The sequence below is a fragment of the Taudactylus pleione genome, unplaced genomic scaffold (assembly GCF_031769625.1).
Source record: "Taudactylus pleione unplaced genomic scaffold, aTauple2 ptg000136l, whole genome shotgun sequence".
In the NCBI taxonomy this organism is placed as follows: Eukaryota; Metazoa; Chordata; class Amphibia; order Anura; family Myobatrachidae; genus Taudactylus; species Taudactylus pleione.
This window is the reverse complement of record NW_028284538.1, coordinates 606,200-678,288: the sequence shown is the minus strand read 5'-3', so window position 1 is coordinate 678,288 and position 72,089 is coordinate 606,200. Positions and strand designations below refer to the sequence as shown.

The following is a 72,089-nucleotide window of genomic DNA, read 5'->3' as shown; positions in this document are numbered from 1 at the left end:
TGACAGCACGCTGCGCTATACTCTGCTAATGGTGGCTATGTATAGGGGCACAGACAGCACGCCGCACTATACTCTGCTGATGGTGGCAATCTATAGGGGCACTGACAGCACGCCGCACTATACTCTGCTGATGGTGGCAATGTATAGGGGCACTGTGACAGCACGCTGCACTATACTCTCATGATGGTCGCTATATACAGAGGCACTGACAGCATGCTGCACTATACTCTGCTGATGGTGGCTATGTATAGGGACACTGACAGCATGCTGCGCTATACTCTGCTAATGGTGAATATGTATAGGGGCATTGACAGCACGCTGCACTATACTCTGCTGATGGTGGCTATGTATAGGGGCACTGACAGCATGCTGCTCTATACTTTGCTGATGGTGGCTATGTATAGGGGCACTGACAGCAAGCTGCGCTATACTCTGATGATGGTGGCTATGTATAGGGGCACTGACAGCACGCTGCGCTATACTCTGCTGATGGTGGCTATGTGTAGGGGCACTGTGACAGCACGCTGCGCTATACTCTGCTGATGGTGGCTATGTATAGAGGCACTGACAGCACGCTGCACTATACTCTGCTAATGGTGGCTATGTATAGGGGCACTGACAGCATGCTGCGCTATGCTCTGATGATGGTGGCTATGTATAGGGACACTGACAGCACGCTGCGCTATATTCTGCTAATGGTGGCTAAGTATAGGGGCACTGACAGCATGCTGTGCTATACTCTGCTAATGGTGGTTAAGTATAGGGGCACTGACAGCACGCTGCGCTATACTCTGCTAATGGCGGCTATGTATAGGGGCAAGGACAGTATGCTGCACTATACTCTGCTGATGGTGGCTATGTAAAGGGGCACTGACAGCACGCTGCACTATACTCTGCTTATGGTGGCTATGTATAGTGGCACTGGCAACACGCTGCACTATACTCTCATGATGGTTGCTATGTACAGAGGCACTGACAGCATGCTGCACTATACTCTGCTGATGGTGGCTATGTATAGGGACACTGACAGCACGCTGCGCTATACTCTGCTAATGGTGACTATGTATAGCGGCATTGACAGCACACTGCACTATACTCTGCTGATGGTGGCTATGTATAGGGGCAATGACAGCACGCTGCACTATACTCTGCTGACGGTGGCCATGTATAGGATCACTGACAGCACGCTGCGCTATACTCTGCTGATGGTTGCTATGTATAGGGGCACTGTGACAGCACACTGCACTATACTCTGCTGATGGTGGCTATGTATAGGGGCACTTTGAAAGCACGCTGCACTATACTCTGCTGATGGTGGCAATGTATAGGGGCACTGTGACAGCACACTGCGCTATACTCTGCTGATGGTGGCTATGTATAGGGGCACTGTGACAGAACGCTGCGCTATACTCTGCTGATGGTGGCTATGTATAGGGGCACTTTGAAAGCACGCTGCACTATACTCTGCTGATGGTGGCAATGTATAGGGGCACTGTGACAGCACGCTGCGCTATACTCTGCTGATGGTGGCTATGTATAGAGGCACTGTAACAGCACGCTGCGCTATACTCTGCTGATGGTGGCTATGTATAGAGGCACTGACAGCACGCTGCACTATACTCTGCTAATGGTGGCTATGTATAGGGGCACTGACAGCATGCTGCGCTATACTCTGCTAATGGTGGCTAAGAATAGGGGCACTGACAGCACGCTGCGCTATACTCTGCTAATGGTGGCTATGTATAGGGGCACTGACAGCACGCCGCACTATACTCTGCTGATGGTGGCAATGTATAGGGGTACTGTGAGAGCACGCTGCACTATACTCTCATGATGGTGGCTATGTACAGAGGCACTGACAGCATGCTGCACTATACTCGGCTGATGGTGGCTATGTATAGGGACACTGACAGCACGCTGCGCTATACTCTGCTAATGGTGACTATGTATAGGGGCATTGACAGCACGCTGCATTATACTCTGCTGATGGTGGCTATGTATAGGGGCACTGACAGCACGCAGCACTAAACTCTGCTGACGGTGGCTATGTATAGGGGCAATGACAGCACGCTGCGCTATACTCTGTTGATGGTGGCTATGTATAGCGGCACTGACAGCACGCTGCGCTATACTCTGCTGATGGTGGCTATGTATAGGGGCACTAACAGCACGCTGCGCTATACTCTGCTGATGGTGGCTATGTATAGGGGCACTGACAGCACGCTGCACTATACTCTGCTAATGGTGGCTATGTATAGGGGCACTGACAGCATGCTGCGCTATACTCTGATGATGGTGGCTATGTATAGGGGCACTGACAGCACGCTGCGCTATATTCTGCTAATGGTGGCTAAGTATAGAGGCACTGACAGCATGCTGCACTATACTCTGCTGATGGTAGCTATGTATAGGGGCACTGAGAACACGCTGCACTATACTCTGCTAATGGTGGCTATGCATAGGGGCACTGACAGCACGCTGCACTATACTCTGCTGACGGTGGCTATGTATAGGGGCACTGACAGCACGCTGCGCTATACTCTGCTAATGGTGGCTATGCATAGGGGCACTGACAGCACGCTGCACTATACTCTGCTGACGGTGGCTATGTATAGGGGCACTGACAGCACGCTGCGCTATACACTGCTGATGGTGGTTATGTATAGGGGCACTGATAGCACGCTGCGCTATACTGTGCTGATGGTGGCTATGTATAGGGGCACTGTGACAGAACGCTGCGCTATACTCTGCTGATGGTGGCTATGTATAGGGGCACTTTGAAAGCACGCTGCACTATACTCTGCTGATGGTGGCTATGTATAGAGGCACTGACAGCACGCTGCACTCTACTCTGCTAATGGTGGCTATGTATAGGGGCACTGACAGCACGCTGCGCTATATTCTTCTAATGGTGGCTATGTATAGGGGCACTTTGAAAGCACGCTGCACTATACTCTGCTGATGGTGGCTATGCATAGGGGCACTGACAGCACGCTGCACTATATTCTGCTAATGGTGGCTAAGTATAGGGGCACTGACAGCACGCTGCGCTATACTCTGCTAATGGTGGCTAAGTATTGGGGCACTGACAGCATGCTGCACTATACTCTGCTGATGGTGGCTATGTATAGGGGCACTGTGACAGCACGCTGCGCTATACTCTGCTGATGGTGGCTATGTATAGGGGCACTTTAAAAGCACACTGCACTATACTCTGCTGATGGTGGCTATGTATAGGGGCACTGACAGCATGCTGCGCTATACTCTGCAAATGGTGGCTATGTATAGGGGCACTGACAGCTCGCTGCACTATACTCTGCTGACGGTGGCTATGTATAGGGGCACTGACAGCACGCTGCGCTATACTCTGCTGATGGTGGCTATGTATAGGGGCACTGATAGCACGCTGCGCTATACTCTGATGATGGTGGCTATGTATAGGGGCACTGTGACAGAACGCTGCGCTATACTCTGCTGATAGTGGCTATGTATAGGGGCACTTTGAAAGCACGCTGCACTATACTCTGCTGATGGTGGCTATGTATAGGGGCACTGTGACAGCACACTCTGCTATACTCTGCTGATGGTGGCAATGTATAGGGGCACTGACAGCACGCTGCGCTATACTCTGCTGATGGTGGCTATGTATAGAGGCACTGACAGCACGCTGCACTATACTCTGCTAATGGTGGCTATGTTTAGGGGCACTGACAGTACGCTGCGCTATATTCTTCTAATGGTGGCTATGTATAGGGGCACTTTGAAAGCACGCTGCACTATACTCTGCTGATGGTGACTATGTATAGAGGCACTGACAGCACACTGCACTATACTCTGCTGATGGTGGCTATGTATAGGGGCATTGACAGCACGCTGCGCTATATTCTGCTAATGGTGGCTAAGTATAGGGGCACTGACAGCACGCTGCGCTATACTCTGCTAATGGTGGCTAAGTATAGGGGCACTGACAGCACGCCGCATTATACTCTGCTGATGGTGGCAATGTATAGGGGCACTGTGACAGCACGCTGTGCTATACTCTGCTGATGGTGGCTATGTATAGAGGCACTGACAGCACGCTGCACTATACTCTGCTAATGGTGGCTATGTATAGGGGCACTGACAGCATGCTGCGCTATACTCTGATGATGGTGGCTATGTATAGGGGCACTGACAGCACGCTGCGCTTTATTCTGCTAATGGAGGCTAAGTATAGGGGCACTGACAGCACGCTGTGCTATTCTCTGCTAATGGTGGCTATGTATATGGGCACTGACAGCACGCCGCACTATACTCTGCTGATGGTGGCAATGTATAGGGGCACTGTGACAGCACGCTGTGCTATACTCTGCTGATGGTGGCTATGTATAGAGGCACTGACAGCACGCTGCACTATACTCTGCTAATGGTGGCTATGTATAGGGGCACTGACAGCATGCTGCGCTATACTCTGATGATGGTGGCTATGTATAGGGGCACTGACAGCACGCTGCGCTTTATTCTGCTAATGGTGGCTAAGTATAGGGGCACTGACAGCACGCCGCACTATACTCTGCTGATGGTGGCAATGTATAGGGGCACTGTGACAGCACGCTGCGCTATACTCTGCTGATGGTGGCTATGTATAGAGGCACTGGCAGCACGCTGCACTATACTCTGCTAATGGTGGCTATGTATAGGGGCACTGACAGCATGCTGCGCTATACTCTGATAATGGTGGCCATGTATAGGGGCACTGACAGCACGCTGCGCTTTATTCTGCTAATGGTGGCTAAGTATAGGGGCACTGACAGCACGCTGTGCTATACTCTGCTAATGGTGGCTATGTATAGGGGCACTGACAGCAAGCTGCACTATACTCTGCTAATGGTGACTATGTATAGGGGCACTGTGACAGAACGCTGCGCTATACTCTGCTGATGGTGGCTATGTATAGGGGCACTTTGAAAGCACGCTGCACTATACTCTGCTGATGGTGGCTATGTATAGGCGCACTGACAGCACGCTGCACTATACTCTGCTGATGGTGGCTATGTATAGGGGCACTGACAGCACGCTGCGCTATACTCTGCTGATGGTGGCTATGTATAGGGGCACTGACAGCACGCTGCGCTATACTCTGCTGATGGTGGCTATGTATAGAAGCACTGATAGCACGCTGCGCTATACTCTGATGATGGTGGCTATGTATAGGGGCACTGTGACAGAACGCTGCGCTATACTCTGCTGATGGTGGCTATGTATAGGGGCACTTTGAAAGCACGCTGCACTATACTCTGCTGATGGTGGCTATGTATAGGGGCACTGTGACAGCACACTCTGCTATACTCTGCTGATGGTGGCAATGTATAGGGGCACTGACAGCACGCTGCGCTATACTCTGCTGATGGTGGCTATGTATAGAGGCACTGACAGCACGCTGCACTATACTCTGCTAATGGTGGCTATGTTTAGGGGCACTGACAGTACGCTGCGCTATAGTCTTCTAATGGTGGCTATGTATAGGGGCACTTTGAAAGCACGCTGCACTATACTCTGCTGATGGTGACTATGTATAGAGGTACTGACAGCACACTGCACTATACTCTGCTGATGGTGGCTATGTATAGGGGCACTGTGACAGCACGCTGCGCTGTACTCTGCTAATGGTGGCTAAGTATAGGGGCACTGACAGCACGCTGCGCTATACTCTGCTAATGGTGGCTAAGTATAGGGGCACTGACAGCACGCCGCATTATTCTCTGCTGATGGTGGCAATGTATAGGGGCACTGTGACAGCACGCTGTGCTATACTCTGCTGATGGTGGCTATGTATAGGGGCACTGACAGCATGCTGCGCTATACTCTGCTGATGATGGCAATGTATAGGGGCACTGTGACAGCACACTGCGCTATATTCTGCTAATGGTGGCTAAGTATAGGGGCACTGACAGCACACTGCGCTATACTCTGCTAATGGTGGCTAAGTATAGGGGCACTGACAGCACGCCGCATTATACTCTGCTGATGGTGGCAATGTATAGGGGCACTGTGACAGCACGCTGTGCTATACTCTGCTGATGGTGGCTATGTATAGAGGCACTGACAGCACGCTGCACTATACTCTGCTAATGGTGGCTATGTATAGGGGCACTGACAGCATGCTGCGCTATACTCTGATGATGGTGGCTATGTATAGGGGCACTGACAGCACGCTGCGCTTTATTCTGCTAATGGAGGCTAAGTATAGGGGCACTGACAGCACGCTGTGCTATTCTCTGCTAATAGTGGCTATGTATATGGGCACTGACAGCACGCCGCACTATACTCTGCTGATGGTGGCAATGTATAGGGGCTCTGTGACAGCACGCTACGCTATACTCTGCTGATGGTTGCTATGTATAGGGGCAAGGACAGCACGCTGCACTATACTCTGCTGATGGTGCCTATGTATAGAGGCACTGACAGCATGCTGCACTATACTCTGCTGATGGTAGCTATGTATAGGGGCACTGACAACACGCTGCACTATACTCTCATGATGGTGGCTATGTACAGAGGCACTGACAGCATGCTGCACTATACTCTGCTGATGGTGGCTATGTATAGGGACACTGACAGCACGCTGCGGTATACTCTGCTAATGGTGACTATGTATAGGGGCATTGACAGCAAGCTGCACTATACTCTGCTAATGGTGACTATGTATAGGGGCACTGTGACAGAACGCTGCGCTATACTCTGCTGATGGTGGCTATGTATAGGGGCACTTTGAAAGCACGCTGCACTATACTCTGCTGATGGTGGCTATGTATAGGCGCACTGACAGCACGCTGCACTATACTCTGCTGATGGTGGCTATGTATAGGGGCACTGACAGCACGCTGCGCTATACTCTGCTGATGGTGGCTATGTATAGGGGCACTGACAGCACGCTGCGCTATACTCTGCTGATGGTGGCTATGTATAGAGGCACTGATAGCACGCTGCGCTATACTCTGATGATGGTGGCTATGTATAGGGGCACTGTGACAGAACGCTGCGCTATACTCTGCTGATGGTGGCTATGAATAGGGGCACTTTGAAAGCACGCTGCACTATACTCTGCTGATGGTGGCTATGTATAGGGGCACTGTGACAGCACACTCTGCTATACTCTGCTGATGGTGGCAATGTATAGGGGCACTGACAGCACGCTGCGCTATACTCTGCTGATGGTGGCTATGTATAGAGGCACTGACAGCACGCTGCACTATACTCTGCTAATGGTGGCTATGTTTAGGGGCACTGACAGTACGCTGCGCTATATTCTTCTAATGGTGGCTATGTATAGGGGCACTTTGAAAGCACGCTGCACTATACTCTGCTGATGGTGACTATGTATAGAGGCACTGACAGCACACTGCACTATACTCTGCTGATGGTGGCTATGTATAGGGGCACTGTGACAGCACGCTGCGCTGTACTCTGCTAATGGTGGCTAAGTATAGGGGCACTGACAGCACGCTGCGCTATACTCTGCTAATGGTGGCTAAGTATAGGGGCACTGACAGCACGCCGCATTATTCTCTGCTGAAGGTGGCAATGTATAGGGGCACTGTGACAGCACGCTGTGCTATACTCTGCTGATGGTGGCTATGTATAGGGGCACTGACAGCATGCTGCGCTATACTCTGCTGATGATGGCAATGTATAGGGGCACTGTGACAGCACACTGCGCTATACTCTGCTGATGGTGGCTATGTATAGGGGCAAGGACAGCACGCTGCACTATACTCTGCTGATGGTGCCTATGTATAGAGGCACTGACAGCAAGCTGCACTCTACTCTGCTGATGGTAGCTATGTATAGGGGCACTGTGACAGCACGCTGCGCTATACTTTGCTGATGGTGGCTATGTATAGGGGCACTGACAGCACGCCGCATTATACTCTGCTGATGGTGGCAATGTATAGGGGCACTGTGACAGCACGCTGCGCTATACTCTGCTGATGGTGGCTATGTACAGAGGCACTGACAGCATGCTGCACTATACTCTGCTGATGGTGGATATGTATAGGGACACTGACAGCACGCTGCGGTATACTCTGCTAATGGTGACTATGTATAGGGGCACTGTGACAGCACGCTGCGCTATACTCTGCTGATGGTGGCTATCTATAGGGGCACTGACAGCATGCTGCACTATTCTCTGCTGATGGTAGCTATGTATAGGGGCACTGTGACAGCACGCTGCGCTATACTCTGCTGATGGTGGCTATGTATAGGGGCACTAACAGTATGCTGCGCTATACTCTGCTGATGGTGGCTATGTATAGGGGCACAGTGACAGCACGCTGCGCTATACTCTGCTGATGGTGGCTATGTATAGGGGCACTGACAGCATGCTGCACTATACTCTGCTGATGGTAGCTATGTATAGGGGCACTGTGACAGCACGCTGCGCTATACTCTGCTGATGGTGGCTATGTATAGGGGCACTGACAGCATGCTGCGCTATACTCTGCTGATGGTGGCTATGTATAGTGGCACTGTGATAGCACGCTGCGCTATACTCTGCTGATGGTGGCTATGTATAGGGGCGCTGACAGCACACTGCGCTATACTCTGCTGATGGCTATGTATAGAGGCACTGACAGCATGCTGCACTATACTCTGCTGATGGTGGCTATGTATAGGGGCACTGTGACAGCACGCTGCGCTATACTCTGCTAATGGTGGCTATGTATAGGGGCACAGACAGCACGCCGCACTATACTCTGCTGATGGTGGCAATGTATAGGGGCACTGACAGCACGCCGCACTATACTCTGCTGATGGTGGCAATGTATAGGGGCACTGTGACAGCACGCTGCACTATACTCTCATGATGGTCTCTATATACAGAGGCACTGACAGCATGCTGCACTATACTCTGCTGATGGTGGCTATGTATAGGGACACTGACAGCATGCTGCGCTATACTCTGCTAATGGTGAATATGTATAGGGGCATTGACAGCACGCTGCACTATACTCTGCTGATGGTGGCTATGTATAGGGGCACTGACAGCATGCTGCTCTATACTTTGCTGATGGTGGCTATGTATAGGGGCACTGACAGCAAGCTGCGCTATACTCTGATGATGGTGGCTATGTATAGGGGCACTGACAGCACGTTGCGCTATACTCTGCTGATGGTGGCTATGTATAGAGGCACTGACAGCACGCTGCACTATACTCTGCTAATGGTGGCTATGTATAGGGGCACTGACAGCATGCTGCGCTATGCTCTGATGATGGTGGCTATGTATAGGGACACTGACAGCACGCTGCGCTATATTCTGCTAATGGTGGCTAAGTATAGGGGCACTGACAGCATGCTGTGCTATACTCTGCTAATGGTGGCTAAGTATAGGGGCACTGACAGCACGCTGCGCTATACTCTGCCAATGGCGGCTATGTATAGGGGCAAGGACAGTATGCTGCACTATACTCTGCTGATGGTGGCTATGTACAGGGGCACTGACAGCACGCTGCACTATACTCTGCTTATGGTGGCTATGTATAGTGGCACTGGCAACACGCTGCACTATACTCTCATGATGGTTGCTATGTACAGAGGCACTGACAGCATGCTGCACTATACTCTGCTGATGGTGGCTATGTATAGGGACACTGACAGCACGCTGCGCTATACTCTGCTAATGGTGACTATGTATAGCGGCATTGACAGCACACTGCGCTATACTCTGCTGATGGTTGCTATGTATAGGGGCACTGTGACAGCACACTGCACTATACTCTGCTGATGGTGGCTATGTATAGGGGCACTTTGAAAGCACGCTGCACTATACTCTGCTGATGGTGGCAATGTATAGGGGCACTGTGACAGCACGCTGTGCTATATTCTGCTGATGATGGCTATGTATAGGGGCACTGTGACAGAACGCTGCGCTATACTCTGCTGATGGTGGCTATGTATAGGGGCACTTTTAAAGCACGCTGCACTATACTCTGCTGATGGTGGCAATGTATAGGGGCACTGTGACAGCACGCTGCGCTATACTCTGCTGATGGTGGCTATGTATAGAGGCACTGTAACAGCACGCTACGCTATACTCTGCTGATGGTGGCTATGTATAGAGGCACTGACAGCACGCTGCACTATACTCTGCTAATGGTGGCTATGTATAGGGGCACTGACAGCATGCTGCGCTATACTTTGCTAATGGTGGCTAAGTATAGGGGCACTGACAGCACGCTGCGCTATACTCTGCTAATGGTGGCTATGTATAGGGGCACTGACAGCACGCCGCACTATACTCTGCTGATGGTGGCAATGTATAGGGGTACTGTGAGAGCACGCTGCACTATACTCTCATGATGGTGGCTATGTACAGAGGCACTGACAGCATGCTGCACTATACTCGGCTGATGGTGGCTATGTATAGGGACACTGACAGCACGCTGCGCTATACTCTGCTAATGGTGACTATGTATAGGGGCACTGACAGCACGCTGCATTATACTCTGCTGATGGTGGCTATGTATAGGGGCACTGACAGCACGCTGCACTAAACTCTGCTGACGGTGGCTATGTATAGGGGCAATGACAGCACGCTGCGCTATACTCTGTTGATGGTGGCTATGTATAGCGGCACTGACAGCACGCTGCGCTATACTCTGCTGATGGTGGCTATGTATAGGGGCACTAACAGCACGCTGCGCTATACTCTGCTGATGGTGGCTATGTATAGGGGCACTGACAGCACGCTGCACTATACTCTGCTAATGGTGGCTATGTATAGGGGCACTGACAGCATGCTGCGCTATACTCTGATGATGGTGGCTATGTATAGGGGCACTGACAGCACGCTGCGCTATATTCTGCTAATGGTGGCTAACTATAGAGGCACTGACAGCATGCTGCACTATACTCTGCTGATGGTAGCTATGTATAGGGGCACTGAGAACACGCTGCACTATACTCTGCTAATGGTGGCTATGCATAGGGGCACTGACAGCACGCTGCACTATACTCTGCTGACGGTGGCTATGTATAGGGGCACTGACAGCACGCTGCGCTATACTCTGCTAATGGTGGCTATGCATAGGGGCACTGATAGCACGCTGCGCTATACTCTGATGATGGTGGCTATGTATAGGGGCACTGACAGCACGCTGCGCTATATTCTGCTAATGGTGGCTAACTATAGAGGCACTGACAGCATGCTGCACTATACTCTGCTGATGGTAGCTATGTATAGGGGCACTGAGAACACGCTGCACTATACTCTGCTAATGGTGGCTATGCATAGGGGCACTGACAGCACGCTGCACTATACTCTGCTGACGGTGGCTATGTATAGGGGCACTGACAGCACGCTGCGCTATACTCTGCTGATGGTGGCTATGTATAGGGGCACTGATAGCACGCTGCGCTATACTCTGCTGATGGTGGCTATGTATAGGGGCACTGTGACAGAACGCTGCGCTATACTCTGCTGATGGTGGCTATGTATAGGGGCACTTTGAAAGCACGCTGCACTATACTCTGCTGATGGTGGCTATGTATAGGCGCACTGACAGCACGCTGCACTATACTCTGCTGATGGTGGCTATGTATAGGGGCACTGTGACAGCACACTGTGCTATACTCTGCTGATGGTGGCTATGTATAGGGGCACTGACAGCACGCTGCGCTATACTCTGCTGATGGTGGCTATGTATTGGGGCACTGACAGCACACTGCACTATACTCTGCTGATGGTGGCTATGTATAGGGGCACTGTGACAGCACGCTGCGCTATACTCTGCTGATGGTGGCTATGTATAGGGGCACTTTGAAAGCACGCTGCACTATACTCTGCTGATGGTGGCTATGTATAGGGGCACTGACAGCATGCTGCGCTATACTCTGCAAATGGTGGCTATGTATAGGGGCACTGACAGCTCGCTGCACTATACTCTGCTGACGGTGGCTATGTATAGGGGCACTGACAGCACGCTGCGCTATACTCTGCTGATGGTGGCTATGTATAGGGGCACTGATAGCACGCTGCGCTATACTCTGATGATGGTGGCTATGTATAGGGGCACTGTGACAGAACGCTGCGCTATACTCTGCTGATGGTGGCTATGTATAGGGGCACTTTGAAAGCACGCTGCACTATACTCTGCTGATGGTGGCTATGTATAGGGGCACTGTGACAGCACACTCTGCTATACTCTGCTGATGGTGGCAATGTATAGGGGCACTGACAGCACGCTGCGCTATACTCTGCTGATGGTGGCTATGTATAGAGGCACTGACAGCACGCTGCACTATACTCTGCTAATGGTGGCTATGTTTAGGGGCACTGACAGTACGCTGCGCTATATTCTTCTAATGGTGGCTATGTATAGGGGCACTTTGAAAGCACGCTGCACTATACTCTGCTGATGGTGACTATGTATAGAGGCACTTTGAAAGCACGCTGCACTATACTCTGCTGATGGTGACTATGTATAGAGGCACTGACAGCACACTGCACTATACTCTGCTGATGGTGGCTATGTATAGGGGCATTGACAGCACGCTGCGCTATATTCTGCTAATGGTGGCTAAGTATAGGGGCACTGACAGCACGCTGCGCTATACTCTGCTAATGGTGGCTAAGTATAGGGGCACTGACAGCACGCCGCATTATACTCTGCTGATGGTGGCAATGTATAGGGGCACTGTGACAGCACGCTGTGCTATACTCTGCTGATGGTGGCTATGTATAGAGGCACTGACAGCACGCTGCACTATACTCTGCTAATGGTGGCTATGTATAGGGGCACTGACAGCATGCTGCGCTATACTCTGATGATGGTGGCTATGTATAGGGGCACTGACAGCACGCTGCGCTTTATTCTGCTAATGGAGGCTAAGTATAGGGGCACTGACAGCACGCTGTGCTATTCTCTGCTAATGGTGGCTATGTATATGGGCACTGACAGCACGCCGCACTATACTCTGCTGATGGTGGCAATGTATAGGGGCACTGTGACAGCACGCTGTGCTATACTCTGCTAATGGTGGCTATGTATAGAGGCACTGACAGCACGCTGCACTATACTCTGCTAATGGTGGCTATGTATAGGGGCACTGACAGCATGCTGCGCTATACTCTGATGATGGTGGCTATGTATAGGGGCACTGACAGCACGCTGCGCTTTATTCTGCTAATGGTGGCTAAGTATAGGGGCACTGACAGCACGCCGCACTATACTCTGCTGATGGTGGCAATGTATAGGGGCACTGTGACAGCACGCTGCGCTATACTCTGCTGATGGTGGCTATGTATAGAGGCACTGGCAGCACGCTGCACTATACTCTGCTAATGGTGGCTATGTATAGGGGCACTGACAGCATGCTGCGCTATACTCTGATGATGGTGGCCATGTATAGGGGCACTGACAGCACGCTGCGCTTTATTCTGCTAATGGTTGCTAAGTATAGGGGCACTGACAGCACGCTGTGCTATACTCTGCTAATGGTGGCTATGTATAGGGGCACTGACAGCACGCCGCACTATACTCTGCTGATGGTGGCAATGTATAGGGGCACTGTGACAGCACGCTGCGCTATACTCTGCTGATGGTTGCTATGTATAGGGGCAAGGACAGCACGCTGCACTATACTCTGCTGATGGTGCCTATGTATAGAGGCACTGACAGCATGCTGCACTATACTCTGCTGATGGTAGCTATGTATAGGGGCACTGACAACACGCTGCACTATACTCTCATGATGGTGGCTATGTACAGAGGCACTGACAGCATGCTGCACTATACTCTGCTGATGGTGGCTATGTATAGGGACACTGACAGCACGCTGCGGTATACTCTGCTAATGGTGACTATGTATAGGGGCATTGACAGCAAGCTGCACTATACTCTGCTAATGGTGACTATGTATAGGGGCACTGTGACAGAACGCTGCGCTATACTCTGCTGATAGTGGCTATGTATAGGGGCACTTTGAAAGCACGCTGCACTATACTCTGCTGATGGTGGCTATGTATAGGCGCACTGACAGCACGCTGCACTATACTCTGCTGATGGTGGCTATGTATAGGGGCACTGACAGCACGCTGCGCTATACTCTGCTGATGGTGGCTATGTATAGGGGCACTGACAGCACGCTGCGCTATACTCTGCTGATGGTGGCTTTGTATAGAGGCACTGATAGCACGCTGCGCTATACTCTGATGATGGTGGCTATGTATAGGGGCACTGTGACAGAACGCTGCGCTATACTCTGCTGATGGTGGCTATGTATAGGGGCACTTTGAAAGCACGCTGCACTATACTCTGCTGATGGTGGCTATGTATAGGGGCACTGTGACAGCACACTCTGCTATACTCTGCTGATGGTGGCAATGTATAGGGGCACTGACAGCACGCTGCGCTATACTCTGCTGATGGTGGCTATGTATAGAGGCACTGACAGCACGCTGCACTATACTCTGCTAATGGTGGCTATGTTTAGGGGCACTGACAGTACGCTGCGCTATATTCTTCTAATGGTGGCTATGTATAGGGGCACTTTGAAAGCACGCTGCACTATACTCTGCTGATGGTGACTATGTATAGAGGCACTGACAGCACACTGCACTATACTCTGCTGATGGTGGCTATGTATAGGGGCACTGTGACAGCACGCTGCGCTGTACTCTGCTAATGGTGGCTAAGTATAGGGGCACTGACAGCACGCTGCGCTATACTCTGCTAATGGTGGCTAAGTATAGGGGCACTGACAGCACGCCGCATTATTCTCTGCTGATGGTGGCAATGTATAGGGGCACTGTGACAGCACGCTGTGCTATACTCTGCTGATGGTGGCTATGTATAGAGGCACTGACAGCACGCTGCACTATACTCTGCTAATGGTGGCTATGTATAGGGGCACTGACAGCATGCTGCGCTATACTCTGATGATGGTGGCTATGTATAGGGGCACTGACAGCACGCTGCGCTTTATTCTGCTAATGGAGGCTAAGTATAGGGGCACTGACAGCACGCTGTGCTATTCTCTGCTAATGGTGGCTATGTATATGGGCACTGACAGCACGCCGCACTATACTCTGCTGATGGTGGCAATGTATAGGGGCACTGTGACAGCACGCTGTGCTATACTCTGCTGATGGTGGCTATGTATAGAGGCACTGACAGCACGCAGCACTATACTCTGCTAATGGTGGCTATGTATAGGGGCACTGACAGCATGCTGCGCTATACTCTGATGATGGTGGCTATGTATAGGGGCACTGACAGCACGCTGCGCTTTATTCTGCTAATGGTGGCTAAGTATAGGGGCACTGACAGCACGCCGCACTATACTCTGCTGATGGTGGCAATGTATAGGGGCACTGTGACAGCACGCTGCGCTATACTCTGCTGATGGTGGCTATGTATAGAGGCACTGGCAGCACGCTGCACTATACTCTGCTAATGGTGGCTATGTATAGGGGCACTGACAGCATGCTGCGCTATACTCTGATGATGGTGGCCATGTATAGGGGCACTGACAGCACGCTGCGCTTTATTCTGCTAATGGTGGCTAAGTATAGGGGCACTGACAGCACGCTGTGCTATACTCTGCTAATGGTGGCTATGTATAGGGGCACTGACAGCACGCCGCACTATACTCTGCTGATGGTGGCAATGTATAGGGGCACTGTGACAGCACGCTGCGCTATACTCTGCTGATGGTTGCTATGTATAGGGGCAAGGACAGCACGCTGCACTATACTCTGCTGATGGTGCCTATGTATAGAGGCACTGACAGCATGCTGCACTATACTCTGCTGATGGTAGCTATGTATAGGGGCACTGACAACACGCTGCACTATACTCTCATGATGGTGGCTATGTACAGAGGCACTGACAGCATGCTGCACTATACTCTGCTGATGGTGGCTATGTATAGGGACACTGACAGCACGCTGCGGTATACTCTGCTAATGGTGACTATGTATAGGGGCATTGACAGCAAGCTGCACTATACTCTGCTAATGGTGACTATGTATAGGGGCACTGTGACAGCACGCTGCGCTATACTCTGCTGATGGTGGCTATCTATAGGGGTACTGATAGCATGCTGCACTATACTTTGCTGATGGTAGCTATGTATAGGGGCACTGTGACAGCACACTGCGCTATACTCTGCTGATGGTGGCTATGTATAGGGGCACTGACAGCATGCTGCGCTATACTCTGCTGATGGTGGCTATGTATAGGGGCACTGTGACAGCACACTGCGCTGTACTCTGCTGATGGTGGCTATGTATAGGGGCACTGACAGCATGCTGCGCTATACTCTGCTGATGGTGGCAATGTATAGGGGCACTGTGACAGCACACTGCGCTATACTCTGCTGATGGTGGCTATGTATAGGGGCAAGGACAGCACGCTGCACTATACTCTGCTGATGGTGCCTATGTATAGAGGCACTGACAGCAAGCTGCACTCTACTCTGCTGATGGTAGCTATGTATAGGGGCACTGTGACAGCACGCTGCGCTATACTTTGCTGATGGTGGCTATGTATAGGGGCACTGACAGCACGCCGCATTATACTCTGCTGATGGTGGCAATGTATAGGGGCACTGTGACAGCACGCTGCGCTATACTCTGCTGATGGTGGCTATGTATAGGGGCAAGGACAGCACGCTGCACTATACTCTGCTGATGGTGCCTATGTATAGAGGCTCTGACAGCATGCTGCACTATACTCTGCTGATGGTAGCTATGTATAGGGGCACTGACAACACGCTGCACTATACTCTCATGATGGTGGCTATGTACAGAGGCACTGACAGCATGCTGCACTATACTCTGCTGATGGTGGATATGTATAGGGACACTGACAGCACGCTGCGGTATACTCTGCTAATGGTGACTATGTATAGGGGCACTGTGACAGCACGCTGTGCTATACTCTGCTGATGGTGGCTATCTATAGGGGCACTGACAGCATTCTGCACTATTCTCTGCTGATGGTAGCTATGTATAGGGGCACTGTGACAGCACGCTGCGCTATACTCTGCTGATGGTGGCTATGTATAGGGGCACTAACAGTATGCTGCGCTATACTCTGCTGATGGTGGCTATGTATAGGGGCACAGTGACAGCACGCTGCGCTATACTCTGCTGATGGTGGCTATGTATAGGGGCACTGACAGCATGCTGCACTATACTCTGCTGATGGTAGCTATGTATAGGGGCACTGTGACAGCACGCTGCGCTATACTCTGCTGATGGTGGCTATGTATAGGGGCACTGACAGCATGCTGCGCTATACTCTGCTGATGGTGGCTATGTATAGGGGCACTGTGATAGCACGCTGCGCTATACTCTGCTGATGGTTGCTATGTATAGGGGCGCTGACAGCACACTGCGCTATACTCTGCTGATGGCTATGTATAGAGGCACTGACAGCATGCTGCACTATACTCTGCTGATGGTGGCTATGTATAGGGACACTGTGACAGCACGCTGCACTATACTCTGCTGATGGCTATGTATAGGGGTACTGACAGCATGCTGCGCTATACTCTGCTGATAGTGGCTATGTATAGGGGCACTGTGACAGCACGCTGCGCTGTACTCTGCTGATGGTGATGGCTATGTATAGGGGCACTTAGCACGCTGATGTATGCTGCGCTATACTCTGCTGATTAAGTGGCTGTGTCCAAAGACTCCAGACTTACAAGTGGCTGTGTGTACAAAAAAAAAGTTTAAATAAAAAGTAAAAAAAAGGTTAAAAAAAAAACCTTCAAGAAAGTTAAACGTTTTTTTTTTTTTTTTTTGGTGCTGTACATTACAAGGACTGTGACTCCTTGGGCCATACCCCACTGTGTATACAAGCACTGTGTCTTGGGCATAAGCCCACTGTGTATACAAGCACCGAGACTATTTGGGCATAAGACCACTGTGTATACAAGCATCGTGACTGCTTGGGCATAAGCCCACAGTGTATACAAGCACCGTAACCATCTTGTGCTACCTTTCAATTATGCCACTGCTGTGTGGCAATGTTTGGCATAGATGTGCTTTAAAAAACTGCGGTGTCTGTGCCGCTGCTCTGTCGCTTATTATCCAGCCAGCTCACTGCTTTGGCCAACCTTTGGCCAACAATGGTGAAAACAATATTGTGAGCTGTGAGGTGGTATAAAATGACTGGAAAAGACTGGAAATTAATGTTATTAAGGTTAATAATGCTCTAGGAACAAAAAAAAGCCCAATTTATGTGATTTTAGATTTTCTTTGTAATTTCTTGTTAAAAATCCAAATCCAAATCCAAAGCCAGTCACCGCAGTTTGGCAAATCCAAAGCCGGACTATGAATTAGAACCAAATCCAAATCCAGCAAAAATGGTCCGGCGCACATCCCTACTTCCTATTTAGGCTTACCTCCGAAACACTTAGGCAGGATCACAGGTGAACAAGTCCAATGTGGTGAACCGCACGCCCTGACCAAACTCCTACTATCGTGATGAGTTGCACACAGCGAATCTCCTTGTCAGCCACCCCCCTCTCCATACTGAACCTCAGGTATTTCCTTCTGGTGTGGAGTGACCCTGCCAACAGTAAAGCATCCTGAGACCATTCATGTGTGGGGTTGCTTCTCAGTCAAGGGAGTGGGACCACTCACAATTTTGCCTAAGAACACAGCCATGAATAAAGAATGGTACCAAAACATCCTCCAAGAACAACTTCTCCCAACCATCCAAGAACAGTTTGGTGACAAACAATATCTTTTCCAGCATGATGGAGCACCTTGCCATAAGGCAAAAGTGATAACTAAGTGTCTCGGGGAACAAAACATCGAAATTTTGGGTCCATGGCCAGCAAACTCCCCAGACCTTAATCCTATTGAGAATTTGTGGTCAATCCTCAAAAACCCACAAATTCTGACAAACTCCAAGCAATGATTAGGCAAGAATGTGCTGCCATCAGTCAGTATGTGGCCCAGAAGATGATTGACAGCATGCCAGGGTGAATTGCAGAGGTCTTGAAAAAGAAGGGTCAGCACTGCAAATATTGACTCTTTGCATAAACTTAATGTAATTGTCAATAAAAGCCTTTGACACTTATGAAATGCTTGTAATTGTACATCAGTAACATCTGATAAATGTCTAAAAACACTGAAGCAGCAAACTTTGTGAAAACAAATACTTGTGTCATTGTGACACATTTTTTCTGCTCACCATTTTATTATCTTTTTACATATTCAATGAAAACTAATATACCTAAAAATTAAAAGAGCGCAATAGACTTCAGGGTTGAAGTTTGGTTTATTTGATAATCATTCCTCTCACGTCCCTATCACATCACCCATCCCTGTACTTCAAACATTTGTTTGTATTACAATAACTGCATCTAACCTTTACCTGTCTCACCACCTACAGTCAGAGTGCCAGTCCCCTGCTCTCATTGTGACTCAGCAGAAGTGACTTTGTACAGTATATAAGCCTGCAGCAATGAGGAGACAGATTACATGTGATACAAACAGGCTCCAGGAGGAAATACATTCACCTTAACAAGTAAGTGCAAAGAACATTTTACACTGTACTACACCTACCCTAGGAGCTAGGCTTGGGTGTTTTTAATTATCTTGTCTCTTAACTCATAAAGAATCATTTAGTGTGACAATGAGCTTTGTCCAAATTGGAACAAAATGCATCTAATTTGTGTATGCAGGCTGTGTGCCTATTGCAGGGACAGCTTTCCTCTAATAACATATACAACAATTACAGGTTGAGTGTCCCATATCCAAAATGCTTGGGACCAGGGGTATTTTGGATAATGGAATATTCCGTATTTTGGAATAATTGCATATCATAATGAAATATCTTGGGAATAGGACCCAAATATACACACAGAAAGCATTTATGTGTTATATACAGCTTATACACACAGCCTGCAGGTCATTTTATACAATATTTTTAATAATTTGTGCTTTAGACAAAGTTTGTGTACAGTGAACCATCAAAAATCAAAGGTTTCATTATCTCAGTCATGCCAAAATTATTCCGTATTTGGATATGGGAGACTCAACCTGTATTTGCAATAGTATTTATTATTTAATCTACATTATTATTCTTTTTCACTAAAACTATATATTCTTCTCAAGGGAGTTTTAACAGATGAGGGGGTCCATGCGCAGTGGGCACCCTGCGTACTTGTGCCGGCATGCAGTGTCCATGCACCAGACCCCCATATAAGTGCTCCCGGCCAGACAGGGCCGGATTAAGGGGGGGGGGGGGCGACAGGGGCGGTCGTCCCTGGGTCCCCACACACAGAGGGCCTTCCACTAGCAGCGGTGCAGCCAGTTGCTTCACCCGCCGCTAGTGTCCCCGCCGCTGGTGTAGTGTAGACTGCGCAGTGAGCGCGGCCACACTGCACAGTGACAAGCACACAGCCGCCACCGGCAGCTGTGTATTTGTTACAGCAGCCGATGAGAGTCACACAGACTCTCATTGGCTGCTGCTTCAACGGAGGGAGCTGGCTGGAGCTCACTTATGAGCTCTGTCTTCCGGCTTACCCCGGGTGATGATGGGAGTGACGTCATGACGCTGACGTCTCTCCCATACTCCAGGAGAAGAGGAGCCGGAGTGGACAGCGGCGGTCGCGTCAGGAGCGGGGTTTCAGGTAAGTTGTGTTTTTTTTGTTTGTGTAAGGGGCACTGCATAGGGGGGGCCGCTTCATGAGGTCAATGCATAGGACAACTCCTGGCGGCACTGAATATGGGTGGGCTACTACTGGGGGCAGTGTATAGGGGGGGACTACTTCTGGGGGCAATGCATAAGGGGGGACTACTGGGGGCACTATATAAGGGGCACTGCATGAGGGGGGACCACTACTGGGTCTGGGGGCACTATATAAGGGGCAGTACTGAGGGCACTGTATAGGGGGACCATTACTGGGAAGTTATATAAGGGGCACTGCATAGGGGGGACCACTATTGGGTCTGGGGGCACTACTGGGGGCACTGTATAGGCTGACCACTACTGGGGCATTATATAAGGGGCACTGCATAGGGGGGGGCACTACTGGGTCTGGGGGCACTATATAAGGTGCACTAATGGGGGCACTGCATAGGGGGGACCACTACTGGGTCTGCTGCATGGGCACACTGGCGTATATGGCCCTTGTGCACAAAGCACCCTTCACCCATTATATATGCGCCAGTGTTCCTCTTCATTATTTGGATGTTTTTCTCAAAAGCTTCTTCCATGCTCCAATAATCTCTGTCACTGCAAACTCATAGAAAACGTTTTTCCTGTGCTCCTCCAGGCCTCTAATTCTACCACTGCTTCAGAATTCACCTTATAAAAGTGCAAATCCTAGTAAAATTTTTACCTCTGCATACTGGACTGCTGCTGTCTGTCCATGCCTGTATCAGTTTCACGTTCACTGAAACCAATGCAACAATATATACATATATGACATATATAATAAATAGCTTTATTTTTTACCTTGCCAATAATCCACTATATTTTTCTTCTTAGTGCCTGGATACACAATGACCTATTTTCCAGTCAGAGGTAAGTGTCACTTTGTGATTTGTGCAACCAATTTTTCCCCCATGCCCTCTGTGAGGCCAGGTCTCTGTATGTATTACTGGCCATAATTTACTCCCGATAACCATGATTTGTTATCACTGCATATCACAGCTATAAGAATTTTTTATTCGTGGCTATGTATCAAAAATGTCCTGCAGGGACGTGGGCACTAGAAAAGTGATCACTTATACAATCACTTTTTTTCCGGATTTGGACTCACCAAATCTACTGCGCATGTGTGGGTAGTCATTACCGGAGAAGGATCCTTTGGATGGCGATAACTATTGGGAGGCAAGCTCTGAAAAAATATGCTTTTTGGAGCTTGCTCATTTTTGTAATTTCACAGTCCCCATGGAAGTCTATGGGGACTGCATTTGCGATCAATACCAGGATGGCTGCAACCGATATCAGCTGCGGTACACTTTTAATACCTACCACCGATACTTAATTAATGCGGCAAACAGCTGTTTTCAGAGGGATGACAGCAAAAATAGCATGATACATTCAGGGTCAGTTCTATACATTCTGGAGCTCAGGGCAAAAGTTTCCTTTGGCGCCCTGAGCTCGTGGGGTGTGGCCATGGGTGGAGAAAAAAATGATAATCAAAATAAAATACTAATTGTGCGCTGCACAGCCCCCCTGTGGGGGATTGGGGGGGGCGCTGTTTGCCTTAAACTTACCTTGAGAAGACATACGGGTCCCTCCTCCTTTTGCTACGCCGAGTCCATCCTCTTCTCACCGTGCCCGCTCCCAGAATGCCATGCGTGACAACATCATGCAATGTGGCATCATCATGCCCGACATTCTGGGAGACAGTGGGAGGGAAAAACTGCACATCATGTCTTAGTAATAATCTGCGGTGGCACCATGATGTGCAGTTGTAGCCTGCACGTCAAACAGCGGTGGACAAGAGCAAGAGCGGGCGCAGTCAGATTACACGGGGCCAGCGGGGTGACTGCCGCCCTGCCCTCAGGTCACAGTGCCCCGGGCAATAGCCCTGCTTGCCCACCCCCAGAACTGCCAGTGGATACATGCCTGATTCCAGGCCAAATTAACAATGGGGAGAATGGAGCTACAGCTCATGGCTTCCACATAAAAATAGGCCCGTCACCATGGCAGCATGATGGTGACCAGCATCCTAGATGGCCAAACAGTCAACCATAAATCATAATGATCAAAATTGTTTGTTTTCTTACAAAATTATGCAGTTGTTTTATTTTTATGTATTTAGAGAGACAGTGGGGCTGAGGGTGTATTCGTCCACATGGCACTGACCAACTCCACCCAGCACTGGTCACAGCTTCTCCCCTTCACAATATAGGACCCCATTTTCAGCTCCAGGCCCATGCATATGCATTTTTTGATTTGCATGCAGGGAAACTACTGGCTGCTTTGTATATGTAGTAAACAAATACTGGACAGCTTTGTGCTTACAATGATATTTAAACTAAAAGACACTTCCCTTTTCCAACTCCAATCTCTCTGCACATTTTAAATCCGCCCACCTCCAGTGCAGCATGGTTTTACCAAGGTGCAAATTGCTCCTAGTTTTTGCTCTTACTCCTAACTACAGACCCTTAGTGTTTTTCTTTTTCCTTGTGCTCCTGCAATTGAAAAGATTGGTGTCTTTATAATGATGTTTATAATTATGTAAATGATGTTAAGCGCACCCTGTGCAGTGGCGTCACACGGGGGCGGGGGGGTGGGTGCTGGCTCTCCCTCAGTAACAGGAGCCAGTGAGGGAGCCGGCACTCCACACCTCCAGCACCCCAGTGATGATAACCACAAGCCGTGGACGGGCTTCGGGCTGCGAGGCCACGCCCTATCCACGAGGCCATGCCCCTTATCCACGAGGCCACACCCCCTTTCCGGTGGTGTCAACACGGGGATGGACGCCACTGACCCTGTACCCATTCATATAGTGATGTTCCAGGCAGCTATTGCTGCTCTGCTGCACAGTTACTGTGGGCCATACTTGCCTACCCTACCTACCCTACCAGGAACTGCCGAAGGCTCCAAATTTTTCGCACCCCCGGAAGACTTGGCACCTCTCTCGCATTCTGCCTTCTTCCTAGTGAAATGGGCAAAACGGGGAGAATTTTCCTGGGGATCAACGGTTGGGGCGAGTAGGGGGCGGAGCTTAATGATGCAATTCTATTAAAATCGCATCATTTGGCCCCGTCCCCGGTATAGCGACGCAAACCGCCCAGCCCCACCCCCATGACCGCCTACCTGCTTCTTCTCCCCGGGCTTCTTCCAGGGCAGAAAAACTTAAAGTAGGCAAGTATGCTCTGGGCTGTGATGTCACATGCCCAGCACCAAACACCCAGTCTGTCAATGACGAACGCCATAATCTGGCAGCAGCAGTGACATATTATTCCTTTGCCCGCCATCTCTCTTGTTTGTTTCATACAGGCGTTAGTTGAGCTTACAGCATAATTTTCCAAAACTTTACATGTTCATATTATTAATTAACAAATGAGATTAGATTTCACCTTACTTGAGACCTTATGGGGGCAATTCAGTTGTTTTTTTAAGTCACGTTAATTAATGGGCGCCCAATGTTGTAATTCAATTGTTTTTGGGCACACATTAATTATCGCGCTTGTCGCAATCAATTAGACCAGGTTTATATAATTACAATAAACAAAGAAGATGTTTATAAGTTCTAAATATTTTGTTTGTATTATTCTAATAATTTTTATATCAAATCTCAGGAGTATGACCGTGGAGGCTCTGCCTCCCCTGCCTACCCTGAGTGCACTTCCCTGCTTAATTGACTTCTTCGCTTTGAAAAGTATTTGACTGCTTTGCATTTAGAAGTACATCTACTGTATGTAATGTTAGTTGATGTTTGCCAAGAGCTTTTGGGTGGCTGGTCAGTTTATCAGTTATACTGGTTGTAAAATTCCAAGGGGAGGGGAGAGGCTTACCCTCTTCTCATGTGCTCTGCATAAATGCTCCATGTGATGGCACTCATGTGACTTTCTATTCTCTGTTCATGCACCAGTTCTCACATTCCACAAGCTTCTCCCCCCCTTTCCCCAATATCCTTGTATCTTTCCTATCAGTTCCTCTTGTCTTAAAATAGGGAAATGTGACAATTCTCTATTGATAATTTTTAAAAGTACCGTTAAGAACATTGTCCTTATGACCTCCATTTTGTACTCATTTATAGCAAGAGCCGAGCCCATCCGACTGTTGCTGGCAGACCAGGGGGCCTACTGGACCGATGACGAAGTGCAGTTTGCTGATTGGTTCTCTGGAAAAGATGGACGGAAGCAGAAAGCGGTGAGGTGTTCTCATTGCTACTCTTCCATATGGGACCAAATATAATATCCTGCGAGTTGCTGCTTTAAGGGGCATGTTTACCAAAGTTATTTTGTGTGAAATCCCATAAAAAAAAACTATATTGTGTGTGGATCCCCACAAAAGTAAATATAGCCTGGAATGGATACTGTCCCCATGGTTTCTATGGGTGCTGCTAAATGATCAAATTTACCAAGCTCTAGATTGGGCTACTCTGTTGCATTTGTTTTTTTTCCCTGCATAATTACAATGCTTGTTATCCTATTAGATACTGTATATTTCCCTGTCTATCTCCATTTTAATAAATTACCTATACACTTTGTCCTATTTGCCCACTTAACTGTCTGCCCAGACAGAGCCACCCAAACAGCTCTTAGTACCCACACACACCCCCGAGTTTGCTCCAATCAGATGTTGATCGGGATTGCTTATTGGACCTCTCATATGCAGCACATTTTTAAATTATCAAAAGTAATTTTAAGTTCAGTGATTGGTCAATTATAAATACTTTGTGTCTCATGCAGTCCTCTCTATTGTTCTCCCTCCTCTCTCCTATTTTCTTTTAGTCTCATTATAGATATTTTATATTCCATGCAGGTATTTGGTCAGTTACCTCGATTCCAAGATGGAGACTTTGTTCTGTATCAGAGCAACGCCATCCTGAGGTACCTGGGAAACAAATTTGGTAAGAAGTAATTACTACATCTTGCAGTACAAATTTTATTTTATATCCTTTGTAAATACACTCACTTTGTTTTACTCCTAATTTGTCATACACCTACTGTGATCTGTAACTATATGAGGCTGTTTTCAAGGATTGAGCAAGTCAAAAATAAGCAAATAACTTTGCACCCTGAACAAACCATCTTGCAATGCAAGGAGTACAAATGCATTTATTGTTTTTGCATACAGGGTATATACTGGCTGCTTTTGCATGTAGCCCACAAATGCTGGATAGCTCTATTTTTACATTGTAATGTAAATTTCAGTTCAAACATTTCCCTCTCAAATCTAAATATCTCTGCACATTTTAAATCTGCCCCTCCTGCAGTGCCCAGGTGCAACGTCAAGGCCTCCATACAGCTATGATGAATAAATCACCAATGTCCTTCCCCGATTGACAATTGCGATCAAAAAGTGATCGTAATCGCTAAATCAGGTTGCCCAACATGTTGGATTTCACTCACCAATTGGCACTGTAGATTGCTAGTGTATGGTTACAATCAGCCAATTTGCTGACCATTACCAGTAAAATGATGGGCATTTCAAGATTGGCAGTTCTGTCTTTCCTGAAAATTATCTGCAAATCACTGAAAAAGATCTGTACTGTATGGGTGCAGATTGCTAGATTGGAAAATCATTAAATCGGGCAACAAATCGTCAAAAGGTTCAGTTGCGGTTTTCTGATTGCTGATATATGGGGACCTTTACTTGCTCTTCTTTGCTTTGCTCCCACGTCAAGATCAGCCCCTGTTTCTTTAATTAACCTCTAACTATAGGGCCTGATTGGGATTTGTACGCACACCCAACAGTTTACGCACAAATTAATTTTGCAAACATGTGCTTACATTTATAAAACATAAAAAAATAACTAACCTATGGGATTTAATTAGTTTCTGATTGACACGCTGCAGCCATTTGGGGGTGGGGAGGGAGCCACGACAGGGTCCATTCCACAAAACTGAGGCGTGTTGCCTCCGCTTTGTGCCAGTACGATCCCAGGTCTGCGTCTTTGGATGCAGATTTCATGGCCCAGCAGCATGAACAGACCGATCACCCTGAGGGTTACACATGGCTGATGTTTATGCAAGTGATCCAATGGTTGCGTCTGCAGACACAGCTGCGGATCACAGAAGTCTGCATGAGGTGTAAATTTACACACAAGACGCCTCCTGTAGCTTTTGCTTATTAGCAAAGATGCAGCGGGTGTGCTACTCCGTACAACCTGAATCAGGTCTATGTACTAACAGGAGATAAGGGTGAAAAGCTGTAAGTGGAGGTTTAGTACATAGACTTGATAGTCACTTGGAGGTCTATTTACTAAGCAGTGTTAGGAGACAGAGTGAAAAGTGATAAGAAAGTGATAAGGTGCCAACCACTCAGCTCCTAACTGTCATTTTTCAAACACAGCCTGTGAGATGACAGTTGGGAGTTGATTGGCTGGCACCTTATCCCTTTTCACTCTGTCTCCTAACACTGCTTAGTAAATAGACCCCAATGTCTTGTCTATGATAATCTCTGCCTCTGTATATTATTGTTGAGTTCCGTGTAACCTGACTGTAATACTCATACAACAAGGGCCGGACTGCCCATCTGGCATTTCTGGCAAATGCCAGAAGGGTCGATGGCCAGATGTACTGGTCAGTTGGGAGCTGATTGGCTGGCACCTTATCACAGACTTATCACTTTTCACTCTGTCTCCTAACACTGCTTAGTAAATAGACCCCCAGATCACATATGGCATGTGATGTTCTACCCTATATAGCTCTTTAAATGATATGCTCAGTGGGACTTGGGGCGTGGCCTAGAGTAGCATGGCGTAGGACGATTCTTGCCAGCTCTCTCGCTAAATCCTGGTTATTCAACCTCCATCCGTGGAAGTACCCTCTCCAATTTTGGTATATTGGAGGGGTTCTCTCTCCAAGTCCTCTGTGGGCTTACCTGCTGCCTAGTGATCTCTCTGGCCAGGTCCGGTGCGGTGGTGCTCCTAGCTTCGGTATCTGTCCTTCGGTGTTGTTTACGGCTGACTTCTCTCTGTTGATCCCTGGCGGTAAGCTCCGTTGGTCGAACCGCATGCCTTGTGTGCCCTGCTCTTGACCGGATTGTCTGGGTGGTGTTGGATGAGACTGATGTCTGCGGCCTCCATTTTGGGTCTGCTTCGTGGCTGTTTCCTGTGATTCTCTGTTTACATAACTACGCTGGTGCTGTGGCAGCACTGCTTCAATATCTCCTGATTCAGAGGCCATTCAGTGTTGATTTCTGGTGATTCCACTAGCACAACTGCAGCCTGGTGAAATCTGTCTCTTCCTTTGTGGCTTCTGCTGGTGAGCTCGTGGTGGTGTGCTAACCGCCTCCATCTTTCCGCATGGGGCTTCCTCACGGCTGCTATTTCAATTTTCCTGCTGTGCTGAAATCCTACACTGGGACATTCACTGCTGCTGGATTGCTGGACCCTGAATCTATAGTTACCCGTGGCTTTATATTTTCAGCATTAATAGATCCTTGCAACTAATCCTCCAGACTATCAATGTCTCTACACAGAAACTTCTCAATAAGCTTGACACTATGCCAATGGATATAATTTCTCCCTGTTGTACCCCTAGGAAGTTTTGCGATGAGGCTAAGCCGGATACTCACCTGATTTCTGAATTTACAGTCCTCACGATTACCATGACCACCTGTGTCCTGGATTTGTTTGACCTAGATATGGGCTTTCTGAAGATTCATTCTATACTCCTATACGGTCCACTGAGATTACGGGATTTATTATCTAAGTATGCTATGTCATACTTGCCAACTGTCCCTCATTGTCAGGGAGACTCCCTGAAATAGCAGCAATCGCCCTGTCTCCCTGAAGAGTCTACCAATCTCCCTCATTTCACCTTACCCCCCATTATGACACTGTTATATATATATAAAAAAAACCCCAGATATATACATTCAAATGGGATCATTAGTAACATTTCCCTGCATTGGGTATAAGGCACAATGGGTTAGATGTATTATAGCGGCACTTACCAGCCGCTATAACGCTTCCCGCTTCGCCTCTTTACCGAGGCGAAGCAGGAAGCACTACCGATGAGATGTATAAACATCTCATCGGCCGGAGAGGGGGAGCGTTAACTCCTCCCTCCGGCGCTACCCGCTAGAGACAGCAGCGCATCAGCCTAGTGCTGATGCGCTGTGTCTCTGTCCCGGCCGGCTCCACTGAGCATGCGCGGGATCTTGCAAGTATCGCGAGATCCCCGCGTGGAGCCCTGGAGCCGGCAGCCGCCGCAGCAGGGACAGCGCTGTCCCTACTGTGGGGATAGGCTAGCGCCAGGCTGTAGCTGTCGATATCGACAGCTACAGCCGGACGAACGGTCATGCGTTATGACCGTTCGTACATGGCACTGACGCTCCGCGCTGCTATCTTGTAGATAGCAGCGCCGATAATGACAGGAGCGCATAGCGCCCCTGTAATTTACCACCCAGACCCCCGATCATACATCTGGGAGAAGCGGTATCAGCGCACATAACGTGCGCTGATACCGCTTCTGGGCTTCGTACATCTCCCCCAATGATCCCTATGGTTACATGTATTTTCTGAGAAGTATCAGTGTGTTTTCATCAACAAGTAGATCTTACTAACTGCTTTGGGGCTCATTTACATTTGGATGTAAGTCAGTGTTAGGACACGCCTCTCAGATGTAGCAGTACACGCCCACTTTACCGCCACACCCATAGGTGCTGCTTTCACAATCTCCCTGAAATGCTTTTTCAAAAGAAGGTAAGTATGTGCTATGTGCTTTCCTGTTTCTCTTCAAGTCAGCTGTGACGGGATTGTTCCTTTAATTCCATCCTTTCAAGGGGCCGATCCCTGGCCGGACTAATGATTTGCAGCCCATTATTAGCTCTTACTGATTGTCATTTTTTATATCCTGTTTTTCTCCTTTTTTTTTATTATTTTACTCATATCCTTTGTGTTATCTGTAAACCTGTAAAATGTTGATTCTTCTCTATGGGAGGAACTACAGTTTTGTATAGTGCAGGAGAGCTAGATTTTGAATTTAGATGGTGCTCCATATTTTATTTTATTTTTGCATAGGGGAGTTGGGGCTGAGCCATGTTATATTTGGCCATTTAGTTAATAGCCCCAGTCATTTTTCTGACATTTAGATCCTATACTCTGCTTGGGTGAAGGGGTTTGTTTTTTTAGTGTAGATAGGATAAGGTTAGTATGGGGATCCAGGTGTACCTAAATTGGGGTTAGGCTATACAGGGTGGGGGGTTATGGGGAGGTTTGTTTTGGGTGTCATAATTCCTTTTTTTTGTGTGTATTTGTTTTGTATATTAAGGATAGGGCATATGGAACAGGGGGTTATTGGGTTTTGATTTGATATCTTGACAGATGTGAATTTTCCTGTTTTTTAAATTTTTTCATTTTTGTATCATCTATGCCCCTCTATTACTTTGGTATTATTATGTGCGCACCTGAATGGCGCCTTTGGGTATTGCCAAGGTTATCTGTGTCTGTTGTGCGGTATTTTGTATGTCATTGTTCCTGTTTTTTCGTGTCCGTCAGAATAATGGCTAGCCTTTAATTTTGTTATTAATCACTGTTTTATTACATCCGTGTATGTTATTCTTTATATCTGCTTTCATATTGCCTGTTTTTTTTTGTTCGGGCGTATCTTTTTTTTCTTGTTTCTTCTCAAAAATCTCAATAAAAAAATACATGATTTAAAAAAAAATTATTATATGCTCAGTGTTATACAGTTACACTGATCCCAGCAGGGGGGACTGCACGTGCGTATGCACGATTTAAACAGTAAAACAAACCGACTTCTGGAGACTGCGTCAGCTGTTGCCCCTAGAATTCAAGTAAGGCTAGCAAATTAGCAGGGAAGTGACTTCCCATTGAGAGCACCTGCTGCTAATCGCTGTCTAGATTGGCAGCCCCAGCCAGGGGGACCAATAACTTCTTGATAGGGTCAGTGCATTATGTTTTCTATTTGTAATAATTTTATTATATATTAGTATGTCTAACTCATATTTCATATTACTTTTATAGGAATTAGCGGAAGCAATAGTAAAGAGACAGCTCTTATTGACATGGTGAATGACGGCGTAGAGGATCTGAGGCAGAAATATGTCCGACTGATTTTCTTTGAATTTGTACGTGCAACAGTAAAAGGATTTATCAACATTATTTTTACTATCACCTATGGGAGATTTAAGCTCAAATAGTTGTTTATTACACATATTTTTAATAACTGCCTGATTAAAAAAAAAATAGGCACTTTACTCCTCTCAAGTTTTCATTGATATAAGTATACTTATATAATCCAGATATCTATCTAACTATCTATCTACCTACCTAAAAGTGCAATATGCAGGTGACTGACAGTTACCTCCTCTCAGACCACATATGCTGCCAGTGGATTTAAAACAGATGCTTCAACATGTACATTTAATTCACACATATACACATATAGAAACACACACACACTGCATACCTTTCATTCATCTGGCATATGTAATATGATTCTGTCAAGGATAAGGGTAATATCAGGACTAGGAACAACCTCAAAGTGTTACAGACAAGGACACCCTGGTGACTTCTGATTTTAATATATTGAATGATAAATGCATATTATACCATATACAATATATATATATATATATATATATATATATATATATATATATGGCTTTGAAGGTTTTATTGGACGTATAAGTTAAACAATTTTTATTTAACAGGAAACTGGTAAGGAGAAATACATAGCTGATCTGCCCAATCTGCTGTCAGCATTTGAGAAGATCCTTTCTCAGAATTCCAATGGAACCACATTTCTGGTGGGAAATAAGGTATATATATATTTGTGTTTACTTTTATTAAATATAAAAATGAATAGAAAATGTAATGATGCTGTTTGGCCGAAAACCCTGACAGCATGATACAAGATATTTGGAATAATATAAAAGAAACCTGTTCCTGCAGCCTGCAGCAACCATGTCATAGGGCACTTAATTTCTACAAAAGCAGGTGAAAACTAAAATTTTTACCTGCAATTGTAGAAATTACATTTTCGGGCCATTGAACAAGACGGTAAGGCAGGAGATATCACAGATGTGGCCCGCTGTCCCCATACACTAGTATCACAGATATCTCCTGCTTATCTTTCTCTGGTGGAATGGCCCGCTGTCCCCATACACTAGTATCACAGATATCTCCTGCTTATCTTTCTCTGGTGGAATGGCCCGCTGTCCCCATACATTAGTATCACAGATATCTCCTGCTTATCTTTCTCTGGTGGAATGGCCCGCTGTCCCCATACACTAGTATCACAGATATCTCCTGCTTACCTTCCTCAGGCGGAATGGCCCGCTGTCCCCATACACTAGTATCACAGATATCTCCTGCTTACCTTCCTCTGGTGGAATGGCCCGCTGTCCCCATACACTAGTATCACAGATATCTCCTGCTTACCATCCTCTGGTGGAATGGCCCGCTGTCCCCATACACTAGTATCACAGATATCTCCTGCTTATCTTTCTCTGGTGGAATGGCCCGCTGTCCCCATACACTAGTATCACAGATATCTCCTGCTTACCTTCCTCTGGTGGAATGGCCCGCTGTCCCCATACACTAGTATCACAGATATCTCCTGCTTACCTTCCTCAGGCGGAATGGCCCGCTGTCCCCATACACTAGTATCACAGATATCTCCTGCTTACCATCCTCTGGTGGAATGGCCCGCTGTCCCCATACACTAGTATGGGGACAGTATTCATCAAGCTCCAAAAGTACAATATTTTCTGAACTTGACTGCAGGAGCATTCGCCATCTTCAGATGGCGAGTGCTCCATCAACCTTTCGGTCGCGGAAAGGGATCCTTTTAGATCCTCCACCCCTTTCCGGCTCCTTCCGCCGGACGATGGGGGTTTTGTGCGCATGCGTGACCTGTAGGTCATGCATGTGCACTAGTTACACTGCTCCGAAAGGAGCAGTGAAAAATTCTGCGGAGACAGCTTGCTGCTCACGGCGAATAGGAATGTTAGTTATTGGGGACGGACCCCGATAATTAACATGATGAATAGAGCCCATAATGTGGGAAATTGACAGCAATTAGTAAATCAGTGCAAACACTACACACTGTAAAGGAATAATGTCTTACAACATTAGAGGCGTAACAAGGGTGGCGCTAGCATGCCAAGTGTCCTGGGCTTCATCATGAGGGGGACGCCTGAGCAGAGGCATGGTGAGGATAGGAGATGATAACATTACTTTGACAGGCTGTTATTACATTACGTTGACGGCGGGAGATGGATGCTTCAGTTCAACTCTCCTCAGTTATATCTGATCCATCCCTGTCTGCAAGATCTCAAGCTGAGAACAAGGAATAGTCTGCAACCTTTTTGTCACTTTATAAGTGTATTCAAACACTGTTGAATTCACTTGTATAGTGGTAAGTAGTTTGCAGATTGTAGTGGAAAGGGGGGAGGGGTACGGTCGCCACCTCTTACAGTGAGGGACTTATATTGCTTAACGATTGATGTGCACTGCGGTGTTTGATTTGCAATTAATGGTGGCTGGTCCCTCACTCCCTCAGGACCCATCACTGCAGCCCTGTGCAGCAGATAATAGATTTGTCCATCCCTCCTGTTTCTTCCCCTCCCCACCATTACTCTCTATATTACCTCCTGTACACTCCTCCAAATGGCACAGGTCCATGACCTAATGGCGCGCCACTCTGCTACGGCTCCTACTCTGAGCGACAGCCAGGGCAGGTCAGTGAGTGACCAACAGAGCTGACCGAAGAAAGCAGTGGGGATGGAGGACAGGGACTGCCAGCAAGCAGTAAGGTGATAACGTGCCACACAATGTGCCCCTCCCCCCCATGTCTGTTGAATAGTTTAAATTTCATGTTGGAAGGGGTCATGTTGGAGAGTCTGCTAGTGTACAGGTCTCTCTAGCATTACTGGATTATAGCACTGTCTGTTGATCTATAGTACTTTACTGTGATAATTACAGATGCCACTTTGTTAGTGCTGGTATTTTGTGAATATGATGGTTGGTTTGAGTTCTTGGCACCCACATATACGTATATAAATATCTGGTCACAATGTGGTGTTACATACACCATTTCCTTTTATTAGGGCCATCTACTTGAACATATCAAACTTTGATGCATTTTTTACAATGATTTGATAGATAACCTGGCAGTGCCAACTGTTTTATTTGATCCAAAGCATCATATTTCTGTGCCAATATTTGTTAATAGTGTCTGACATCAGTACACAGAGGATATGCTTTATTTTTGTATTTATTGTTTATTTGTTTCAACTTGTTTTCGAATCACTATTGTGCGAATATCGATATATACACATACGTTTTGCAGGGACAAAAGAGAGGGGTAGGGCCCCAAATCAGTATCTTGCCTCAGGCATCTTTCTGTGTGTGTGTGTGTGTGTCCCTTGTACCTGTGTTAACCCCAGGTGTGCCTTCCACTACCCCTACCCATTCCCTCCTAACATTACCACCATCACTCCCACCACCTCCCCCAGCTGCCTCTACTACTACCCCTTCCCAGTCCATCATGCTACTACCACCATCACTCCCACCACTTCCCCCAGCTGCCAGGTGTCTCTACTACTTACCCCTACCCAGTCCCTCATGCTACTACCACCATCACTCCCACCACTTCCCCCAGCTGCCAGGTGTCTCTACTACTACCCCTTCCCAGTCCCTCATGCTACTACCACCATCACTCCCACCACCTCCCCCAGCTGCCACTACTACTACCCCTACCCAGTCCCTCATTCTACCACCATCACTCCCACCACCTCCCCCAGCTGTCACTACTACTACCCCTTCCCAGTCCCTCATGCTACTACCACCATCACTCCCACCACCTCCCTCAGCTGCCAGGTGTCACTACTACTACCCCTACCCAGTCCCTCATGCTACTACCACCATCACTCCCACCACCTCCCCCAGCTGCCACTACTACCCTGTCCCTCATGCTACCCAGTCCCTCATGCTACTACCAGCATCACTCCCACCACCAGACCCCAGCTGTCACTACTACTACCCCTTCCCAGTCCCTCATGCTACTACCACCATCACTCCCACCACTTCCCCCAGCTGCCAGGTGTCTCTACTACTACCCCTACCCAGCCCCTCATGCTACTACCACCATCACTCCCACCACCTCCCTCAGCTACCAGGTGTCACTACTACTACCCCTTCCCAGTCCCTCAAGCTACTACCACCATCACTCCCACCACCTCCCCCAGCTGCCAAGTGTCACTACTACTACCCCTACCCAGTCCCTCATGCTACTACCACCATCACTCCCACCACCTCCCCCAGCTGACAGGTGTCACTACGACTACCCCTACCCAGTCCCTCATGCTACTACCACCATCACTCCCACCACATCCCCCAGTTGCCAGGTGTCACTACTACTACCCCTACCCAGTCCCTCATGCTACTACCACCATCACTCCCACCACCTCCCCCAGCTGCCAGGTGTCACTACTACTACTACCCCTACCCAGTCCCTCATGCTACTACCACCATCACTCCCACCACCTCCCCCAGCTGCCAGGTGTCACTACTACTACCCCTACCCAGTCCCTCATGCTACTACCACCATCACTCCCACCACCTCCCCCAGCTGACAGGTGTCACTACTACTACCCCTACCCAGTCCCTCATGCTACTACCACCATCACTCCCACCACCTCTCCCAGCTGCCAGGTGTCACTACTACTACCCCTACCCAGTCCCTCATGCTACTACCACCATCACTCCCACCACCTCCCTCAGCTGCCAGGTGTCACTACTACTACCCCTACCCAGTCCCTCATGCTACTACCACCATCACTCCCACCACTTCCCCCAGCTGCCAGGTGTCACTACTACTACCCCTACCCAGTCCCTTATGCTACTACCACCATTACTCCCACCACCTCCCCCAGCTGCCAGGTGTCACTACTACTACCCCTACCCAGTCCCTCATGCTACTACCACCATCACTCCCACCACCTCCCCCAGCTGCCAGGTGTCACTACTACTACCCCTACCCAGTCCCTCATGCTACTACCACCATCACTCCCACCACCTCCCCCAGCTGCCAGGTGTCACTACTACTACCCCTAACTAGTCCCTCATGCTACTACCACCATCACTCCCACCACCTCCCCCAGCTGCCAGGTGTCACTACTACTACCCCTATCTAGTCCCTCATGCTACTACCACCATCACTCCCACCACCTCCCCCAGTTGCCAGGTGTCACTACCCCTACCCAGTCCCTCATGCTACTACCACCAGCACTCCCACCACCTCCCCCAGCTGCCAGGTGTCATTACTATTACCCCACCCAGTGCCTCATGCTACTACCACCATCACTCCCACCACCTCCCCCAGCTGCCAGGTGTCACTACTATTACCCCTACCCAGTCCCTCATGCTACTACCACCATCACTCCCACCACCTCCCCCAGCTGCCAGGTGTCACTACTACTACCCCTACCCAGTCCCTCATGCTACTACCACCATCACTCCCACCACCTCCCCCAGCTGCCAGGTGTCACTACTACTTACCCCTACCCAGTCCCTCATGCTACTACCACCATCACTCCCACCACCTCCCCCAGCTGCCAGGTGTCACTACTACTACCCCTACCCAGTATCAGATTTTTATAGAAAAGTTTATTTAACATTTTTGGATTTGCCCTGGGCGCCGTCAGCCCTAGTTATTCCTCTTTACAACATAAAAGCTATATTTTGAAAGGGAAGTTTCCATGTGCAACAAGCTATAACTTGACAAAGGTGATCGTCCCTCATAAATGTTACCTGTATGTTTATCACTATCCTGGCAAAGGTATATAGTGTAGGAGCCCATTTATGAATATGGATCAAAGATAAGGAATTTAATTTCAATCGCTGCTGAATGGAAGTTGCAGATTAGCAAGAGAAGAAAACAACATTGAAAATAATAGAAAGTAGCAAAAGATAGAAAAACTAATTTAGTAATAAAGCTTTTTTTCCGTTTACCGCTCTCCACTATTGCCCGCCTGAGATAATGACAGTCTCTGTCCTTGGTAATCTGGCAATATTCAACTTTCCTCTACAAAGCATGGGGAAGGTATCACCAGGCATTGCTGCCGCTGGCGATACTTGGTGCTAATTAATGCGGGGCGTAGCCTTTGATAAATGGCAAAAGCCCAAATTCAGATGAAAACAGATGTTTTCCACAGAGTTAGGGCTTCTGGGGGCAAGAAAAGTAGAGTGTCTTCAGTGATTTACAGAGTGCTGCCTTTTTTCTGTATGACTATACCAATTACTCCCTGTGTAAAAATTAGCTATGGCATTAATTCTACTATTAATTCTTCTTACAGATCTCATACGCTGACTACAACCTCCTGGACGTACTTCACTGTCACCTTGACCTTGACCCAAAGTGCTTGTCCACTTTCCCCCTCCTCACTTTATATGTGCAACGCATTGGTTCCCAGCCAAATCTCAGAGAGTACTTGAAATCTGAGGAACGCAATAAGCGTCCTATCACCCCTAAACACAAATGAGTACATAATACCAACATCCATGCCAAATACTCACTATCCATACTTGGTATCCCCAAGTCATAGGAATCGCTATACATTAGTGAATAAAAAATACACCTCATATGTTTTGTAGCATTAAATGTTTTTTTTTAATGATTTCAATATCCAGTTACCACTCATTATTATTTCACATGTCAGAGACTATATGATGGATTGGGCATTTTTATAGTGTGTAATTGCTTTGAATAAATAGTGCATTTGTTAAATTAGTGCATCACTCATTGGTGAAAGTTATATTAAGCATTACAGCATGTAGGGCACGAGGTTCTGCAAACTGAATGTGTAAAATCAGTGCTGTGAACAATGATGCAGCTGAAATGAATCAATCGCCCCAATTGATCACATGCATGGTACAGTAAGTAGGATAATATGTATGTGCCTGACAGCTGGAGGTCACTGTGTGGTGCTCACACTACAGAGAAGACAGGGTCTCATTCAGACCAGCTCGCGAGCGCTGTGCGCTCGCAAGCGGGTCGATGTTTCCCAAATGCGCATGCGCACGACGTTGGCTGCTCCGTTGTGCGCATGCGCGAGACCCGGCGAGCAACGGGGAAACCGTCACTCAGGGTCTCGCACCAAAGGGGGCGTGCTGTCACTCAACATCGACAGCACGCCCCCTTTGGTGGGCGTGCCAGGGGCGTGGCTGTCCAGACGGAGGCGTTCCCATGGGAACGCCTACAGTCTGGGTCCGGCCCCACTGACATCACTAGTGATGTCAGTGGGAGTGTCTTGACCATCGCGACCATCTTTTTGGCCGGTGGGAGTGGGAGTGGTCTTGACCATCGCGACCATCTTTTTGGCCCCTCGCATAAACTGTGGGTGGTCACCCACAGCTATGCGAGCGGCCAGGAGGCCGCTCCAAGTTTAGGTAGGACGGGCCAGATTCAGATCGAGCGCTCTTGTCAGAGCGTCCGGCTCTGAATCAGGCCCACAGTTCTAAAGGTGTGAAAACAAATTCCACGTGAAATTTCAAATGATGTGTGTAACCCCCCAAGCTGTGGGAGTACCGCTTTATAGGATCCCTGGTGTCAAAATGACCCAGTTTTGTGAAAAGTGATGGGTATGATGTATTGTAAATGCCTTGTTAATGTTTTACAATGTTTATATTGAATGCTTGTACTTTGCCTGGTATTCCCCTGCCTTATTTACTGTAAAAGCACCGTGCCCTATTTCCTCAAGAGGAATGGTATATTCCCCTTTGACTTACACTGTTGCCGTTAGGGTGGGGGGCACGAGGCAGGACTTCCCCATGGAACTGTAAAGGGGAGCCCTGTATGTTAAAAATAGGCTGGCTGGCTGCAGTAAGGCTATGAGCCGTGGCACGCGACTACGGCGGGAGAAGACCTGGCGCGTGTTGGAGCCCCGGAAGGACCTTATAAAAAGGCTGTCCAATGGACAGTTGAGGGAGTCCTGAGGTGATAGCGTGAAAGCTGGACCTGCACACTTACCTTTTAACGTCGCCGGCCGGCGGGAGCAGGGGACGCTGATCGCAGAGGTGACTGGGCGGTGCCAGACTTCAACTCCCTCTGGTAGCCGAGACATCCGGTGCGACTGGGAAGAGAGGCGGGCTGCTGGCAGTGACGAGGTCCGGAGGCGGGCTCAGAGGAAGGAGGAGTAGTCAAGCGGGGGCCATCCTTCTATGGAAAGTGACTCCCGTCACCAGCGGAGTACTCACAGGGGAGGTCTGTAGATACAGTAAGCATCAGCTCTGCATTACTCCGATGTCACTCTGCTGTCAGCATTGCAAACATAACACCTACAGTAGCTAGCTGCAGAAGTGAAAGGATTTAACATCTCACCACACCATTGCATCTGTGCCTATTATCTCCAAGTGTAGCTGCAGCAGATAGTAAGGAAACCTAAAAGCAGGAGTATAAACTATCTCTTAAAGCAAAGTGGTTGAGACTTGCTCTTACACTTCCTACGGTGTTATAATATACAGAGATTAAGGACCTCATTCTCATTCGGTCATTGCGGCCGCACGGTCGTAGGGGAAAGGGGCCGGATATGCAAATGAAGCGATCACAAGTTGCGGTCCTAAGATGAGATCGTTAGCTGAACGACCGAGGGTAAGAAGCGGTCGTAAGACTACATCACGCCCCCTTCTCGTTCACCACACACGTCATCTCCTGGGATATAAGGATTAATCGCGACCATCGGGAACCATCGGAACTGGTCGTAGAGCTTAAGGTTGACCATACCCTCTCTTAAGCACTACGATCAAGTCAGTGTTCAAACCTCCCATGTCACATGTGCCATGACACTACTTTGTTAATTATGCACTCCCATTAAACGCCCTTCGCATAATTAGGCACGCCTGCGTTCGGATCTCCACTCCCCCATTTTCAAGCACCTTCCCCTGTTACCACCCACAAACGGTTCAATCTGTCACTCAAACTACCGACCTGGCTATGTTCAAGGAGAGAGAAATTTGTGATCGTAGCAGCTAGTTTGCGCACGCACATTGCGAACTTTACGCATGCGCAGTTTAGTGAACATCGGCTGTGTACGACCGTGCGGCCGCAACGACTGACTCTGAATGAGGTCCTAAGAGTGACATTCAGCCAACAGGCTAATGAAGTGAAGAATAGGACAAGGGTAATATTGTTGCAAAATTACTATCCATATGTAAGAATTCCACTTTCTGGATTCTTCAAAATGTTACAACAGCCTATTTAGTTATATTATAGCCAAGGCTGCCTTAGCTACTTTTATAAGTGAACTATAGGCTGATAGCAGCATTCTCCACCTGGCATTATCAGCCTTAACCTCTGTACCCTGGATTACAAAAGGCGGTAATTGAAAGCCAGTAGGGACTCATTCAGGTGCTCTGAAACTTTTAAGTACTGAGTTTATAAATACTGCAGAGCTCTCAGGACCAGGATTATACAACATAGCCTCATCAGGCTCTACAGTTAAAAACCCTATTGGAGGACTTTAGGATTCCCTGTGCACCACCAGTACTGTTAACTGATCAGCTATTTATAGAGTATAGGGTTTAAGTATTGATAATATATATTGTTATTGTTAATCTGCCTGATTGATACATTTATGCATGAGAGTTATCAACTGTCCAGTGCATTAACCAGCTTACTTTGCAGGGGAGCGGCTGTGGAGGCTTCCTGTTTCCAGTTAAATAAATCATCCGCGGACCTGTGTCCTTTTACTGTAGTGAACAAATTGTTATTTGCATGCGATGTGTGAAAAATATAAAGCAAGCTTTTGTTATCAATCTTTTGCATAATCTTACTTAACCCTGTTATTGCAATAAACGGTAACACTGTTCGGCACCAAGTGTTTGATATATTGTGTGTGGGGCTTGCGGGTTAACCCGCCAGGAAAAGAGTAGTCTGAAGAAGTATCCCGGACTGGGGGCCTGATTCAGAGCCAAACGCTCTGACCAGAGCACTCGCTCTGAATCAGGGCCCTCCTACCTGTTCCTGGAGCGGCCTCATGGACGCTCACATAGCTGTGCTTTACCACCCACAGCTATAGCGAGCGTCCATGATGATGGTCACGATGGTCAAGACCATCACGACCATCGGGCTTGCGACGAGACCCTGCGGTAGGGTCTCGCTGCCGCAAGCCCTGGAGTGATTTTGGCTCTATCAGAGCCAAAATCACTCCCACTGACATCACTACTGATGTCAGTGGGGCCGGACTCAGACGGTAGGCGTTCCCATGGGAACGCTTCCATCTGGCAGCCACGCCCCCGGCACGCCCACCAAAGGGGGCGTGCTGTCACTCACCATCGAAAGGGACCCCTCACTTTAACATATTGGGGTCCTATTCCACTGTTTCTGGGGCCCATCACATATTATCAGGGGTGAGGGCAGGCAGCAGTTGGGACAGTGCTGGGGGCAGGTAACAGTTGGGGTAGAGGGGGTTAAGAGCAAGCAGCAGTTGGTGCAGAGCTTGGGGTAAAGGCAGGGAGAAACTGAGGTAGAGCTGGGGATTGAGGGGAGTAAAGGCAGTAGCAGATAGCAGTTGTGACAGGGCTGGGGGGCAAGGACGGGTTAGGGGAAGACAGCACTGGGGGTAGGGAGGGAGAGGACAAAGGTAGCAGCTGGGGTAGTACTGGGGGGCAAGGAAGGGGTTGGGAAAAGCAGTGCTGGGGGTAGGGAGGGGGCAAGAGTGGATAGCAGCTGGGGCAGTACTGGGGACTAGGAGGAGTTTAGGGGCAGCCAGTACTGGGGGTAGGGAGGGGGTGGTAGATAGCTTAAACTAGTAGTAGCAGCTGGCCCATCCTCACTCCCCCCCACTATTGTTTGCCTAACAAGAGTACCCCCTTCTGGGGATTTGTCTGTCAGGGGGGGTTTCTAAGTATTCAAACCCCCCCTGCTTGTGCTAGTTGTGGGGACTCCTCTGTGTGTGGCGGCCTCGGATGACTGGCCTTGTGGCCCCCCCCCCCTTAATCCAGCCCTGCACACAGTACACATACATACTTACACTTTTGAGGCTCCTGTAGGTTTCTAATAGGGGCGGGCACCTTGCATCATTAAATGTGGATATGTGAACCGTCACCATATGTGATGACTATTACGGGGTTGCCCCCTAAACGTCTCACTCACTGATTCCCTCTGGATATCAGTGAGCGAGATGTTTAGGGGTCAACTCCGTAATATCCATCACATATGGTGACGGTTCACAGATCCACATTTAAAGATATCATTACATGTCTGAACACAATCTTAAGGCTGTGACTCTTATGAGTGGGGGGCATCCCAATACTTGAAACTCTAATTTATATGAAGATCTTTTAAGAGACTTAGTATATGTGTTTTTACCAAACAGTATGACACTATTGTTTGTTTGTATTATTTTATTTTTACATGTAATATATGAGATACTCCTTTGAAGAGTATATATGTTCTATTGTTTCTAATTCACAAGCGCCATTACACCTGTTGCAATTTTTTTTTATATACAAAGTGCATACCTCCCAACTCTTAGGTACCCCTGAAAAAGGCTGGAGCTCTATGGAAAAGTGGGAGGGGCCTCTTGAAATGGGGCGGATCCTCACGGGTTCTCCCCGTTTACGTCACTATGGGGGCGTGCCCAGCACTCTTCGAGATGCTGGGCAGACCCCAGACTCTCCATATACAGGTGAACACATGCAGTCCCAGAAAAACAGGACTATCCCGCTGGATGCGGGCCAGTTGGGAGGTATGTATAGTGTAGTGATGTAGTGTGAGGAGGTTGTGCAGTTATATAGTGCAGAGATGTAGTGTGGGAAGTTAGCATAGTGATGTAGTGTTGGGAGGTAGTGCACTTATAAAGCGTGGGGTGGTAGTCTATCTACATTGTGTAGTGATGTTGTGTAGGGAGGAAGTGCAGTGACAGAGTGCGGGGATGTACAGTAGTGTGGGGACGTAGTGTAGTGATGTAGAGTGGGGAGGTAGTGCAGTGACATAGTGAAAGAATGTTGTGCAGTGACATTGGGCCTAATTCAGCTTGGATCGCAACTGCTAATACGCATGCAATCAGCTGACTGTTGCATTCTGCGCTTGCGCTAACTGGCCACTGGGATCGCAGAGCCTACGCAGACCCATCACAGAGTGATTGACAGGAAATACCATTTGTGGGTGGTGACGGGGGGTAGTTGCGAAACGCAGGTGTGCCAGTGCGTTTGAACGCCATTGCGTGGTCATGCATAAATTATCCACTGCGATGCCCTACGCAGCCTGCAGCCTCATAGCGTGCAAGGAAGTTAGCAATTTCTGAGTAAGGTCAGACCTTGTGCAAGTGTGCATGAGGCTGCGATGGTACTCGATTGTACCGATGGTTTTGCAGTCTTGCTAAACATAACGAAGGTGTGTAAGGTAAAGTGGGCGTCCTTATGTTGTGCTGTGGCGACATAGCGATCACATTGGATTAGCATACTATCGCAGTTGATCTGCATGCGTAATTGCTGTTCCATTCTCAGTTGCGATAGGAGTGAATCAGGCCCATAGTGCGGAGATGTAATAGTGGGGAGGTAGCGTAGTGATTCAGGTACATGTTTACTACAATTCACATTTGAAATGCGGATTGTAGAGTGATAATTTGCCTAACTTTGCATTGCGCATTCAGGAACTATCATGGAATGTATCAACATTCTCAAAAAGGGACATAGCTTGCTCGAAAGCTCTGTCCTTGCAAATCGTCACTGCACAATTCCCACATAGATAGAATAGCATTGCCTCCACATACAGATTGCAGTATAATTTCAATCTTACTCATATCAACATTAGCCCGATACTCTGATAAATTCTGAATATTTAACCATATTGGGTATATTATACAATGGGACTTATTTGTCAAAGTTGCCTGGACATAGGAGTCAGTGTAAGCGCCAAATTAATGTCACAGAAGCACTGGGCTATATTAAAGCTAGCATGAGGATTTTGTTATATCCTGATAGGAGTAGACTGAGTTTATGACAATGGGCCGTGTTTCAGATTCCCTGTAACCAGGGGCGCCGAGAGGGGGGGGGAGCGGGTACAGATTACCGGGGCCCGGGCTTCCTGAGGGGCCTGGCGGGGCCCGGGTCCGGCGCCGCTCCCCCTCCCTCACAGCAGCACAGCACACAGCGTGCCCCCCCCTGGCTTTGAGCAGGGCTGTGGGGGCCCAGAGCGTCCCTCCGCGCTGCAAATCTTTTCTTTTTCCTGGAAGGGGGCGTGGCCACGCCTCCCGCGATTGGGCCACGCCCCCTATTACCCGGGCCCGCCGCGGCTCTCAGCGGGCCTGCCTGTAACAAACAAAGTAAACTATACTGTCTTGGGAAAATCTGTAAATACTAGCACTTTGAAGCAGTAATTAATTATAACAGAGAAGGGTTTTTGGTCTTATACTGTATTATAGTACCTCTGCCTTTTATATCTAAAACCAACTTTTATTTTGTTTCCCAAATCCCAACCAACTGTAATGTTTCCAGGACAATTCCTGTTTGCTAGCTGGGTAAATCATGAAGACAAGACTGGGACAGGACATTAGAGATGTGCGCCAACCCTGAGTTTTGGTTTTGGATCTGGTTTAACTTTGTGTTTTGGTTTTGCCCAAACCATCCTCATGTGTTTTGGTTTTGGATCTATAAAAATTGGTAAAAACAGATAAAATCATATAATGTGGACCTGTTTTTATTCCTACAGTATTATTAACCTCAATAACATTAATTTTCAGTCATTTCCAGTCAATTTAGCTTTATAAATGCCCCTCCATATGTCTGTATTTACCACCCCTATATGTTCTGTGTTTTCCTTATAGTGCCCTCCAGGGGCGGATACAGAACAAATTGACAGGGGGGCACCAAGATAGGGGAAGGTGTGGGGCAGGGGTATTTTCTAGAGAAGTGGGTGTGGCCTCATAGCAAGGGGCATGGCCTCACAGGAAATGCCATACCCACAAGCCACATCCTTGTTTTCATCTCGCTGCGGCATGGAGTCCATACAATAACCAAAGCCAAGACAAGTTATGTCCTACCTGCCAGCTGGTGTTCTAAGCTCCATTGATAATTGTCTAAATCTTAGAAAGTTTCAGACCTATCTGGAAGAGAGATAGGGAATAAATTCCTGCATTTAAAGGTGTCAAATAATTCCATCCTTCCCTCAGTATCTGCAACTGCCAAACAACATAAAGCATTATAAGTAGGGATGTGCAGGCACGGTTTTACTCGGATTTACTCGGTTCTTATCGCCGCCTTTACCGCAAATTCGGATTTATTATATTGGCTATCCAAAACACATGATAGGTGACAGCCAATAAAATGCTGTTTAAAGATCCGAGTAAATCCGAGTAAAACCGAACCCGCTCACCCCTAATTATAAGGCATAAATTGTTCTCATTGCCATCTCCCTGCCCATATCTATATTACTGCCCCCTCCATAGCCATCTCATTGCACCCTCCCTCCATATCGCTCTGATTGCCCTCTCCATTGTTGTCTTATTGCCCTTGCATATCTCCCTGTCTCCTCTAGTACTCCCTGCATATATTCCTGATTGCCCCCTTCATAGCTGTCTCTCATTAACCCCTCCAAAGCTCTCTCACTGCCAGTTACTTCCATATAGCACTGAACCCATCACAGCTCCCTGATTGGCTCCCTCCTTACCCCTTAACACACACATGCCAACTTTTGAAAAAGCATTTCAGGTAGATTGTGAAATCAACACCTACGATGTGCGCATTAAAGTGGGTGTGTACAGCTACATCTGAGAGGGGTGCCAAAAAATTGATTTATATCCAAATGTAAATGAGCCCCAAAGTAGATCTATTTGTTGATGGAAACACACTGATACTTTTAGAAAATGCATGTAGCCATAGGGATCATTGTGCCTTAATACAGGGAAATTATACTAATGATTCAATTTAAATGTATATGGGGTCTATTCATCAAATTCTGAATGGCCCAGTAACCATTCTAGTTTCCGCATATTTAAGTTACCGGGCCATTCATCATCAGGGGTCCGATAGGACCCCCTTGGTATTTAGTAAACTCCAAAAACTGAAAGTTTTCAGAGTTTGCTGCCGAGAACAGCGCTTGTTTTCGGATCCCCACTCCTTCCTATGGGAAGATAAATCGGGGGATGCGAAGAGGGATCCGAGCAGATCCTTCCGCCACCTACTCACTACCTCCCCGGCAGCTTTGCGCATGCGTGACTCTAGGTCACGCATGCGTAGCTGGGATGACAGGGAGCAGGTAAGTAACGCAGCTACAGAAGTAGCTGCGATACTAACCACGGGGACAACTGATTTTCGGAGCAGCTGTCCCCTCACTGGAGCAATGATGAATTGCTTTAGTGTCACGTTTTCCCCGCTGCGAGTTGTATACTTAAGTCTCCCTCCCAACGAGTTCAATACTTCTTCATCGGAGGCCATGCGGCTATCGATGATGAATAAGCCCCTAAATGTTTTTTTGATTTTATATAACAGCTTCATAATTGGGGTCAGGTGCAATCAGGGAGATTGGTAGACTCTTCAGGGAGTCAGGGAGATTGCTACTATTTCAGGGAGTCTCCTTGACAAACAGGGAGAGTTGGCAACTATGCCCTAACAGCACCCACTGTCCACCTCAGAGCACTCACTAACTCCATCACAGCACTCACTGTCCCTTTCATTGACCACAACACAGCACTTTCCCTTCACTGCAACCACACAGCACTCCCTGTCCACCATACAGCACAGCCCAGCCCCTTTAACAACCACCTCACAGCATCCCCTCGGCCCATCCAATGTCTACCACATAGCACTCCCCAATCACTATCACCAGGTGTGAGACACTTCTGAGTGCCCCCTTCCAACTACATCCATAATTAATATTTTTACTATTTTTTATATTAAAAAACACACATTGACTCCCACAGGGGAAAAAACAAACATAAAGATTGCCCCTCACAGGGAAAAAATAAAACAGATTTGCCCCCATAGAAAAAAAAATGTAGCCCCGACAGGAATAAAACACACCTTGGTACCCACAGGAAAAAAATATATATATATATCCCGGTCCCCTCAGAAACGACGGACCTGAACTGACATTAACATATGCCGTGGGTGGCACAGGTCGGGTGTTTGGCAGGGTGAGAGTCTTTGGGTACTGGTCTGGTGGATGACAGGTTGAGTATGCAGGGACAGGTCCGGTAGATGACAGGGTGAGTGTGTGGGGACAGGTCTGGTAGATGACAGGATGAGTGTGCATTGACAGGTCTAGTAGATGACAGGGTGAGTGTGCGGGGACAGGTCTGGTAGATGACAGGGTGAGTGTGTGGGGACAGGTCTGGTAGATGACAGGGTCAGTGTGTGGGGACAGGTTTGGTACGTGACAGGGTGAGTGCGCGGGGACAGGTCTGGTAGATGACAGGGTGCGTGTGCGGGGACAGGTCTGGTAGATGACAGGGTCAGTGTGTGGGGGCAGGTCTGGTAGATGACAGGGTGAGTGTGCGTGGACAGGTCTGGTAGATGACAGGATGCGTGTGCGGGGACAGGTCTGGTAGATGACAGGGTCAGTGTGTGGGGACAGGTCTGGTAGATGACAGGGTGCGTGTGCGGGGACAGGTCTGGTAGGTGATAAGGTGCGTATCCAGTATCCACTAATAGACAGCGGAACGACAGTATGATTACGAGATTGCCCCTGATGTGTGTGACAGTGCAGGGACAGGTCAGGGAAGCAAAGCTAGAGCTAAAGAATACACTTAGATAAAAGGAAATGCCTGAAAGACGGCTGGTCACGCTGTCCTATCAGATGGGAGAGCACAGTACACCATGTGCACAATAGCGTCTCCCAGCAAGACGGCGACGCGTGTCTCACTTGTGGTGGTGGGGTTTTATCAATTGGACATTGTCTCTTTTTTGTAAAATATATTTCCTCTTATCGGATTATACTTCGCTCCGCCTCCTGAAGTTGTCACTGTTGCTGCGCCGACTTCTGATTTGCTACGGTGTTTTAAATGCCGCTGGTGCTGCTGTTTCATCATGCTCAGCTGCAGCAGCGGGCCCGGCTCAAATCTGCATCGCTGTCTCCTGGATTGGTGTACAAGGCTAATGGGTTGTCCAATGCACCCACGGACAACCCCGCAGTTTCGGCTATGGCTACAGCCTCATAGGGTTGCTACCACGCCCTCTGCCAAGTTGTCAAGTAAGATCCTAATAATTCATATTATCAAAAAATTCAGGTTTTTTAAAACTTCATACTCAGGTATATTAGGCATGTACATTTGATTTGAAAATTGAATTACAAATTGAACCGAATGCCAATAGAATTAAAAAACTTTTTAAGTTAAATCAATCTTTATTTATTAATATTCCAATTCGTGAAGACCTGATATCCCATAAAGAGTTAATTTGTCCACCAAACGGAAGATAGGAAATTGACATGCAGTACCATCACTGGTATCCATTCTCTACTCCTGTTCCTTAGTGCACCTTGCCTCTGGATGACATGCAGTACCATCACTGCTGTCCATTCTGTCCTCCTTTTCCTCAATGTAAATTGTCTGTGGATGACATACAGGGCCTCATTCAGAGGTGGTCGTAGGATGCAAGCGGTCGCTCAGAAACAGGGCGGTCGCTTGCATCCTGAACGGCCGCCTCCATGCCGGTGTTAACACCCACAGCTCTAACGACCGCTAAGGGAGATGGTCGCGATGGTCAAGACCATCGCGACCATCGGGGCTAACGACGAGACCCTAGGGTAGGGTCTCGTCAAAATTAAGCCCCAGGAAGCTCCCCACTGACATCACTGATTATGTCAATGGGGCCGCCCCCAAAACGGGATCACCCGTCGTTAGCGGGGGCTCGCGCATGCGCACGACGGAGCCGTCTCCATCATGCGCATGCCCTGTGGACCAACACCGAGTCGGTTGCGAGCGCTCTGCGCTCGCGACCGACTCTGAATAAGGTCCACAGTACCATTGTTGTTGTCCATTCTCTCCTCCTGTTCCTCAATGCACCTTGCCTATGAATGACATGCACTACCATCACTGGTGTCCATTCTCTCCTCCTGTTCCTCAATGCACATTACCTGTGTATGACATGCAGTACCATCTCTGCAATCCATTCTCTCCTCCTGTTCCTCAATGTACCTTACCTGTGTATGACATGCAGTACCATCTCTGCAATCCATTCTCTCCTCCTGTTCCTCAATGCACCTTACCTGTGTATGACATGAAGTATCATCACTGATGTCCATTCTCTCCTCCTGTTCCTCAATGCACATTGCCTATGAATGACATGCACTACCATCACTGATCCTCTCCTCCTGTTCCTCAATGCATCTGGCCTATGGATGACATGCAGTACTGGTGTCCATTCTCTCCTCCTGTTCCTCAATGCATCTTGCCTATGGATGACATGCAGTACTGGTGCCCATTCTCTCCTCCTGTTCCTCAATGCATATGTCTGTGGAGGAATACACCTCAATGTACATCTCTTTAAATTATTTTATTTTCTGAAAAGATCATGGAAAAAAGGTGGCTCCAGAAAAATAAACACTTTAAGAGCTACTTGATAAGTAGGACGAGAACAGTATGAGAAGTGTATAGCGTGAAATGCAGCAGAGAGATCCATGAGAACTAGCAGTGACAAATGACCTTTAGATTTAGCAGTAAATATAAAGGAGGTTACTTATTTTCAGTCTTGCTGGTAAACAATACTGTGCAAACTCGCTTTTAACATGGGGCCTGATTCAGAGATGGGCGCTGATTGCATCCTCTGCTGCGTCTTTGGACATAGCAGTAATGCTAAAATATGTGCTAATGGCGCAGAAGGCATTTGAGGAAAAAAGACGCCCACTGATGACATTGCAAATCCGAGTGCTGCGTCTGGAGATGCAGCATCAGATCACTATCGTGAACATCGGTCACAGCATCGGCTAAGAAAAGACAGTCAAAGCTTCGTAGTTGAGGCACGTAAATCTGCCTCGAAGGTGCAGACAATGGCCTCGAAACACCCAGAAAACAGTGGCGACACACCCTCGTTTTTAGGAATGCTGTCCGTCGCTGCCCATTTCCCACCGCTCTCCACCAATAGGAGCTGTATGCAAACCATCGGGTTTGGGTACAACTGACTTAGGCCCGTAGTCCTGTACATGTGAGGGGCACGACGACAGCCTTGGTACAATCTTTATGGTGCTTTGCTTTTTTCTGGTGAAGTACATATAATTAATGATAATGAGATTTACACATGATCGCTTGGCACGGTGCACACCCTGACCATTTGCAAATAGCATGCACGTATACACACATGCACGTATACACACATGCACATATACACACATTACAATAAAGTTATTTTTCTTTAAGAATCATGCCTTGCGTGCACACAAAAAAGCAGTGTATAGTTTGCATTCTGTCACTGTGACTCAGCACAAGTAGTTTTCTATATAAACACTGTCTGGGCAGATACAAAACACAAGTGCCTGAAGACTACTCGGACAAACAAGTAAGAGCACATCTGTCAGGTTATATTCAGCTGCTAGATACCTAGTCATTAATTTCCTTTTTTTTTACAAGAGCATTATATGAATTTTTTATTTTGAGATTAATTTAACATTAAACTCTAATTTGATTTGTATGTGTATTAAATGAAAACATTTTCAGTAGTGTTTACTATTTATCTCAAAAGTCTTTAGCAATAAGCCTTAATGATGCTCTTCTTTGCAACAATGTTAGGAGGCGCGGTATCATATTCTAGCTATCATTTTATAGTCTGTACTGTAATGTACTTAGTGATCATCTGTACCAGTTATAACCTAATTATATTTGTGAATTAGCTTTCCAACCGATTGCTTTGTTTTCATTAAATATGGCCTATATTTCTGTTGTCTACAAATTAATTATTAGGATTTGTACCAAATAATATTAAAATACAATTAATTTAGGTTTATAGTTGGTGGTGAACATGGAACATGTTTTTGGTATATTTGCTGTTCTGACCAATGCCTAATAAATCCCTGGATTACTGTATATTGGAGACCATATACAACATTGTGCTTTACAATTACAGTATATAACTGTTCTGTAATTTAGTTCATACTTGCCGACAATCAGCTCCCTACTTCCAGGAGGGAGCTGATTGTCGGCTTACAGCGGGGGCCTGTCCTGACCGTGATGAAAAATTGGGGGTGGAGCCGCGCGATCGTGTCATCGTGGCCCCGCACCTCTTCACGATGCCGATGTTTTCGGCATTGTGAAGCAGGGGGCGGGGCCACGATGACGCGATTCCGCATTGTATCAATGCTTCATAGGAGAAATATAATAGGGTGGGGGATTCTGAAAGTCCCAAGATTCTGGCAAGATAAATTTAAAGCAGCAATGTACAGTAAGGCAAAACCAATGGGGTTTTGCCTGGCTAAATATTGGCTCTTTAAATATTGGTATATTTACATAGGTGCGATTCTGTGCCCAAATAACAGTATTGAAAGAATGGGAATAAGGCTATGGCTTGCCCACTAGGTGCTGAGTTATAGCTGGTACTCTTCATCAGTAGGTTTGGGGTAAGGTACACAGGCCCAGGGATTCAGGATGATTTGTCGAAATTCAAAATGTCGACAATCATATTCTCGACTACATTATATTGACAGGTGCTCTATGTCGACAGATAACATGTCTACATGTTCATTATGTACAAAATGAGTTCAACTAATGTTATCTACTGTATAATGGGAGCTGCTGAATCTAGGAGGGCCTGCATCACCATCACTACATACAGTACCAGTACCTTCTTAACATGTGGGGACACTGGGCAGGGATTTGGTACGATTCTTGTCAGCGGCAGCCCGACAGGAGCAGAGTTCGAAGCAGCGGAAGCCCGACAGTGCTGGAAATCCCGATCGTGGATAGGTAAGTATAGACTAACCTAACCTAACCCCCCTAACCCTAACCCTCCTTAGGGGTGCCTAACCCTAACTTCCCCCCTCTAAGTGCCTAACCCTAACCACCCCCTTCCCCGCTGCCTAAACCTAAGTCCCCCGGGGGGGTGCCTAACCCTAAGTCCCCCCTGGGGGTGCCTAACTATAACCCTCCCTCCCCCTAGCCTAACCCTAACCCTCCCGGGGGGGTGCCTAACCCTAAGTCCCCCCCGGGAGCCCTAAATCTAACCCTCCACCCCCGCGGCTGTCCGCTCGCGGCACCCGGCATCCCTACGATCGGGATGCCGGGCGCCGGTCTCCCGGTGTCGGGGCAATGCGGGCGTCTACATCTAGACGCCCGGCATTTCACCCTTGCCAGGAAATGACAGTCGGGAAGCCGGCTGCCGGTATTTAGGCAGTCAGCTTCCCGATTGCCTAGCCTGGGCAGCTGCCCAGGCCCCCACAATTCTGTATAAAAAAATAGAGAGAGCGCTGGACAAAGGGTGATATTTAATATTCACTCACATTAAATATACATTAGTAAAAAATAAAAATACAATATACAATCAGAATAAATGAATAATACTTCATGAACTATAGGCCAATGAAAATTCCAGGATCAATCAGACTGTTAGTGCTAGGAAAGTCAGCTCAGGAGCACCTCATCCAGTCCACCTCATCAGACCCAAACACCCAGAGCCGGCCCTAGGCATAGGCATTATAAGCAAATGCCTAGGGGCGACTGGAATGCCCAGGGGCATCCAACGGCTCCGCTGCTCCCCTCCCCTCATCTGGCGCAGCCCCCCCTCCACCTGCCTGCCGCTGTTCCCCCCGGTGCTGCTGCGATTGGAGCTCAGATCGACAGCTCAGCGTTTGGCCAGGTCACAATGAGCTTCTGTACAGAAGCTCATTCTGGCAGGGCCGCAACTAGGGGGGGGGGTTGGAGGTGCACACAAAACACAATTTACACTCACCGAATATACTCTTGTCCCCTTGCTGGACAGGTGGTCCTGATCTCAGCATCTGCAAACGAACACAACAGCAAGAGCCCAACCCAGAACCCAATGTAATATCCAATGCCTTACCAACACCCTACCTTTAATGGGGGCCTGACTGCCTTCGATCTAGTACAGCCTACCTTTCAGGGGGGCCTGACTGCCTGACCTTTAGAGCATCCTGCCCTCAGCACCATGGCCTGGCGCCGACTTTACAGTGCCCACGGCCTAGCGCCAAACTTACCAGTGTCCACGGCCTAGCGCTGAACTTTACAGTGCCCATGGCCTAGCACCGAACTTACCACTGTCCACGGCTTAGCACCGAGTTTACATGCCCATGGCCTAGCGCTGAACTTTACTAAGCCTACGGCCTAGCGCCGAATTTCCTTTGTCCACGGCCTAGCGCCGAACTTACCATGCCCACGGCTTAGCACCGGCCTACCTTCATAGGAAAAATATAATAGGGTGGGGGATTTTGAAAGTCACAATATTCTGGAAAAATAAATTTAAAGCGGCAATGTACAGTAAGGCTAAACTAATGGGGTTTTTCCTGGATAAATATTGGCTCTTTAAATATTGGTATATTTACATAAGTGTGATTCTGTGCCCACATAACAGTATAGAAAGAATGAGAATAAGGCTATGGCTTAGCCACTAGGTGCCGAATTGTAGCTGTTACCCTTCATAATCTGGGGGCCTTTGAGCAGGGGTGGGCTTCTGTCTCCGGAGTTTCTTGGGAGGCAAGTCGAGAATGCTGCATGCCTGACCGCTCTCATTGTGTGTAGTCCACAATCACAGTGGCCAAAGAGCATCTTTCTCTATCTGCCTCTCAGCCAGCAGCCTTATGCACAGAGCGAATGTCCGCACACTACACAGAGTGTGTGGCTGCTCGCTGCCTGCATAGCGCAGCTGGCTGAGAGGCAGACAGAGAAACATGCTCCCTGGTCGCTCTGATTGTGAGTTACACATAACCAGAGTGGCCAGGCAGCATCCTTTACATGCCTCCCAGTCTGCAACCAGTGAATGGCTGTCAACATACTGATTGGGGGATGGCTGGAGGTATCCACCAATCAGAGTTCTGACAGCCATTCACTGTATGGAAGCATGTGGAGAGACGGTGCGGGACGCAGAGGGGTAAGTTATGATTTTTTTTTTTTTAATTTGGGGGCTGATTTTTTTTAAAACTTGTGCGGAGAGGGATTGTCAGATCTGATACCCGCTTTTAATAATTGGGAGCATGACATTTGGGTGACCGTTTTGGGGTCTGATTTTACTAATTGGGGAGAAAGGGCAGTGGGTGTCTGCTCTGCGGTATGATTTTATTAATGGGTGTCCAATATGAGGACTGATTTTATTAACAGGGGGAAGAGGCAGTGGGCGTCTGAATGTAGGGGCCCCAGTGCATTGCTTTGTGCAGGGCCTACAATCAGGGTTGGACTGGCCTACAGGGGCACAGGGGAATCCCCTGGTGGGCCCCACTGCCTGTGGGCCCATCCCCTCCTCTAGAGATCAGGTTCAAGACTGTGCACTTGAACTAAACATTATACTACACAGGACTATGGTGTATTTTCTACAATGCATTGCTGTTATTAATCTGGTACATTATCATGCATGCACTAGCATATATACATTTTTAAGGAGCCCAGTCCATGCACTTTCTAATGGTTAGCCAACCCTCCTTGGAGGCTGGCCACACCCCCTTTAGAGGCTGGTCACACCCCTAAATATGGGCCCCTATCACAATAACAATGATATTAAGACGGCCCTGCTCAGAACAAGTTTGGCGCCAGGCGGCTTCTGGCACCACATTTTTAGAGAAGAAATTTCTGTAAATAATTTGATGGCTCCATATGTCTGAAGGATCTTTCCTATCTCCTGCGTAGATGTCAGTTCTTTATTTTCCGGACACACACATACAAACACAAAATGTGCACACCGGCCCCTTATTTCTTAAAACCCCACTTGGTCAGGTCTTTATAATCTTGACAGGGGCCCCACACTTGTCATCTCCTTTACCACTGTGTAGCCTAAAGGTGCTCACCCTGCTGCCTAAGCAGCACAAATAGAAGAACGAGGAAAGACAACGGGCTATTGAGAAATGTAAACAAAAATTGTTCTGCCCGACCTGCAGTATATCTGTTATTGCCCTATATGTCTGTGTGTGTATGTGCAAACCTGGGAGGTCCATCAATGATCCCTGTTTCTGTGAATGCTCAAAACTTTTGTCAGACAGAATAATAAAGAAGCAGCATCACCTTCCTAGAAGTGGCCGCTGGCTGGATCAAAGACAGTCACTTACCATTGTTTGAAAGGATAGATTATCCCTTTGTACACCTTCCTTTACATTGTATAGGTGATATAATTGATGCAATGTTTCTATAATGATCATATTGTTTCTGTTTTCCAGTGACTGGATATGTTTTAACTTATTTCCCACTGAGGGGTAAGTGACTGATTGCTGAACAGCCTGTGGGTCTCATTCAGAGCCGGACGTTATTTGCGGACGGTCGTTCTGAAAAAGGGGCCGGATATTTAAATGAAGCGCTCGCTCTTTGCGGTCTGTTGACGCCTCTATGTCTGAACGAGCGAACAAAACATGCGGACGTTTTTTGGGGAAAAACGCCCCCTGGCCGCTCGCATCATACGTCATGTCCGCTATTTATTTGATTAATCTAGTACATCGAAAGGTGAATGAACTGCTCGCTATTCTTGTGGTTGCATTTTCCTACCGCAATCATGCGAGCAGTTCAGGCTAAAAGACAACCAAGTGACGTGGTCGATGACGCTGCTTTGTTAATTATGCACACCCTTAAAACGCCCGTTTTGACTGTTTGGCACGCCTGCGTTCGGATCTCCACTCCCCGTTTTCAAGCACCTTCCCCTGTTACCACCCAGAAACGCCTCATCCTGTCACTCAAATTAGCAGGCATTCGCTATATTGCGAGCACACGATTTCTGACTGCACTGACTGGTTCGCGCATGCGTACTAAAACCCATATGCATGCGCAGATGTGCGCTTACGAGCGGCTCTGAATCAGACCCTGTATTCCTTATTCTTCACCCAAATGACATTCCTGTACATTCACACTATATGTTTTACCTCTACAATCTACACCCACCATGATTGCCATTAATCCGACTGGACAAAATGCACCATTACTCCCACAATTAAGTCCTACAAAGTCTTCATTACTAATAAATAGTTTGAGAGTAAGGTTTATTTGCATTATATGTTTGATAATGAATCAATTTAGTCACTCTCTATAAAAACCCTATTCATCTGAATATTTAGGGCCCCATTCATCAACGATACATAACCCCTTTAGCACTCGATAAAAGGGGTTACGTCATCCTTTCAGTATTCATCAGACAGCGGTAATATAAAAATCCGCAGTTTGTCACTGTATCGCTGTCACTATCTTTAGATGGCAAGAGTGATACAGTCCCTTCCAGGGGTATGCAATCGGGAAGCCAACTGCCTAAATACCGGCAGCCGGCTTCCCGACTGTCATATCCTGGCAAGGCTGAAATGCCGGGCGTCTAGATGTTGATGCCCGGCACTTCCCCGACGCTGGGAGACCGGCGCCCAACATCCCGATCGTAGTGATGCCGGGCGCCGCGAGCGGACAGCCGCGGGGGGGGCGAGGGTTAGGTTTAGGGCACCCGGGGGGGACTTAGGGTTAGGCACCCCCCTGGGAGGGTTAGGGTTAGGCTAGGGGGAGGGAGGGTTAGGGTTAGGCACCCCGGGGGGGGGGACTTAGGGTTAGGCAGCGGGGAAGGGGGTGGTTAGGGTTAGAAACTTAGAGGGGGGATTAGGGTTAGGCACTTGGGGGGGAGGTTAGGGTTAGGTTAGGTTAGACAATACTTACCTATCCACGATCGGGATTTCCAGCGCTGTCGGGCTTCCGCTGCCGGGATCTCTGCTGATGTCGGGCTGCCGCTGCCGGGAATCGAACCACCGGCCATGCGGCCGCCGGTATTTCATACCAATTCCCTTCCAGGCACTGCCGGATCCATGGCGGGTGAAACAGGCATGTACTGTACATGCACAGACTGACCGTTGTTCATGTGCATTGAAGCCCGTCACTGGCAGAGATAGGCTGCCTCCAGCTGAGCGGAGGATGCTGATGAGTGGGACGTCACTGGACCCCGCCGGCAAGTAATGATAAATTAAATACCAGTGGCATATTCGTTTGGATCACTGCTATACTAAACTAAATACAGTATACCGCTGGTATTAAGGTTAGGTAATAAATGGGACCCTTAGTACCATTGAGGAAGTAGTTTTTTGCTGAGATATGATACATCCAATTGTGTCTTATAGGCCCAGATTTATCAACGATGATATTCTTGTTATCACTCGTTACTAATCTTAAATGGTGCTCCAACCAAGTAGCTCCCAACTGTCATGTGTTTGAAAAATGACAGGAGCTGATTGGTTGGAGCACCATTTAAGATTAGTAACAAGTGATAACAAAAATGTCACTCATTGATAAATTATTATGAAAAAAAAAAGATTTATCAAGTATTAATGTTTAAGCCAACATAATGCATGTGTGGAAGAACCTATTTATAATACAACCATTTTCCCTCCGTTCAGTAGTCAATATTATGTGACTATGATCATCGGCAGCTTTGACCGATGCATTTTAACCTGGAACATAAAGAAATGTTAAACCAGTTTTTTTGGCATTTATGGGGTCTATTTACTAAGTTGTGTTAGGACTCGGAGATAAAGTGAACCGTGATAAGGTACCAGCCAATCAGCTCCTAACTGCCATGTCATAGGCTGTGTTTGAATTATGGCAGTTAGGAGTTTATTAGCTTGTACCTTATCACTGTTCACTTTATCTCCTAACACAGCTTAGTAAATGGACCCCTATATATGTTACCGTATTAAATCTATAGGTCAAAGCCGCCAATGATCAGTGGGATTGACAAACCCCTTGCTAGTGAAAATACCTGCTCATTACTAAATATAGTATACCCACTTGGTATATATTTTAGGGTCCAAGGGCCTGATTCAGACCCACTCGCGAGCGGCTGTCCGCTCGCAAGTGGGTCGATGTTATGCACTGAGCATGCGCACGACGGAGGGAGCTCCGTCGTGCGCATGCGCCAGACGCGACGAGCGAAGGAAAGTCCTTCGCTCGTTGTGTCCGATCAAAGGGGGCGTGCTGTCAATGTTGATTGACAGCACGCCCCCTTTGGTGGGCGTGCCGGGGGCGTGCCTCCCTGACGGGGGCGTTCCCACGGGAACGCCTCCCGTCAGAAGCCGGCCCACTGACATCACTAGTGATGTCAGTGGGAGTGATTTTGGCTCTGATAGAGCCAAAATCACTCCGGAGCTTGCGGTTGAAAACCTCAACCGCAGGCTCCGGCTCGCAATTTCGATGGTCGCGATGGTCTCGACCATCGCGGCCATCACAAAGCACGCTCGTATAGCCTGTGGGTGGTGACCCACAGCTATACGAGCGTCCAGGAGGACGCTCCATGAAAATGGAGCCCGGCCCTCATTCAGAGCGTGCGCTCTGCTCAGAGCGTACGGCTCTGAATGAGGGCCCAAGTTGGCAAAAGTCCATCCGGCAATTCTGATGTGGGACTTAAATTTCTTTTATAAGCAAAACCAACCTGATTTTTTTCTAAGCAGGAAAATCTGCACTTTTCCAAGCTTGAACCCTATTATATTTGGTGCTTTAGGTAGAATAATCTCTGTTTTAACTCTAAAGCCGCATACACACTAGACCACAAGTTCTCAAACTCGGTCCTCAGGACCCCCAACAGGGCACGTTTTCCAGGTCTCCTCACAGATTCGCAGTTAAAATAATTATCTCCACCTGTGGATCTTTCAAAATGTGTCAGTGATTAATGAATATACCTGTGCACCTGCTGGGTGACCTGGAAAATGTGTGGGGCCCTGAGGACCGAGTATGAGAACCTCTGCACTAGACTATTTTTATGAACGATATGGATGATAATATATCGTTCAACGATATATCGTTCAGTGTGTATGCAGTGAATGACCAACGATGCGCGCTCCTGCTGGACGATAACGATGTCTTTTGCCGGCTGTACATGCAGGCCAATCTGATGATATCGTCAAGAATTGCCTGTTCAGAGATGTGGCAGGATGACTTCACTGAAAGATATCTTTCAGTGTGTACACCCAATATCGTTTGTCCTGCACTATAGAAAGTCAAGGGAAATCTTTCACCAATATCGTTCATACAGTACATCGTCTAGTATGTACGAGCCTTAACACTACACAGCATGTTTGCTGCCTAAAATAATAAAGTTTTTATTGCACTGTTGTCGGCTGCACACACACGGCTCAGTATCCTAAAGGAATAAGGGGTCTAGTTACTAAGCAGTGTTAGGAGACAGAGTGAAAAGTGATGTCAGTGATAAGGTGCCAGCCAATCAGCTCCCAACTGTCATTTTTCAAACACAGCCTGTGAGATGACAGTTGGGAGCTGATTGGCTGGCACCTTATCACTTTTCACTCTGTCTCATAACACTGCTTAGTAAATAGACCCCTTAATCTGCAAATTGGAATAAGGAGACCGGGCCTGATTCAGAGGTGGATGCTATGCAGATGGTTGCACAACTGAGCAGTGTTTTTTTATACTGCGCATGCGTCGCGATTGGTTACCAATGATGGTCACGGTGAGAATTTGGATGCAGAGTGATTGACAGTCAGTGTGCTTTTATGGGAGGTAATGGGGGGTGGCTAGTCAAATACGGGTGTGTCCTGAGCGTTCATGGATGTGTCGCAGCCAGCGTCTGCATCTGTGTATGCAGTTTCACTGGCCCTGGTAGCTTAGAGAGAGATGTACTAAACCTTGGAGAGAGATAAAGTGGACATAGATAAAGTACCAATCAATCAGCTCCTAACTGTCATTTTTCAAACACAGCCTGTAAAATGGCTGTTAAAGTACCAACAAATCAGCTCCTAACAGCCATTTTACAGGCTGTGTTTGAAAAATTACAGTTAGGAGCTGATTGGTTGGTACTTTATCTATGTCCACTTTATCTTTCACCAAGGCTTAGTAAATCTACCCCTCAGTTCTGACGAATATTCTGAGGAACCATTTGCTTGCTAATATGGATGGTGTGGCTGATGTGATCACAATTACCCTCCCTACAATACACACCAGGCATACATCTTTCAACATATCCATCAGCCAGGACAAACATTTTGGCTTTCCACCAAAATCTAGAGAGTTGGTATGTGTGAAAACATTACATTGTCTTGGAAAACTCTTTGATAGAATTACAGAGTACGTCTTTTGTTTACTGATCTGACAGTCTTATTTCATTGACACTAAATGTGCTCTAGACTAATTCTCTATGGCTATGCTGATTTATAGGCAGGGCTGAACCCATACGTCTACTGCTTGGAGACCAAGGGGCAGTGTGGACAGAAGAGGAGGTACAGATCCCAGACTGGTTTGCTGGAAAATGTGATTTGAAGAAAGAAGCGGTGAGACCTTTTTTAAACATGTTATGCCAGCTACCATCCTTTGTGAACAGAGGGCCTGATTCAGAGGCGCTCGTAAAAAGCGAGCGCTCGCTCTGAATCAGGGCGGGCGCTTGTTTTTTTAGTTGTGGCCCCTTGGCCGCTCACATAGCTGTGGGTTACCACCCACAGCTTATGCGAGCGGCCAGGTGATGGTCGCAATGGTCAAGACCATCGTGACCATCGGGCTTGCGACGAGACCCTTGCGGTAGGGTCTCGTGGCCGCAAGCCCCAGTGCACTTCCTGCTCTAATAGAGCAGGAAGTCCACCTACTGACATCACGAGTGATGTCAGTAGGGCCGCCCACAAACGGCAGGCGTTCCTGCAGGAACGCCTCCGTTTGCCCAGCCACTCCCCTTCCCCGCCTTCCAAACGGGGCGAGCTGTCGATCAACATCGACAGCCGCCCCTTTTGGATGTGAGCACCGGAGCGAGTGCTTTTTGTGCTCGCTCCGGGGCTCGCACATGCGCAGTGCGCACTGGCACACCATCGACCCGCTTGCGAGCGCTATGCGCTTGCGAGCTGGTCTGAATCAGGCCCAGAGTCCAGTTTGGCCAATTTGGATGAATTTCAGCCGTGCACCTGTATCTCCTCTGACAGTACTGAGGCCTTTTAATGGGATGTAGTTATCAGACTGGCGGATGGCATGCCGCCGGTCTGAATTCCGACACAGGATTTAAGATCGAGTCCGGGTCGTCTTAGCTGTTAGCCGCTGGGGGGGTTAGGGTGGGGGGTTTAGGGTTAGGCACTACTGGGTGGGTTAGGGTTAGGCACTAAGGGGGTAGGGTTAGGGTTAGGCATGAAGGGGGGAGACTTAGGTTTAGGCACTAACGCAGAGGGTTAGGGTGCGGGGTGGGGAGGGTTAGGTTACAAGAAGGGAGGGTTAGGGGGAGAAGGAGGAGGGTAAGGATACTTACCCAACCCCTGTCGGGATACCAACCTTTGGGATGCCGCTGTCGGAACTCAGAACTAATGATTGGGCAAATTAACTTTGCAATAAAGCTCTGCCCCTGCAAATTCTCACCGCACAGTTCGCAGGATATTTGTCTCCTAAAATATCTTGAGAGTGTGGACGTGTATGCGTCACTTTCTAATCCTACCCCCCTGCTGCAACCAACACAAACCCCCCCATTAGATAATACCTACCTGCATGGTGATCAGTGATCTCCTTTGTGACTCTGGTCAGCTGATTGCAGGACTCCTGCTCTGTGACCCCGGTCAGCTGCTCTGTGCTGTGTATCAGCATTTCAGTTTACAGGTCATGGAGCAGGAGCCCAGTGATCAGCTGCCCATGAGTCACAGACGACTTCACCGATCACTGGCCCCTGGTGCACGTAAGTGTTATTAATAATTTTTTAATCAGCCTGTGGTCTATCAGACATGCATGGCTGATTACAGAAACCTGCTCTGGGCTCTGCTCTCCCTGTCAGCAGACAGGGAGGGCTGAGCTAGAGTAGGCAAAACGTGGTGGGGAACCCTGCATAACACCATCTACAAATAGTGTTATTATTGCAAAGTTCCCTCCTAGTATATTTTTACAATCTCTTTTAGTAAATCAGAAACAGATCACATTTTCCATTACAAGTATGACCATTAGTGAGCAGTCTAGCATTGGAATGTATTTTTTTTCTTCCATTGAAGTGTTACAAAGCAAAACATTTAGTTTTTTGTCCAATTTTCCTGTTGGCAAGTAACATCTTTGGTTGGGTGAGGACTGGCAAGCGGACATTTCCATTGAATTGGCGCATAGATTGAGCTTTATAAGTGGGACTTTGAATGCACCTTGTTGCTCCATTTTGGCATGAGTGGAAAGTTCCTCTTACGGAGCTGAGCTGAATCAGCCCTATTGTTGAGGAATACTTAAAATGTTAAAGTTAATGCATTTTAATCAAATTATTCAGACATGATGTAATGGGAAGTGTAGAGCTCCAAAGTCCACCAAGATAGCATCATATGAGATGCACTCAGTTGAATCATGTGAGCGGCAAGTGTCAATGGACATGCTTTGATAATCTGTATTATAATACAAAGAACGTGATGTAGGGGTATATTTACTAAAGGTCGATTTTAATCGATTTAAAATAGATCAAAATTGATCACATTCAACATCGATTTTGTGTTTCTGGGGCTAAATCTCACATCTAACAGGCAATTATTATTTTTTTTAAGTATTACTAAATGTGTGTTTTAGCCCCAGAAACCCAAAATAGATGTTGAAACTGTCATTCGATACTTAGGGGTCTATGTACTAAGCAGTGATAAGTGACAGAGTGAAAAGTGATAAGTCTGTGATAAGTGCCAGCCAATCAGCTCCCAACTGTAATTTTTCAAACACAGCCTGTGAGATGACAGTTGGAAGCTGATTGGCTGGCACTTATCACAGACTTATCACTTTTCACTCTGTCACTTATCACTGCTTAGTACATAGACCCCTTAGCAAAAACAGATAATGATCCTATGATTTTGATTGGACCATTTTCTGGTATGATGGTTGTGTGGCACCAGACATGTCACCCATGTCCCAGTTGTCATTTATTGCAATATATGTGGCCAGCATTAGTCCCTGCAGCAAGAGACCCATACACAGTGGTCTTATTGTTTTATTTATATTTTTTATATTTGTAATGATTTATAGCAACGTGCTACTTGTATGACTGTCCTGAAGGCTATGACATTCTGTCTTTTCTTTCATATGCTATGTTAGATTATGTGAAAAATACATAAAGAAATAAAGGTTCATTGCTTTTTCCAATCTTTTTTTTTAATCAGTTTTTTTTGGATCTCTTACAGACCTTTGGTCAGCTGCCTCGGTTAAAAGATGGAAGCTTTGTCCTGTATCAGAGCAACAGCATTCTGAGATACCTAGGACGCAAATATGGTGAGTATACACATTGAAAATTAGGGACTCCATTACTTTTATAGAGCGTGACCAAGAGCGTGATATATATATATATATATATATATATTTATATTTAAAACATCTTGTGCGGGATGCAGCATTGCAGATTTTGCTGTCAAACCTCTGAAAATGACATTTTCGGAGGTTTGGCCACTCGCCACATATGCACCAAGCTCCGGAATGCGACGCTTGATGCATCCCGTCCCTTGCGTGACTAGTGTTAAAGTAATATACAAGTATGTGTTTAATACACATCAATGGAAAATCTCTATGGACATATCAGTAGCATCATCTAAATATACAGTATGCACTAGTGGATATGTAATATTATCATTAACTCTTATTTATAGGAAACCACGGTGTCTACAGTGCCGTAAATTAAAAACAAAATTATGTATATATTGCAAAAATACAAAGGAAAACCATAATGTAAATAGCCAGAGAATAGTCGAGGCAGGGATGTAGGATGGAGAGACTCACTAAGGCTTGAGAAGCAAGCAGTAATGGGTCACACAATGGGGACTAGGAAGGATACAGCAATCAGTGAGCCTGTACCCACAGAGTGGGTGAACAGACAGGATCAGAGTCAGCGCAGGGAAGAATGGAGACAGCTTGTGCACTGGTTACAAAGTGCAAGGAGGAGAGAATTAGGGTAGAGTTCACGCTTACAGTCTATGAGGGAAGGGATAACCAGGAGGGTGACCTGAGAGTGAAGGCAGGTGGACGGTCATAGGTACGGATTAGACTTATGATGGCTGATAGGCTTGTATGAAGTAGTGAGAGCTGAGCGGCCATACGCAGAAAACTGCCTGATTTCAGACGGATATCTTAAATGGGGTTGGAGCGAGTCTGCGCTGATAGTGATGGCTACTTTCACAAGCGGATGACGGGGTCCGTGTTTTGTTAAGAAATCGATGCCCTTATAAATATTGGGCATAAACATGATCGGAAGCGCTGGGTTTTAGAACCCAACACTTAGTAAATAATAAACCCCCAATTATCACCACAGATTTCTGTAACTTGTATTTAAGCAGTCACTCTACATCCTCATGCTTTTATATGGTCAGTCAACTAATAGTGGGCCTGATTCAGAGCCGCTTGTAAGCGGCCGCTCATTTGCTCCGAGCGATGTTCGCACATCTGCGCATGCGTATGGGTTGTAATGCGCATGCGCCAACCAGTCAGTGCAGTCGGAAATCGTGTGCTCGCAAAATAGCGAGTGCCTGCTAATTTGAGTGACAGGATGAGGCGATTGTGGGTGGTAACAGGGGAAGGTGCTTGAAAACGGGGAGTGGAGATCCGAACGCAGGCGTGCCAAACGGTCAAAACGGGCGTTTTAAGGGTGTGCATAATTAACAAAGCAGCGTCATCGACCACGTCACTTGGTTGTCTTTTAGCCTGAACTGCTCGCATTATTGCGGTAGGAAAATGCTACCACAAGAATAGCGAGAAGTTCATATGCCTTTCGATGTACTCGATTAATCTAATAAATAGCGGAGATGACGTGTGATGCGAGCGGCCAAGGGGCGTCTTTACAAAATAGCGAGCGCATGTTTCGTTCGCTCGCTCAGACATAGAGGCGTCAACAGACCGCAAAGAGCGAGCGCTCAATTTAAATAGCCAGCCCCTTTTTCACAACGAGCGTCCACAAATAGCGTCCGGCTCTGAATCAGGCCCAGTGTCTTCTAGTACACATATACTGTTTAGAAGAAGCTAGAGCATGATCTGATATATTAATATGCGGACAATGCAGTGCATTATTAAACACTTTTTCAATAATAAATAATGTCCTTTAATCAAATGATGATTACTAAAATTTATTTATAGTTTCCAAAATGTCACACATTAGACTCGCATATGCCATTGAATGGTTAATGAATATATTTGTAGTAAGTGACAATAAAGGGATATTTAAAAGATCAAGAACAAAAAAATATATTAATCCACAATAAAATAAAAACTATTTAGTTTATCAGTCCAAGGTGTCTTTGCTGTAGGAGACCTTATCCTTTTATACATCCAGTATCAGTAGCACAGTCTGTGTGCATGCGTAGGGCACAGAAGGCATTGAGTCCTTTCATCTAACGGAAATTAAAGATTGGGTCTTTGATAAAACGTAGCTCTCCGAATATTGGCTTGGATATTGCAACTTAGCTTTAGTCATGATTAAAAATAACACAGCTCAGAACTGCATAGACAGTAGAAATTACTTTCCTTCTGACAGGTTTTTTTTCCTAACAATGACACCTTCCACCAATGTAGCCTAACATGGCACATTAGCTCGTCATGCCATCTTTATCCTGTGAAGCTACGACTGTGCCAATTTTCATAAATTTGTGATGTTTCAAGAGAACTCTACAATCAACTTCGATATTTCAAAGCTATCTCAAGTGTAATCTAAGCCTTTATTTGCCGGGGTGAATATTATTCTCAAAGAAGCTATTTTTTATATACTGTATGCAGTTCTTCTTTTAGCTGAAATGTGTAGGTTTTGTTCCACTGCAGGTTGTATGTATTCCTTTTTTTACTGCAGCTGGATGTTTTCGTATGAAACAAATCGAGAAAATCGTATTTGCCCAATACTCATTAACTCGTCTATTATCTGTAATTTTTTCCATTGGATGCATTTTCCAATATAGCATAAAGGAATTAAGCCAGATTCCTGACATTTTTCTTCCTCCAATTCCAATGTCCGCTATCTGCAATATGATACCCCACCTCACTCAGCGAACTGCGCCTCTGCACCTTATTGTAAAAGGTATTCTAACCGTAGGAAGGAGCATCACAAGTCTTAATGAATCTTGGGCTCCAGTCTCCTTCCTACCGGTAAGCCTGGCTGGTAGAGTTCATAGCAATGCCCAGGCACAATCATCCATTCAGAAACTCATCATCATCATCATCATCAGTGCATATTTTGCACCAGGAGTCATGCACCCACAAGAGAAACTTTGGATGCTTTTACGCAAACACTCCCTTACTGTACTCGCCCTACTTTTGCCCATCCCTTCTCACCTTCCTTATGCCTCTTTAAGTGTATGAAATTGTAAGCGTAGGATTCAACTGAATCTGCACATGGAAGCAAGCATAAGGCTATTTTGTGCATGTGTGCGGCATAGTGATTGCACTGTACAGAAAAAAATGTACATGAGCCCCTCTATGTGTGTGATGTGTTGCTGTGCACTATAGTCCCATCTTCACATACTATACATCTTAGCAAAGCACTCCTGCCCCTGACACCAGTGGTCCTTATCAAGCTGTATGCCACATATACAGTAAACTGCATGCCAACTTTTATATATACATCATGATGTTTCTGCAGACATTGCCGGAAGCTCTAACCAGGAGAGTGCGCTCATTGACATGGTGAATGATGGCGTGGAGGATCTCAGGATGAAGTACGGCCGTCTGATCATGTTTGAATATGTACGTATAAGGGTTTCAACAGAATGTATTATGGCGATAAAGTTAGGAGAATGACAATAGCACTGAGAAGTTAGAACTGAACTCATCTCATGTTGGGCCTCATTTATCAATGAGTTTTATCATCCACAACGAATGATAAAACTCGTTGTATAAGATAATGGTGCTCCAGCCAATCAGCTCCTAATTGTCATTTGTTTGAAAAATGACAGTTGGGAGCTGATTGGCTGGAGCACCATTTATCATACACAATGTGTTGTGTCACTCGTGAATGATAAAAATCGTTGCTGAATGAGGCCCTCTTTCTAGTATAAGTTTGTATTTAATACTACAAATAGTTATTCCATTTCTTTACATTTAAAAAAAGAATTAAATTGATCTGTTAAATAGTTTTTTTCAGCAATTGGAATGTAAACATTAGCATGTTTTATTGGATGGGCATTGGCCTTATTCAGAGATAAATGCAAACGCGATATTTTTGCACTGCGCATGTGTCAACTTTCATTAGCGTCTGTGGTCGCAGTGAGGATGTGCCCGCATTGTGAATGACAGTCAGGAAGTAGTTGGGGTAGGTAACGGGAGAGTGTTGGTTCAAACGCAGATGTGTCCCAACCATTATTGGGATGTGTCGCAGACTGCGATTGGGATCTTGTACGCAGACACAATGGCTCTAGCGCCTCAGTTCAGGCGGCCATTCTGCAAGACCACAGGGTTACTGAGATGGTCGATTATTGTCCCATGTGCGTGCAATGGATGCGTCTCTGTTCACAAGCTGCAGACTTGCGAAGTCGCAAGTGGGTGTCTCAATGCAATTCCTGGCAGGTGTGACATTGGCATGTTTTCACTACAAATTTGCAGCAATGGCGGCATTAGCGTCCATCTCTGAATTAATGATTGAACTATTGTATTCATTACATTAAATACAATTATTAGGGGTTAAAGATCAGCGTCCTAACCATTTGTGGAATTAAATCCGGCCAAGTGGTGGTGTCGGCTGCTTTGAAAGAAGAAGAGGAATCCGGATCCTCTTTAACAGGATCCAATGTAGACAAAGTTCTTTCTAGCACAGTTTCCCCCAATGTATGCAGAATTGATATATGCTGTATTTGGATTGTTGCGTTTTAAGACACAGATGTAATTGAATCTATGTTTCTGTTTAGAAATATCATACACTCATCAATTGGGGGAACGTGCGCCAGAAAGAACTTAGGGCCTGACTCAGCGTGCACTGCTGAACGCAGATTCCCGATGTTTGGGAATCTGCGCAGGACCAATTCTGTTAGCGTGCAGAATGGGTCCTGCTAACTTGCTCGTACACTGGCAGCAGACTGGCAGTGATTGACAGTCTGCTGCCGTTTGTGGGCAGGGAGTGGGCAGCATCGCTGCTGTTGTGGGGGTGGGAAGAAGCCAGGATCTCCGACGGCTGACAGAGATTTCTTGGCCTCTTCCTCTAAACTGCGGCGGCTGGCTGCGGGACCCCATGGAAGGGAGGGGGCAGCGTCACGGCTGTTGTGGGGGTGGGAAAAAGCCAGAATCTCCGACGGCTGACAGAGATATCTTGGCCTCTTCCTCTAAATTGTGGCGGCTGGCTGCGGGACCCCATGGAAGGGAGGGGGCAGCGTCGTGGCTGTTGTAGGGGTGGGAAAAAGCCAGGATCTTCCTCTAAACTGCAGCGTCACCTCTAAACCCCATGGGTCACCGCAGTCGGCCGATGCTGCGCAGATTATCCGATGCTGCGTTGGACAACGCAGCTCGGATAAGTAATGCACAGGAGGCATGATGCCTAATGCTGCATTACCATATCTGCAAGGGTCGCAATTGCATTGCAATTACGATCCTTGCAGAATCAGTCTACATTAAATGCAATTAGACAAGTACAGTGAAGACATAACTGGAAGACTGCAATATGGGAACTTCGCATCTATGCAAAATGGTTTCTTCTGCCCCAAAACTAATTTTTGTTCATCTATAATTTTGGTCATCTCTAGTTACAGTACATTAATTGGTGCATAGCAATTACAAAACACAATAAAAGCCAAACAGAGAATAAACAATTAACAACATATTGCAGAATGGTGGTAGGAAGATCAAGGTGAATACGCAAACTACATTGCAAGATATCCAACCGACAATCAACTCAAGTGTGACGTAGCATCGTACAGGGCTCTGAGCCATTTCAGTTAACGAAAATGAAACATTGGAGGGGTTTTTTTGCTTTTATTTAAATATAAGAGAATGTTGAATTAACTTTAGCAACTTATTAGTATTAGTAATCATCATTAACCAGCTAACCTACTGTAGTCTTCAGCTGCATAAAATATGCTATTTACTTAATATGAAAGCATTGCACCTCTAATGGGATAAGTCATTTTATAGAAGAGATTATTACAATTTGAAATACTACTGCCAATGATATCTGTATAATTAAAGCTTAATCATCCTCTCTTGTATAGTAATTAGACCAAAAGTGGGAGATTTATCAAATCTTGGAGAGAGATAAAATACCAATCAATCAGCTTTTAACTGCCATTTTACAGGCTGTGGTAACAAAATGACAGTTAGGAGATGATTGGTTGGTACTTTATCTCTCTCCACTTTATCTCTTTCCAAGATTTGATAAATGTCCCCCAAGCCATTTGTTTTTAAGGATATTTGAGTCATGTTAAAATGATGAGTTGTGCAGCTTTTATAAGTTCCAAAAATTCCTCTTTTCATTACTTCATATATAAATGATCTCTCTTCACATGGTGAGTTTGGCCAATGAAATGTACTGTATATATGAGTCAATTTGTACCTTATCACAGAATATATATTTCACCATATAACACAAACAAATTGGGATCAGTAGCAAGTTCAAAGATTTGAATGCAGCGTGAAAGAGGTCTGTTACAAAACTTTGCAAGTGCTGTTTTTCATTTTTATTTTTTCCTCCACAGGAAACGGGTAAGGAGAAGTACCAAAATGATTTGCCCAAACATCTGTCGGCATTTGAGAAGATCCTTTCTGAGCATTGTAACGGAGCCAAATTTATGTTGGGAGATAAGGTAATTTGCACTAAAGTGCTAGCGCAGATAAATAATAGGGGGGCTAGTGATGGGATAGCACCTAAAGGGAGTCCATATCACAGTGGCTTTGGGCTCTATTTATTAACATTACTTTTACTAAAATAAAGTGAAAAAAGGGTGTTTTCACACCCTTTTCACATTATTTAGTATCACCTAGAGTTACTAAAGGGCAATTGGAGTAGAATTCGTAAAATTCGACTCCAACCCCTAATTATAACTTATTTTTAGTAATCAGATCGCATTTTCCATAATTGTAATGGGAAATGTGATCTGACCAAAGTCACTAAAAATAAAATGAGAAAAAATACCAGGGAAAGCCCTGTAATAATAACGCCACCTGGAGGTGACGTTATCCAGGGTCTCCCCCGGTTACCGGACTCCTGCTCCACTATAACGGGGAGAGCAAAGCCGGGAGCCGGTCCCAGTGATCAGCTGTGTGGTCTAAACAGACCACACGCTGATTCATTGTAAAAAAAAAAAAAGTAAAAAAAAAAATGTAAAAAAATCAAACTTACCTGAGTCCAGGCACCGGAGATCGGGGCTCCGGTGATGTCCTACCTCCGGTCAGCTGGTCTCCCATGGTGCACTGGGGCCCGGTGCACTGATAAGGCTGCGGAGGGGATTCGCAGGGACAGAGCTTTATCGCAAGCTCTGTCCCTGCAAGGGATTTGTAGTAAATCCATGTGATATTGCCTGAATTCACAATGCGAATTCATTCGGTAATATCACACTACAATCTGCATTACAAATGCGGATTGTAGTAAATAGAGCCCTTTGTGTTTTCATTATTTAATAAATGAAATATGTACCAGTTACTAGGAAGGAGAATATTTAATGAATCAACAGTTAATCTCATCTATTATTTATTACATAAAGGACAGAGGGAGAGTGACATTTCAAACATCAATATTGTGTCTCTAAATTGATAAACGTATGCTTGTAAATGATTGTATTGCCATTGTATAAGATACACATCTCATTCTTTCTACAGATCTCATATGCTGATTACAATCTCTTGGACCTCCTGCATTGTCATTTTCACATATTCCCCAATTGTTTGTCCTCATTCCCCCTCCTCTCTGCGTACATGGACCGCATTGCTTCCCGACCCAAACTCAGCGAGTATTTGAATTCTGAAGAGCGCAAGAACCGTCCTATTATCCACAAAAAGTAAATGAAGCTACAGGTGTGCATTATAAAGGTTTACAGCCCATGGTGCTTGCCATATCTATAGGAACCCGGTCTACTGTAACTCTGTCTCACTTACACTGGAGTTTTTAATAAACTATTTGATTTTTATACTGTCTTGGTTTTTTTCTAGGCCCACACTATGAGCATCATGTAAATTACTAGTTTTGTTGTAATTATTATTATTATTATTATTATAAGTATCTTTTATTTGTAAAGCACCAACATTTTCTACAACATGTACAGTTATAATAAACAAATAGACTTTGAGTACAATTAAGGAACATGGTTTGAGTCAAAATGAGCTTACATCCTATTAGGGTACACAAGGTGACCAAAAAGGCAGAAGTGGACTTCTATTAGAAGCCAAAAGAGCATGTAAGGGTGCAAAATTGTAATTTGCTTGGAAGGAGCTGGTTTTTGGAACACTGGGCCTGATTCAGATCCGCTTGCGAGCGCTGAGCGCTCGCAAGCGGGTCGATGTTGGCCCAGTGTGCATGCGCACGAAGGAGCCGGCTCCGGATAGCGACGGCCAAGCCATCGCTATGGGTCTCGCTACAAAGGGGGCGTGCCTTTGGTGGGCATGCTGGGGTGTGGCTGACCAGACGGAGGCGTTCCCATGGGAATGCCTACCGTCTGGGGCCGGCCCCACTGACATCACAAGTGATGTCAGTGGGAGTGCTCTCGGCTCTGATAGAGCCGAAAGCACTCCAGGGCTTGCGGCAGACGAGACCCTACCTCAAGGGTCTCGTCGCAAGCCCGATGGTTGCGATGGTCTCGACCATCGCGACCATCATTTTGGCCGCTCGCTATAGCTGTGGATGGTCACCCACAGCTATGCGAGTGGCCAGGAGGCCACACAAAAAAACCAGAGGGACGGCCCTGATTCAGAGCGAGCGCGAGTCCGGCTCTGAATCAGGGCCACAGTGCTTTGGAATATCAATGTAAGAATACAAGAGCAGTGTAATTGCTCAGTACAGTCTGTGTATTATGTGGAGAGAAGGAGTGATAAGACAGTGGGGGAGATTGAGATGTATCAATCATTCATAAGAGATAAAGTGGAGAAGTTGTACAAAACAACCAATCAGTGTGCTAGATACAGTAAATGACAGTTAGAAGCTGCTATGGGCAACTTCACATAATCTCTCTTGAACGTTAGATACATCTTCCCATCAGTGATAAGCATATGTAAAGCTTGCTTGCCTATTTTTCTTCTTTCCTCTCCTGGAGAGATTCAGGATGGTGAGATGCAGGTAGCCACGGGGCGATAGAGGGGGGAGTCCTCCAAGACATTTCATGAGAGTAGGCAAATATGTTTTACAGATCATTTTAAAATGCTACTGCTGTTTTTTATGGGCCTGATGTTGAGTTGAAAGTACACCTATTTGTCTAGTCTATCTTGTGTGTTTTCGCACTGTGCATGTTTGGAAACCAGTGGAAAGTCTTATTGTGTGTGGGAGGGTATTCCACAGGGTGGGTGCAG

The 72,089-nt window shown here is 47.0% G+C and overlaps 2 protein-coding genes across 2 annotated transcripts; both read left to right on the top strand.

Moving 5' to 3' along the window:
- Window positions 1-19,463: 19,463 nt before the first annotated feature.
- LOC148522878 (glutathione S-transferase P 1-like) lies at window positions 19,464-37,304 on the top strand. Its single transcript, XM_088473472.1, has 7 exons — window positions 19,464-19,535; window positions 21,504-21,539; window positions 24,736-24,848; window positions 25,464-25,551; window positions 30,640-30,743; window positions 31,329-31,436; window positions 36,978-37,304. Coding segments are annotated over exons 1-7 (636 nt in total). The 5' UTR covers window positions 19,464-19,534; the 3' UTR covers window positions 37,164-37,304.
- Window positions 37,305-50,044: 12,740 nt separating this feature from the next.
- Window positions 50,045-70,717, top strand: LOC148522877 (glutathione S-transferase P 1-like). Its single transcript, XM_088473471.1, has 7 exons — window positions 50,045-50,112; window positions 54,923-54,958; window positions 59,886-59,998; window positions 62,825-62,912; window positions 66,253-66,356; window positions 69,290-69,397; window positions 70,410-70,717. Coding segments are annotated over exons 1-7 (633 nt in total). The 5' UTR covers window positions 50,045-50,111; the 3' UTR covers window positions 70,593-70,717.
- The last annotated feature ends 1,372 nt before the right edge of the window (window positions 70,718-72,089 follow it).

Coding starts and splice junctions, on each gene's coding strand:
- LOC148522878 (XM_088473472.1), top strand. Junction 21,540..24,735: donor GACCTATTTTCCAGTCAGAG/GTAAGTGTCACT, acceptor ACTCATTTATAG/CAAGAGCCGAGCCCATCCGA. Junction 31,437..36,977: donor CATTTCTGGTGGGAAATAAG/GTATATATATAT, acceptor TTCTTCTTACAG/ATCTCATACGCTGACTACAA.
- LOC148522877 (XM_088473471.1), top strand. Junction 54,959..59,885: donor AACTTATTTCCCACTGAGGG/GTAAGTGACTGA, acceptor GCTGATTTATAG/GCAGGGCTGAACCCATACGT. Junction 69,398..70,409: donor AATTTATGTTGGGAGATAAG/GTAATTTGCACT, acceptor TTCTTTCTACAG/ATCTCATATGCTGATTACAA.